This window comes from Nannobrachium achirus (genome assembly GCF_963921795.1).
Source record: "Nannobrachium achirus genome assembly, chromosome: 8".
In the NCBI taxonomy this organism is placed as follows: Eukaryota; Metazoa; Chordata; class Actinopteri; order Myctophiformes; family Myctophidae; genus Nannobrachium; species Nannobrachium achirus.
The window spans coordinates 22,840,288-22,912,376 of record NC_137817.1 but is presented as its reverse complement, the minus strand read 5'-3'; the positions used below and the strand labels follow the sequence as shown (position 1 = coordinate 22,912,376).

At 43.5% G+C, this 72,089-nt stretch overlaps 4 protein-coding genes across 5 annotated transcripts; 1 reads left to right on the top strand and 3 right to left on the bottom strand.

Annotated features, from left to right (window-relative positions):
* Positions 1 to 14,605: 14,605 nt before the first annotated feature.
* Positions 14,606 to 31,456, bottom strand: poldip2 (polymerase (DNA-directed), delta interacting protein 2). 2 transcript variants are annotated; one of them, XM_080731470.1, is made up of 11 exons: positions 31,251 to 31,456; positions 26,216 to 26,297; positions 25,033 to 25,130; positions 23,171 to 23,270; positions 21,059 to 21,134; positions 20,700 to 20,807; positions 17,410 to 17,546; positions 16,634 to 16,660; positions 16,228 to 16,353; positions 15,933 to 16,012; positions 14,606 to 15,829 (listed from the first exon to the last, which is right to left on the bottom strand). In XM_080731470.1, the coding sequence occupies exons 1-11, from the start codon at positions 31,436 to 31,438 to the stop codon at positions 15,715 to 15,717; spliced, it is 1,137 nt and encodes a 378-aa protein (XP_080587596.1). In that variant the 5' UTR covers positions 31,439 to 31,456; the 3' UTR covers positions 14,606 to 15,714. The 2 variants fall into 2 exon arrangements, with proteins under 2 accessions (XP_080587596.1, XP_080587597.1); XM_080731471.1 differs by having other exon boundaries at positions 26,216 to 26,291.
* Positions 31,457 to 32,422: 966 nt separating this feature from the next.
* On the top strand, positions 32,423 to 36,883 carry vma12 (vacuolar ATPase assembly factor VMA12). Its single transcript, XM_080731599.1, has 6 exons — positions 32,423 to 32,794; positions 33,402 to 33,475; positions 35,312 to 35,401; positions 35,710 to 35,752; positions 35,869 to 35,981; positions 36,278 to 36,883. Exons 1-6 carry the CDS (start codon positions 32,611 to 32,613, stop codon positions 36,371 to 36,373), a joined length of 600 nt encoding a protein of 199 aa, XP_080587725.1. The 5' UTR covers positions 32,423 to 32,610; the 3' UTR covers positions 36,374 to 36,883.
* Positions 36,884 to 40,571: 3,688 nt separating this feature from the next.
* On the bottom strand, positions 40,572 to 42,000 carry LOC308289998 (homeobox protein SEBOX-like; the record flags this gene model as incomplete). The annotated part of the gene is made up of 2 exons (XM_080731777.1): positions 40,572 to 41,246; positions 41,851 to 42,000. The coding sequence occupies 2 exons, from the start codon at positions 41,998 to 42,000 to the stop codon at positions 40,572 to 40,574; spliced, it is 825 nt and encodes a 274-aa protein (XP_080587903.1).
* Positions 42,001 to 45,055: 3,055 nt separating this feature from the next.
* smtnl (smoothelin, like) lies at positions 45,056 to 71,722 on the bottom strand (the record flags this gene model as incomplete). The annotated part of the gene is made up of 10 exons (XM_080731775.1): positions 45,056 to 45,182; positions 46,294 to 46,445; positions 47,335 to 47,458; positions 48,002 to 48,148; positions 48,566 to 48,626; positions 48,788 to 48,853; positions 48,997 to 49,251; positions 51,605 to 51,686; positions 70,970 to 71,073; positions 71,350 to 71,722. The coding sequence occupies 10 exons, from the start codon at positions 71,720 to 71,722 to the stop codon at positions 45,056 to 45,058; spliced, it is 1,491 nt and encodes a 496-aa protein (XP_080587901.1).
* Positions 71,723 to 72,089: the final 367 nt, after the last annotated feature.

Here is a 72,089-nt window from a genome sequence, read left to right as displayed (position 1 = left end):
ATTTTCGCTCCACGTGCACAAAACTTTTTTTACGTGAACTTTGGACCAATCTCTAAAGATCTGTCAGATCGGATTTCTTTAAAATTGAAACATGCTTTTTTAATAAATTCAATGAATATTGCAGTTTTATGCAAATTATTCTTCTGCCTCTAAATCATACATGCAAAGTAACATGTTCATGGCATTTGGCAAAGATGTAGAGTGTTAGTCCAAATATCACTAAAACCAATCTTACCCCAATTGGCCAAACGGGGGCGCTATATCATTTTGAGCAGTTTGTGAAACGCTTAAACCTGTTAGGATTTCTTTAGCAATTTGCATGAAACATTCTACACACTATCTAAGGACCTTTATCTAATATGCCTATGAAGTGCACACACACACACACACACACACAAAAATATTATAATAATAAATATAGCTGCAAGCAGCGATAAAGTGGCCAAAGCCAAAAACACCTCAAATCATGAACACAGCCTGCAATGTGCGTGAAATCTTGCAAGCACATTCCCAATAGGTCAAGGAACAGATACCACCCTTCTCACATTGGCCTGTTATAGCGCCACCAGCGGGTCAACTTTTGCATAACAATTTTTTGGAACAAAATGGACCAATCTTTGACGTCAGTAACGTCAAAGTGAGCACTGCCTGCGATCTTGACATTTTGTGATTTTATAGCCATTGTTTTCTGGCTTGAAGCGAGCCCACAATTGTTTCGAAGGAACAATATTTGTCTAGTTGCAGGAATGTGCTTGAAATGTGCTGGAAAATTCGATAGTGTTATATTTGCTATATTTCTATAGTAGTTACCAGCAGACCACCTGCCTAACATGGGGTGCCTAACAAGAACAAGAAATGTCATCATCTCTACGAGGTTAGGCTCCACAATAATCTGTCATGCAGTCAGAATCATGACTAAATAATACAAATGAGAAGCAATTAAAAATATCTGGACAGGGTAAAGCTTTACAGTCTTATGTTGTCTATCTCACTGTTGTGTGTTAACTCATTTCAAAATGGCGTCCCTATTTTGGGCAAATACGGTCATTTTTCAAAATGTTTGGCTATTTGTGGTATGAGAAAGTACAGTATATAGGGTTTAAGCCGTTAGCACAGATTATTTATCTCGGTTTCCTGTTAAAATATCTGCCCACAGCTATGTGTGGGTAAAAGGTCAAAGATCAAGGTCACGGTAAAGGCCACTGTCAAAATCTAGAACCAATGAGCAGATTTATGTTAAACTTGGTGGTAGTGATCAGTAGGCTGTCCCCAAGTGAGATCAGACTTTTGTCAGACTAAAGGTCATTGCACACTGCTGCGTTTTTTTGGACGAATATAAGAGCAAATTTCGGAGCACGTAAATAAAGAAATCAACCTCACGTTATGTCAGTTACGTTTGCACACTTGCCGCCCGTTTCGTATAAATCTTCGGACCAAAGGGTCCCTTGCTCTCTCTATCTCTCTCCTTGCCCTGAAAAACACATTTCGCAACGAAAAAACGCAGCAGTGTGCATTGCAACCAGCTTAACTGTCAGACTGACATTTAACAACCCCCTCCTGCACTCGTCATGACCATCGTAGCAGACATCAGCTGGGTGAAGCTGAAACTATCTTATTTCATCTTACAAACGGCTTGTTTTTACAAATTGCACTTTCAAAATCTTTATGCTGTCAAAGTACGACTCCCTCAACAGGCAGTGTCATCTGCACTTCAGAGGGCTGATGTTCTGTCAGAGACACAGCCAGATGGTGTGAATCACCAGGACCCCATACTGATAGACAAGGTGAAGCACACCAGTGTTTACCTACAGCAGAGGTGAGCATGCATGAAGACTACTCTCTAGTATTCACCATACATTAACAATGTAACATGATATAACACATACGTTAGTATATGTGTAATCTTTTAGTTTTGTCCAACAGATACTGTCAATATAGGTGCCTGGTAGCTCAACCAATTAGTGCACAGACCATGCTCCTTGTGAGCAAGGACCCAAGTTTGAATCTGATTCCCGTTTCTCTATCTGCCCTATCTGAAATACAGCATTAAATGCAAAAATATATACATAATAAATACTGACAATATATGAAACATAGCTTCAGGATTCAATTTGCAGCACTCGTGATTAAAACAGCCAGTGTCCATGTGTCCAACACTTCTTCTGACAGGACGAGGTCACTGCGCAGTCTTCTCCTGGCACAAGGGGAACTGGAGGCCCATGTGAAGGCTATGCTAGGTGGACTGGAACACCTCTGGGCTCAGTTGGAAGAACTACACACTGGGGTCACCCTCACCAAGGAGTGGAGCCAGGGCCACCGAGATCTGTCCACAGCCAAGATGGAGACTGAGGTAAGGATGTGTTGAGAAGTAACAGGTTGAGGATGGTTTGATGGGCGATAATAATTTATTATTATTGATTTTGTTTCACCTTTACATTCAGTTTCAATATAGCCTACGTCTTTTGGAAAGCATTTTATAATTTAGTTTCTAAAACGGCTAGTTCCATTCCTTGATTCTGATTGGCTGGGTGCCATGGTATACCTGAGACTGTAACCCATACCTTGAATCAGTTTATATCAAAGCCAGGTGCGTTATTTCTTTCCACTGTGCCGTGAGGCTGAACTAGAGGAGCGAGCGTTTGATTTCCTCTCAAATCCTGCCGTGCGGGTGCTTCTAAGCACCGCCCGCATGCATAGGACAGTGACTGAATGGCTCCGGGCGGGGCTTGTAAAGGCAACAAGCGCCCTCTATTCTCCAGGCACCACTCGGCTGTTTAGCTTAGGTTGCTATGCTAGCGTTTTTTATGTGATACATAGCAGCTAAATCTGGATGAAAATAAACATGTTTATGGATCGAATATGGTTCTTAACATGAGACTGATCTAACACAAGTGTTGTTTCCCTATTTGTTTTTTGCAAAAAGAATGACGTGACTTTGTAAACACACACTGGCTTCCGTAAGTCCCGTTCCTCCTGGTCAGTGTTACCAGATGGGAAATGTTGAATTATCGTACCGGAGGCTCAGAATTATCGTATTTGACATGAAACTATCGTACACGGCCAAAAAAGAGAAATCACTCGCGTAAAAACGTAATTTCACCAAAAAATGCGTCTTTAGTGTAAGAAACAACCTCGTTTTAGACTCCTGCGTGACAAAAACGCATCAGATTTGCTGTGTGGAGGCAGGCAACTTCTTGGAGCTTACACAAATAAAAGCCTGAAACTGGTCTGGAAAGATGCAACCAGTGTTTTTAATGCAGATCTAGGGTCAGATTGACTGATTTCCTGGCTTATTTTGAGAAGCCAAACCAGATCCCAGATCAGCAGCCAGGGAAAATAGTGAATTCACGCTCTTTTTGATGATATGCCGAAATTATCGTACATTTGGGCATTTTTGGAATTATTGATCGTACATCGTACAGAGGGTCAAATTATCGTACAAATACGATAATTATCGTACGTCTGGCAACACTGCTCCTGGTAAACGCAAGGATATGTCTCTTCCTGGTGGCGGAGAAGTGTACTTTTTTCTTTAAATAATGCAATGCTATGATATTCATGTTGCAATATTGTGACCGTTTTAGAAAAGCAATAAGCCACGCGAGGCTTGTGGTTACCGGGGGAGTATACACCGGCTGAGAGGGTCGGAAACACTCGGCTGCGCCTCGTGTTTCCCAACGCCTCTCAGCCGGTGTATACTGCCCCGGTAACCACTCGCCTCTTGTGGCTTATTGCTTTATTATACATATTGTGCAAAGTATTAACATTGGTTTGTAAAAATGCTTAAGTGGTTTTAAAGGTAAGGCTCATTCAAAGACTTTCAAACATGCCATGGGTTTTGGTTCATTGTTTGATACATTTTGGGGGCTCGATTATCATGTGTCATGGTGTTACTATATTTCCCAATGACTGGCATGCTAAGGTTCATAATACTTTGTACTGTCTGGAGCAGAATTTGTCCACAGTGCTGAAAGAGTACCGGAGCAGACTGCATCACTGCCAGACACAGTTAGAGAGCAGCACACAACTTCTGCAAGTAAGTAATTTAAATGGGTACTAATTTCAGTAGCTACAGATACAGCAGCAGTAAAGACATACAAATCAAAGCAAAACAGAATGCAGACTGAAAGGTTCTATTCGGCATGTTCGTGTTCATAATAATGGTACTGTGTTGTGTTTTGTTTTGGCTGTGTTCACACCGAGTCCTCTTGTCTGTTTCACAGCAGCTGACCTGGAGCCACACACATACCAGACACCGTGTTAGCGCTGTTAGTGCAGAATCCGTCTGGCCTGAGTTGCTGCTGCAGTCCAACATTGAGCAGGTACATTACACCCCACCCACCAGTGGTTCTCAAAGTGGGTTTCATGGATCATCAGCGCTCCTTGAGGGGGTTCCAAGTGTACCCTTAAAGCCCTCTCCACACCAATGATTTGCCATGCAACTCCTTGCAACATGCAGCTACTTGCAACTACTTGTAACAATTATCCCAATGGCAGTTGCAAGGAGTTGCATTGGTGCGGTTTACCTTAAAACTGTTTTGTTGTAAGTAGTTGTGACTACTAGTTGCAAGGAGTTGCATTAGTATGGTCTGGCCTTGAGAGTATACAAATGGAACCAAACCACACCAATGCAACTAGTCGCAACTGCTTGCAACAAAACAATTTTAAGGACACTCCACACCAATGTAACTCCTTGCAACTGCCATTGGGGATAATGGTTGCAAGTAGTTGCATGCAACCATTTGGTTACGAGGAGTTGCATGGTGAATCATTGGTGTGTTTTGGGCTTTATGGCTCCATTTGTACACTCTCAGGGGTCCTTGAAATTGAAAGGTTTGAGAACAACTGTGCTAAACAAACAGACATGTTGTTCATGGGAGCTCAAACCCCTCTCTCTTTCTTTCTCTCTCTCTCTCTCTATCTCTCTCTCTCTCTCTCTCTCTCTCAGTTTGACAAGGTCCAGGAGAGATTTTTCTCCTTGGAACAACAGATATCTACATTCCGGGCCCACCTAGACGGCCTCAATGGCGGGGACACTCAGGTGGGTGATGCAGGGCCCTTCCCCATAGCTGGGGTTTGTATTCCACCCCTATTACTCACCACACACACACACACACACACACACACACACACACACACACACACACACACACACACACACACACACACACACACACACACACACACACACACACACACACACACTATATATATATTCACTTGTAAGGACATTACATAGACTTCCATTCATTTTTATGCAAGTCCTGTGGCCTTACCCTAACCTCTATCCCTAAACCTAACCCCTAACCCTAACCCTAAACCTAACCGTTGTGGGGACCTATTATTTTGTCCCCACACTGTCAGAGGTCCCCTGCAGGTGACTGTGTGAACATGCATTTAGTCCCCATAAGTATAGCTAGACAATCTCTCACACACACACACACACACACACACACACACACACACACACACACACACACACACACACACACACACACACACACACACACACACTATATAATATATATTCACTTGTAAGGACATTACATAGACTTCCATTCATTTTTATGCAAGTCCTGTGGCCTTACCCTAACCCCTAAACCTAACTGTTGTGGGGAGCTACTATCTTGTCCCCACACTGTCAGAGGTCCCCTGCAGGTGACTGTGTGAACATGCGTTTAGTCCCCATAAGTATAGTGTGGTGACTGAACCCAAACCAGACACAAGAGAGCGTAAACAGTGTTGCCAACTCGGGCATTTATTGAACAGTTCTTAATTCACAACAGCAGTATGATGCAACGTAGCATGAATATGCAACAGAAATGTGTATAACTCAAATAATCATTAATAGATCAACGTAGGTTCTTCCCCGGACGGGGGCTGCCGTCTCTCCTCTTCGGGGGCCAGGGGTAGGTAAGAGTCAATTAGGGGGGCTTCTTTCCACAGGTAATAGGTGAGTATGGTTCTAGCAAAGTCTTTCTTTCCCACAGGTAACAGGTGAGTATGCTAGATAGTCTTTCTTTCCCACAGGTGATAGGTGAGTATTCCTCTCAACAGGTGACAGGTAAAGTATCTCTTTCCCACAGGTAATAGGTGAGTATTCTTCTCCATAGGTGACAGGTAAAGTATCTCTTTCCCACAGGTAATAGGTGAGTATTTCTCTCTACAGGTGACAGGTAAAGTAGGGCGCCCGCTCTCAATTAAATCCGACTAATTCTCTATCTTCTAAACAAAATGAACACGGGGATTAAGGGACCTAGGGCCAGAGAATTGTCGGATACAAGGTAAGTTTTAAAGGGAAGTGAGATCTACTCAACAAAACGGGACGGGTGGTGGCTCCCTGGGGGTCCGGTTGGTAAGGCTGCTTTGTCCTTTTCCAGGTCCATCTCCACAGGTCGCCCGAGTACTCACTCTCCAATGGAAGGTACACACTCCTCAGTGAAAGGTACACACTCCTCAGTGAAAGGTACACACTCCTCAGTGTCGGTCCGCTCCCGGTCCAGCCTAGAAGTAATGAGTAGAAAGGATATTACTATAATGCGCTTTACACAGAAATATGCGGTGGAGGGAGAAGTATGGTGGTTTCTTACCGCCTGTTTGCCCATGTTCGCCTGTCGGAGTCCCAGCACAGACTGGCGGAGAGAGCGAGGCTTCTATTTATGCACCCTGTGTTTGGAATAGCCCACAGGTGCATATGCTTGTGCCTGATGAAGCATGTGTGCCGGCAGGTAACGCCCTTCAATGACTTGGCCCACAGCATGCGTTGCTCTGCTGGGCCTCGCTCTCCCATCCAGGGTGCGCTTCTCCGACGTGCGGGGCCTACCTGGCGGGCGGTGTCTGAACGAACCACCACACATCCCCCCCGTTAAGTTTGCTGCTGGTCCGCAAACTTGCTGCTCTTCCTCATAGAGCCGGGACAATGCATCGGCATGGGGGATATCCTTCCCCGGCCTATGCTCCACTTCGAAGTTGTAGTCCTGCAACTCCAGAAACCAACGTGTTATTCTCTTATTTGTATCTTTACTTCTAGCCATCCACTTTAATGGTGCGTGGTCCGTTATCAGTGTAAAACGTCTCCCCCACAGATAATAGCGTAGATGGTGTATGGACCACTTTATGGCAAGAGCTTCTTTCTCTATCGTTGCATAATTAAGTTCATGCTTTAAGAGCTTTCGGCTAATAAAAGTGACAGGATGCTCTTCGTTGTCAATGATTTGCGAGAGCACGGCCCCGAGGCCCGTGTTCGAGGCGTCGGTGTGGAGTAGAAAATTCTTACCGAAGTCGGGGGCTTTTAGGACCGGCTCATCACAGAGCTTCAGTTTGAGGCCTCGGAAGACGGCCTCCGTCTCCTCTGTCCAGTGCAGCACATTGGGCCGACTTTGTCGGGTCATCTCGTACAAAGGAGCTGCAACCGTAGCATAATTGTTTATGAACTTATTATAATAAGACATTATTCCCAAGAATGACTTTAACTGCTTCTTGTTGACGGGTTTGGGCCACTCCCGTATTCGTTCCACTTTACGTAGCTGGGGTTTTACACACCCCCGCCCAATAGTGAAACCCAAATATTCGGTCTCATACAGACCTATGCGGCATTTCTTGGCGTTGGCAGTCAGACCCGCTCTGCGAAGGGCTTCCAGGACCGCCTCGATGTGATGGAGGTGATTCTCCCAGGTGCTGCTGTGGATCACAATGTCATCTAAATATGCTGCTGCATAAAGATGGTGAGGCCTTAACACTCGGTCCATGAGTCTCTGAAATGTCGCGGGAGCGCCATGCACGCCAAAGGGTAAGACTGTATATTGGAACAGTCCTTCAGGGGTAGAAAAGGCCGTTTTCTCTTTCGTTTCGTTTGTTAGGGGCACTTGCCAATAGCCTTTTGTCAAATCTAGCGTACTTACGAATCGAGCGGGGCCTAGCCGCTCAATTAATTCGTCTACCCTGGGCATGGGGTACGCATCAAAATTTGATATCTCATTTAACTTTCGGAAATCATTACAGAATCGGATCGTGCCGTCCGGTTTAGGGACCAGCACGATGGGGCTTGACCAGGCACTGTGTGATTCCTCTATTACTCCCAGCTGTAGCATGCTTTTTACCTCCTCTTTCACGGCTTCCCGCCTGGCCTCCGGGATGCGGTAAGGCCGCTGCCGCACTATTTTCCCCGGAAGGGTTTGGATGTCGTGCTTTATAGCGTGGGTTCGGCCCGGCAGCTCTGAGAATCGGTCTGCATTTCTGTTCAGGAGCTCGCGTATATCTTGCACCTGAGCCGGAGACAGTTCCTCTCCAATAGGGACTGGCGGCGGGTTCTGAGAGGAGAGAGTGGTTAGTAAAGCTGGGAGAGCGACAGGAGGAGCGGCGTGCCACTTTTTCAATAGATTGATATGGTATATCTGCATGGTTTTCCGCCGCCCTACTTGGCGCACCCGGTAGTTCACAGGGCCAAGCTTCTCCACAATTTCATAAGGGCCCTGCCATTTTGCGAGGAATTTGCATTCACTGGTGGGAATGAGCACTAGTACCTTTTCGCCCACCTCAAAGCTCCGCAGCGTGGCGCCTCTGTTGTACACTTTGCACTGGGCGCGTTGAGCTTGCTCCATGTGTTCACGGACGAGCGGCCAGACCTTCTTGGCTCTCTCCTGCAACTGTTCAATATGGTCAATGACAGAGCGGTGAGGAGATGGCTGGCTTTCCCATGTTTCCTTCGCTATGTCCAGTAACCCCCGTGGCTGCCTTCCGTATAGTAACTCAAAGGGGGAAAACCCCGTGGACACTTGTGGCACCTCCCGTATGGCGAACAAGACGAAGGGAATCAAGCGATCCCAATCTTTGCCATCTATATCGATCAATTTCTTTAACATTTGCTTTAAACTTTTATTAAAACGTTCAACTAATCCGTCCGATTGCGGGTGAAAGTTAGAGGTCTTTATCTTATCTATTTTTAACCATTTATAGAGTTCAGTGATGACGCGAGACATGAAGCAGGTGCCTTGATCCGATAAAATGGCATCGGCTATTCCAACTCGGCTAAATAGCATAAAGAGCTCGTGCGCCACTGCTCTGGCTGTAGCGGCTCTCAATGGTATTGCCTCGGGGTACCGAGTTGCATAGTCCACAATGACTAATATATATTTGTGCCCCCGGGCTGACTTGGGGAGGGGGCCAACTATGTACATGCCAATACGGCTGAACGGAGTGGAAATTATCGGCATGGGGATGAGTGGATTACGCTGGAAGGGACGGGGTGCGGTGAGCTGGCAAACACCGCATCCTTTACAGAAGTCTTCTACTGCCCGCTTTATTCCCGGCCAATAAAACTGTGCATTAATTCGATCGCTATTTTTTTTAATGCCTAGGTGTGCCCCCAGCTGGTGAGTATGGGCCAGGTACAACACTCTAGTCACGTAGTCTTTTGGCACGAGCAGTTGTTCTACAATGACCCCAGTGTTATTCTGCCACCCTCGATATAATAAATCTCTCCGTACAAAGAAATATGGGGAAATTAGTTCACTCACCCCGTCACATAGTTTTCCGTCAACTGCACTGATGTTTTTCCGAGCATTCTCTAAGTTCGGGTCACTCCACTGCTGTGTGGCAAAGTCTCCTCTGAGCACGGAGCTCTCATCCTCCTCTTCGGGGAAGTCGGGCCATCTCACCGGCTCGGGGTCCTCGGATGAGGGGCCCCGGGGCGGCTCGTCCGCTTCGGGTTCGTCTCTTGGCGACTCCTCGTCTGGCGAGGCTTCAGTCTGTGGACCCTCCGTCTCGGCGCGGAAGACCGGGCACGCGGGTAAGGGGTTTCTCCCCCGGGGACCCGGCCGGATCCTTCTTCTCCGTCGCGGGTGAGGCGGGCCACCGCCGCCCGGGTTCCAATGTCTTTCAAACAGCACACAGTCCGTGCCGATGAGCAAGGGGACCGGTAGGTTGGGGACGATGCCAGCCTCCACATCAACATCTCCTCTGGTTGTCTGTACGCGGATCAGCGTGACCGTACATCCCCGTGTACACAGCTGACCGGCATCCGGCTGGAGGTGGAACGCCCGGCATAGCTAGCGTGGACCAGCGTGACAACGCTCCCCGAGTCTAGTAGAGCCCGGGTGTCCACCCCTTCGATTTTCACCGGCAGATTATAGTGGCGCGGCTGTTGGCTCCCTGAGTGCAGACAGGGGCGCCGGCCGTCAGAAGCCGCGGCGGCGGAGGGCATGGATACATCCCGGTCCCGATCCGGACAGAACCATGCGATATGATCTCCTTTTCCGCAGACGTAGCACCGGCGTGTCATCTGCGGCTGGCTTCGGGCAGTCCGCTCTGTGGCGGCTCGTTTCGTAGCAGGGGGAGACGGGGGAGTAGCCGAGGGCCGCGAGCGGTCCCGGCTGTAACGTACCTCCCCTGTCCCTCTGGGAATCTCCGACCTTGTACTTTTCATCATCTCTGTACTCACTTGGTGATTCTCTAGGAGCGCAATAAGAGCCTCCACAGAGCTTGGGCTTACTTGTGAGGCGTAGCGGCGGGCATCAGGCGGCAGGGAGCGTATACATTTGTCTATGACAATCCTCTCAATCAGTGGCGGGTCACCGGCCGTAGTCAGCCAGCCGTGTGTTAGGCGGAGGAGAGCGGCTATTTGGGGCCGAGGCGGCAGCGCCGCTTGCATGTTCCAACCATGGAAGCGCTGGGCTCGGGCCGGCATACTATAACCTTGACTAGCTAAAATAGCTGCTTTCAGGCGCCTGTACTCACGGGCCTCCGCCAGGGGGAGATCACGGCACACACGTTGAGCTTCTCCAGAAAGAAATGGGGCAATGATCCCGCCCCAGTCGGGGACAGGCCACCGCTCTCGGGCAGCGGTGCGCTCGAACACCTCCAGGAACGCTTCAATATCATCTTCGGGGGATAGCTTTGTCAAAACTTCCCCGGGCGGTCGTGTGGGATTAACGTCTTGGTCAATTTGGATTTTCTCTATCAGTTTAGTCACCGCCTGTTGTAATTCGGCTTGGCTCTGTAACAGAGCATTTAAAGCCGGTGTGGTTGTCATATTGCGTCTAGGTGAGGTTCAGTACCCGTATTCTGCACACCATGTGTGGTGACTGAACCCAAACCAGACACAAGAGAGCGTAAACAGTGTTGCCAACTCGGGCATTTATTGAACAGTTCTTAATTCACAACAGCAGTATGATGCAACGTAGCATGAATATGCAACAGAAATGTGTATAACTCAAATAATCATTAATAGATCAACGTAGGTTCTTCCCCGGACGGGGGCTGCCGTCTCTCCTCTTCGGGGGCCAGGGGTAGGTAAGAGTCAATTAGGGGGGCTTCTTTCCACAGGTAATAGGTGAGTATGGTTCTAGCAAAGTCTTTCTTTCCCACAGGTAACAGGTGAGTATGGCTCTAGCATAGTCTTTCTTTCCCACAGGTGATAGGTGAGTATTCCTCTCTACAGGTGACAGGTAAAGTATCTCTTTCCCACAGGTAATAGGTGAGTATTCTTCTCCATAGGTGACAGGTAAAGTATCTCTTTCCCACAGGTAATAGGTGAGTATTTCTCTCTACAGGTGACAGGTAAAGTAGGGCGCCCGCTCTCAATTAAATCCGACTAATTCTCTATCTTCTAAACAAAATGAACACAGGGATTAAGGGACCTAGGGCCAGAGAATTGTCGCATACAAGGTAAGTTTTAAAGGGAAGTGAGATCTACTCAACAAAACGGGACGGGTGGTGGCTCCCTGGGGGTCCGGTTGGTAAGGCTGCTTTGTCCTTTTCCAGGTCCATCTCCACAGGTCGCCCGAGTACTCACTCTCCAGTGGAAGGTACACACTCCTCAGTGAAAGGTACACACTCCTCAGTGAAAGGTACACACTCCTCAGTGTCGGTCCGCTCCCGGTCCAGCCTAGAAGTAATGAGTAGAAAGGATATTACTATAATGCGCTTTACACAGAAATATGCGGTGGAGGGAGAAGTATGGTGGTTTCTTACCGCCTGTTTGCCCATGTTCGCCTGTCGGAGTCCCAGCACAGACTGGCGGAGAGAGCGAGGCTTCTATTTATGCACCCTGTGTTTGGAATAGCCCACAGGTGCATATGCTTGTGCCTGATGAAGCATGTGTGCCGGCAGGTAACGCCCTTCAATGACTTGGCCCACAGCATGCGTTGCTCTGCTGGGCCTCGCTCTCCCATCCAGGGTGCGCTTCTCCGACGTGCGGGGCCTACCTGGCGGGCGGTGTCTGAACGAACCACCACAATAGCTCGACAAACTCACACGCACACACACGCACTCGCACACGCACACACACACACACACACACACACACACACACACACACACACATTTGCAGACACATGCATGTGTCTTGTCTCTTAGTGGTCTACTATTGCAGTTGAATTGAGAATGTAAGCTCCTATATAGTCTCTTTAGTCTTATGTCTTAAATTTGTATCTGTTTTAACACTTACATCACCTACACCTTAGGCACGGGTGCCAACATTGGCACAGGGGAGTGTGATCACTGGCACACTGGCAGTCCTTGAACATCACATTGAGAAACAGTGCTTTTTAAACGTTTTATCATTATGACTTTTCTTTGTTTACCAACCAGACCCTCCGTTCCCGCTTGGTCTGTCCTAGGACTAGCCCCTGTCTCTGCACTGAACACACCTGTGATGCTCCAGTGGGGAACCACACCAATACACCCACACCCGACTCCCCTCGTACCCTGTACCAGAGATCAGCCCTGCACTTCTCCACTGCAATTGGACGCCTTCGCAGATCTGGGAAAAGGAAGTGAACTTTCTTTTTAAAGAAATCAGTGAGAGAGACAGCGTAGGAAAGACACTGAGAGGGAAACTGTGTATAAGAGAGACATACAGCACGAAGCTGGAGTGTAGGAGGGAGACAGTTTAGGAGAGAGAGACGGTTGGAAAGCTGATAGGGTGAGTGTAGGAGACAGACTGAAAGCTGAGAGAGACACAAAGTATGATAACTGAGAGTGAAACAAGGTAGGAAAGACATACAGTGGAGCTGAGAGACAGGATAGCCGAGAGGACACTATAGACAATGTTCTGCTGTTGGGCATAAAGTTTCCTGTTAACCAGTTTTTAGTGCAGAGTCCAGAAGTTGAATATTGTTGAAACTAGTTGGAGTTGTGCACGCACTTCTGCTCTAAACTGTTAACCAGTTTACCAGTGTTGTTTTATAGCATGTGTGTTTTAAACTGTTCAGAAACGGACAAACGGCCCAAAATGAACGTACAACAAAATGCATGCAGAGCAGGAATTTCATGGAGGCCATGAAGGCCATGGCTGCTGTTGCCCCTCAGTTTGGCCTTGTGCCCCTCAAACCAATGGCATGACCTGAGGCCACAGTGGCTTTAATGCCCCAGCTGACTGTACCACTTTCTCCTCTTTCTTGTCAATATGTAGAGACCGGAGTGTCTTTCTTGTCATGTAGACACCAGTGTCTTTTGTTGAGATTCTCAATATTCTGAAATCTTAACTCCCCCGAGTCCCCATCTTTAAACCAATCCAGTGAATTTGATTGCTGCAGGGCTGAGCATGGATCAGATTGTTAATACCATCATTTATCTATTTCATTGCAGATTAGGTTACCATCCCTAACTCTTAAATTCAACAAATTCTTTCAATTGACTAAAACGTGTTTTATTTGATGGCCTTCCTGCCCTGGCATTTGTGCCCTTAAAATGGACAACACCAAAGGCCAAATGGCCTTGCCCCTAAAATGACGAAATTCCAGGCCTGACGAAATGTATTAAATATTTATATTTCTGTACATGGAAGCGAAAGCAGTGGACAGCAGAGGGAAAGACAAAGTATGAAAGCTGAGAGGGAGACTGTGTAGGGGAGACAGCTGTAGGAAAGATGTAATGAATTGGAGGGTGTGGGAGACAGGTGGTAGGAAAGCTGAGGGGAAGGAAGTGTAGGAAAAAGATTTTATATAGATTTCATATACATGCATCAGTGACTGAATTACTGAGATCGCCGAGAGGGAAGCTTCAAAATAAATCCCGACCATTTGAATGTAATTGTAAATTACTGTTACTAATATTAAATTATTGTATCAATGTATGGATATAAACTGCTGAGTTATTGAATTGGACTTTGTCCAAAACAGATTAATCAAATTATATATTTTTTTGGTGTGTTTCGGGATGTGAAAACTATGTTGGAATGGAATTTCTTGGTCAAAGTTCATTCTTTCAATGACACAATGATGACATAGTAGCCTATACCCTATATTATTAGGATGAAGTAGAATAATAGTATAACATTTGTGCATTTAACATTTCTTTTCTGCAGAAACTAATAATCTAAGATTATCAGTAGATGGCTTTTTAGAAAAGCAAATGCTGAAAAGTTACATCATTCAGAACGGCATAATTATCAGCCTGCCTTGAACTTCACCTTAGCAGATTATCATTTGGATCAATAATTAAGGCAAAGTCAAATGTTGCATTAAAATCTAATACTTACAGTATAGTTGTTAAATTATATTGTTCCATTCCCATATGTAATGTACCCTTCAGATACATGTTTTTGTGAGTTTTTTCTCAGATGGTACATTCAAACATGTAGGAAACAATTAGAGCAATGGTTTGTTTTTCCTTTAATTACATATCTATTTACAGTAGTACATAAACTATCACAGTTGTTTCAAATCACTTATCCAAAAAAGTTTGTTCATTCCTCAGTCCTCACTGACAAACGTTGGGTTCCAGGACCAGGTGACAATATATTTTTAAAACATGACACACATCCAACTTGTGTCTCAGAATCTCAAGTCTCTTTACTTCAGTGCAGGATGCATGTCCTACACCAGAACTGAGACCATCATCCTCTTCTTCTCCACCAAGGCTGTCATTACACACTTTATTTAATTCACAATCAACTTATCCACATGCAACTTGCCTGAATTAAACACTCTTTTCCTCCCTCCTCTGCCACAAAAGTGTAGCAGTGTCGCTTGCCCAAGATCAGTGAGCAAGCCAGTCCTATGTCCAAAGTGTGAATTAGGCTCAACTGTCACATACTGTATCATCATGTATACGTTTGACACATCTAAATCAGACTTGATGGGGCAATACTGCATACACCTTGGATACAATTAACCCTGCATTTCGAAGCACTGAATTGTAGTTTTTCACAGATCTTGATGAAGCAGACTGAGAAGAAAGGAAGCTTTTTAGATTGTTGGCATTTCACAGTTGCAATTACAACAGGTTTCCCCGTTCACACCAGTGCTGTGCTGAGCTGAGCTTGATGGTCGGTTAAAACTGTTGAACACATGAAGCCCATTGTGGACCGGGTCAGCGGTCAAACATTCCCTCTATTCATTGCTTGTGTGGCAATTTTACTCACCACACTAAATAGGTTGTGTGGACATTGCTCAACAAGTTCAGCTCAGCTCAGCAACGTGGCTCAAAAACGTCTCCATAACCTCAAGGTCGACTCAGACACACACGACTGCCAAAAGTTTTTCTGCCCTAGCCTACTTCAATTAATGGTGCACTGCAGAAAAGTGCACTATTAAAACGGTTCCGTGTTTGGATACATTACAAAAAGGTAACTTTTTGTCCTTCCTTAAGCCTACCCATGCTACATTTAAGAGCAAGGTTGAAGCAAACGGTACTAGGAAGGAACCAGAGAGCCATGGCCGGGACTGATGCTGTGAGTCTAAGAGCTTTGTAGCCGGGAGAGCCTTGTTGCAGTTATAGGGTGTAACCAGCAGGGGGAGCTTTGTCATCTTTATTGCTTTCCAGGGAGAAAGGTGGAATGCGCACATCAAAGTGGGAGCCGTCTGTCCTCTCGATGCGGAACGTACCCCTGAAAAGTGAGAAGATTACAAATGTAATGAGTCCCTGTCTGACCTAAGTGCCACAATTCCATGTGAGACTGACACTTTGTGAATGTGAAAGCACAAACTCACCACATATGACCACTCGGGGCTTGCAGGGACACATGACTGCTGTACTGAAAGGCAGGCTGCTCTTTGGACAACACTGGCTCCTGCAGTTAAGACACAATAATGAAGTTAGTTGCGTGAAGGCGCTCTTCACACAACTCACTGCAGGTTTCCCCTGAATACTGAAACGGTTATTATATGAAATCCTGTGACTTTATGCCAAGCTGAATACGTGTGGACTCCTGGATGATCTTGGGCATGGGTATGTGCTGACAGGTGTGCGTGTGTGTACTGTAGGAGTGCTTGCAGTTGTACTGACCCTGCCCACCACCCCTCGACCTCTGACCGTCTCCAGGGTTCCTGAGAGGCTGAATATCCTCCAGTGTCTCTCCCTCAGTTGGACCACCTCATTGCCCATGTTCTCCAGTCGTATACAATACCGCCACTGTGGAGGCAGATACAGATTTGAACACATACACTACTGCATCCTTACTGATGTATTAAATGTTTTTAGTTTTCTTTTTTGCGTTATTGTAATCATGTGTACTTTCTGTTAAGCACTTGTGCTTAATTTCTGCTCCTTAAAGCGCTTTGAGCTTTCATGTCATGAAAGGTGCTATACAAATAAAGTTTATTATTATTATTAGTAGTAGTAGTAAGGCTTAGGTCTAGTAAATTAAGCAATTGACAAAAATGCCATTTCCCACAAATAGTCAGCTACTCACCCAATACACATGGGAATTCTGGGCCTCCTAAGGAAATAAAGGAAATACAAAAATAATTAACAAGGATCTTAAATTAAAAAACAATACAGGTAAATAGGACATTTAATTTATCTTTAAAAGTAAGTGATGTTTTCTGATAAAACAAAAAAAAGTGAAAAGGTTTTAAATGTTTACATTGAAGAAGCTTTAGATGAATAGTCATCAGCTGTAGGGTAATGATTTTTAGATTGATATTCCTATCATTTTCTTTCTAGATTGATATTCCTATGCATTTGTTGTATTGTTGTTGATTTACCGACATAATATCTTGCTTATTATATTGATGTATCACCTGCTTATTGTAAATCGCTTTGGATTAAAAGTGTCTGCTAAATGCCTAAACTGTAAGGAACTGTAGTGTGTACATTGTATTTGTGTAAGTTTGTTTATTTTTAAGTAATATATTTTACCATATGTACTGCCATTTGTGTGTATGGTGGGTGGGGTGAAAAAACAAGACGATAAATATTTTTGAGAACTGATAAATCAATAAACATGTTTAAAAATAAAATAAAAATGTTAAAGCACCATATTCTGATAGTAATAGATAGTTAATTGATATAGCATTTGTTCAGTAACATTGGCATCCCTGTCTCTCCAGCTCTTTGATGAAACATAAGAACTAAATACAGAGAGGGACACATTTTGTGTGCAGACTGTGCACACATCCCCCAGTTGACCCAAGTCAAGTGCACCTCTATGAAGTTTTAAGTCAATGTACTGTCCTGCCTCTTTACCCTCATGCCCATGTAGAAGGGGATGACAGTGACTCGGATGTTCTCTGTGGTCTCTCTGTGCACGTCTGACAGCTCCAGCCAGGGGTGGTTCTTCTCCTGCCATGCCTTCAGTGTGTCTCTGGGTATGAACGGAGGAGCTACGATGAACACACACACACACAAAAATTAGTTGTTTCAACAATTGTGCCGGTAGACAAATGGCACACTTTCAATTACACGAGTCAGTGAGTGTGTTTGTGTGCTCATTGTACTGTAATATAGAGTCATCAGGGGCCTGTTTCATGAAACCTAGATTATGGATAAAGCCTGGAAGCCGGAAGAATTCTGCGGTCTTTGGTTCCATGATTGTCACGATCAAGGAATCTACGATAGATCTCATGGGATTTAAAAGGAATAAGTGAACTCGCATTCAGCCTGGCTTTAAAATCCTGGCACGACAAAGTCGCTCCTTCACAGGCTGGCTTGGCGTTAGTGGAACGGGACAAACCAGGCTGTACGGAGCAGGCTTTGTCAAATCTCGATTTGGCTTAAATCCTGGATTATTTCATTCTGCTTTTGTGAAACAGGCCCCAGATTGAGGTAAATAGTTTGATTTACTAAAAGGGTTTACTACTGCAAAATAGTATCAGTTTCTTATTTTTTGGGTGTCTGTTCAAAACAGGTCCGATTGCTAATTTCTGTGAAAGTCCATAAAACAAAAACTAAACAACAACAACAAATCCAATCATGTGGATCTCGGCATCTACATTGGAATGGCGGTACTCCAATGTTGATCTTGAACTTCTCCGAGTCTCCAGCCTGTGACTTCAGTCGCCTACGACTACAAATTTGGGTAATGCCCAATCTGAGTCCCATTGCCTAATGCCTACTGGCATTGTGCACTAGAAATCTGGCACTTATCATTACAGCTGCTAGTGAGATTAGCTCCAGAAATAGCCTCCTGCAACCCCCAAGAACTGTAGAAATTCAGGTAACACAGTCTTTATCTGAGTTTAACCTTAAGTACTAAATGGGTGACACAGATAACAAGATATGAAGATAACAGAAACAGATTTAGAGGATTATATGACAATTAGGCCAAATGTATGCTCCGTCGCACAACGGTGTCGGACGCATGATATAGCAGACATACAACCAGTAAGACTCCCTAATCGGGAGATAAGCGACCGTAGGTCACTTATCTCCACAAATAGAGCAAAAATGTGTTTTTCCAAAATCCTCCTGAGCATGTTGATGACATGAGTGTAGACATACTGTGTAGTGATTTTCGTGATTTTAGGGCAAAATCTGAATCGGCCTCATGGTGGCGCTAGAGGGCCATGTGAGAAATGAGGGGTGGGGTCTCCGCGCCACCAAGGCGGACGAATAGGTACCGGCCCCGGCTCTCCCGGTCGCTCCTAGCCCGAGTTACGGCATTTTATGTGAGCTGCAGTGGCAGGGGGTCCTCCACTGGGGGCGCCACCACTTTTGCATCCGTTCTGGAGCACCAGGAGTGGGTGGTCCCCGGGAATGCCCCGTGAGCAGCCCCGTTGGGGTGGTCATTTGGTACTTTTTGCACATGTGCTCATTTTTTACACTTGGGGGTCCCCGAGGGAGCTGGGGGTCCCTGGAGCTCCGGGGGTCCTTGGAGGTTGTAGTTTGGCAGGTAAGGAGTGTGTGTGCAAAATCTGGCATGGATCGGGGCAACGGTTGCGGAGATATGAGCAGGGCAAAAGTGTGACGTGTGACGTGTGTGACGGACGGACGGACGGACGGCCAGACGGACACCTCGAGCAGCTTTCTGTAGTAAGTGCGACCTACGGTCGCAATCACACAAACTCACATACACATCGCAGCGCATTATGAGCTTGTAGGTGGGCAATGTTTGACCAAGGGGCAAGTTCCCCTCGCTGGAAATGGAGCTGCTTCCGGGTTCTCTGAAGCAGCCATTCCAATAAACCCTTTTGTAAATCCCGCCCCATTCTGCCCTGTTACTATGATGGGACATTAACCCTGGGCAGATTGTTTTTATAGTGGAAGTGGATGGGATTTTTTTCCCCTTCATAGCCTCATTACAGCTATATAAAGTACCAAAGGAAAAACACCTAGGTGATATTAATAAAAAGGGAAGACAAAGGTACAGTAGTTACATTGCAAAACAGGGGGTTTACCCGAAAATATATGTTTTAATGTGTTTAATCCCAGTGGGACAGAATCCTCTTTGCAGATTCTTTTATAGTGGAAGTGGATGGGATTTTTTTCCCCTTCATAGCCTCATTACAGCTATATAAAGTACCACAAAAAACACATCTACGTGATATTAATAAAAAGGGAAGAAAAAGGTACAGTAATTACATAGCAAAACAGTAGTTTTCCCCCGAAAAATAAATGTTTTAATTAGTTTAATCCTCTGGATCAGAGATAGAAAGAGAAGCGCATTGCATCTTGGGTACTAGGAAGAGGACAGAGAGAATGTTTCTCCTCACATAATAGGCTGGCTTTTCGTAATTCTGCCCATTTAAATTATATGTACCCAATCGTGACTCTTAGACCATTGATAAGGTACATGTGAACTAGTTTGTTGAAGCTTATTCGTTATGATGAGCGAGATCGCTTGACGCTTGCCGTCGCTATCACCGTACCGGCCGATCTCCGTGTCGCGCACTGCGGACAGTTTTTGAAAGCCTGAAGCAACATTCTCCACTGCACAAACTCCACCCCCGATAGCAAAAAGTGAATGTTTTTTTCTGGTTGGCCAGTCAGGGAGTCTCAGGGACCAATCAGAAGGCTGACAAACGGTCTATTAATGTCCCAGCAGATGTAGCTGTTCGGTACCAAAAAACCTTCAGCTCAATGGGAGTCTATGAGGATTTGGTGAACTTTACACTTTATTTTCTTATTAATAATCATTTTCATTAACACTATGTTTTCAGTCGATAGTTTGATAGTTTAAACGATCGTGGTCACGTTAATTTTAAAATTAATTATAAAGTATGTTTCTAGGCTTTGTATTGGCTATACAGAGAGGAAGACCCGCCCTCCAGCCAATAGCATTCACTGGGTACCATTTCAGGAGCGGATATAGAAAGAAGGCGGATTTGCACTGGAAAAATAGGCTTCATTTACGGCCTGTAAAAACCAATGGCGTGGCTCTGTCCATTTATATTTTTACAGTCTATGTGTTCGACACCGTGATGGGACGAAGTATGAATTGGGCTTTAGAATGAAGGTCAGTGGGCATGTAAACATACCCACTGACCTACCCACAATTGTGACAGTGTAGTGAAATTAGATGGATTGATGAGGTTTACATTTGGCAGGGTTGAACACGAGGAAGCGTTCGAACAGCTCGTGCTGAATGGGGATCTGCTCTGTGGAGTTGTACGGCAGGATATCTTCATGACTCACATAGTCCAAACCTGGAGAGAACGAGATGCATCCGGAAACAGAGACACATTGACACAGGAGATCAGGTCACTGGCACACTGTTTACATAGTGAAGATATTTCAGGAGATAAAAAACTGTTTGGACAATGTACAATACTTTGTCAAGCGTTTTCCCTGGTTCTAACAGACTTTCAATGATCGTATTCAAATGCTGGGATTAATAAATAAATAAAACATATACATAATGTCCTTTGTTTTTTACGAAAGGTAGAGCTCGTCATACCTGGTATGGCATACAGAGCTCTGCTGTCATCATGATTGGCCAAAAACGTCACTGCTTCTGTCTGGGATCTCTGAGACTGTCAACCACAACAAAAACACACAGTGTCAAATTACTATCCATAACAGTAAGAGGACAGAAGGTTTTTTCTTTTTTTAGTGGAGGAGCATTTTGGATATCATTCCAGAGTTAGCCGCAAATTGCAACAGTAGATTCAAAAATATATATACAGTATGTTCTAGGGTTGCAATACCTCCCATTGTCAGCCAATGCATCCAAACAGTTTCTTTGCTATCTGAATGACAACGTCAAACTCACCAATATTGGGGCTGTATGGAAAGCTTGAAGTATCTTCTTTCTGCAATGGGTTTTGTTTCATAAAGATCCGCCATTGACATGTTAGGTTAGGCTCGAAGCCTGGGTTTCCGAGGCTAGGGCTCCACCAAAAAGACGCCGTCGTGCCGGCGTTGGACGCCGTCAAAAAAAGAACCGGAGCGAATTTGAGCGTCCGACGTTGACGTCGGCACTGGAGAACCCTTCATTAATTAAAACGGGAGTGTTCCCAGCATTGGCGCGACGCTCGACGTGCCCGGTGGAGCCGGGGGGTTATGAGCTACTTTCTATCAAGGAATTCAGTTCAGGTGATTATTTTTGGAAGTTTTGAAGCGCTTGTCTTCAATAACACACAATGTCCTGCTGCCTCCTGCATTATGTGCAATTTAGAAACATGTGGTACGCAAGACCATTGAGTGATTTCCCACGAGCGCTTCCAAACTCCAAACACTTAGAAAAAGAATCACCTGCATTGAATTTCTTGACGAGTAGCTCATAACATGTCTACGGTGTATTTTTATGAAACAAACATTTTGCAGATAGGAGGATAATTCAAGTTTTCCATATAGCTGCAATGTTGGTGAGTTTGACGTCGTTTAATACAATCAGATTGCAAAAAAAAATGTTTGGATGGATTGGCTGCATCCCTAGATTCAACATATTAAAAGATATCTAGTGTTGCAATTTGCAGCTAGTCCAGAGTGCTCGCACACTGCATTTATAATTGATGGCCAGGACATTAAAATCCGCCAGTATATATATACTTGTGTAATAAAGTTCGACATTCGCAGGCTTCTTTAGTACATTGTGGTTTAAGTGTAGCGAAATTAAAATACAAAAGTAGTGTCCGATATTTTGACTTAAGTCCAACTAGCCTGTTGATAATAAACGGCTGACACATTTGTACTTTTAAGGCTACAGTGTTACCAAATAAGTATGGTCACCATTTTACTCAAACCTGTTGTGAAATCAGTACTCGCTGCTTGACCACAGGTCAGGACCAGATTTGCGTGTGACCATAAAATCCTTAACAGTTGAGAGAAAATAATAACATAGAGAATAGATCCTGACCTCAGCAAAACAATTCATTATCAAGGTTGTGCATGTTTTCTGGTTAGTACACAAGTAACCTTGGTAACCAAACGGTTCCTGAGCCATGTGGCCATAGGTCAGGAGCATACAGTATCTTCTGTTTCTGTAGGGTGAGGCAGCTTGGTGTACAAGTACACCACCCTGGACATGACACTAGTATGTCACAGGGACTTACCCCCAGTCCAACCCTTGATGCTAAATGCCAAGCAGGGAGGCATTGGGTACCATCTTTATAGTCTTTGGTATGACTTGGCCGGGGGATGAACCTTGACTGTCTTAGAGTGGACACTAAGCAGCACAAGGCCAGTGAGCTGGTGCATTCTGGTGCATTAAGTACTGGTCAAAAGATTTCCATTTTAAATCTCACAAGAAATCTTTGTTTGCTGAAAGAATCCAACAGCGTTTTCTTTTTTTTCCTTACACATTTCCAGAGGTCAAAGAGAGAAAACAGCTTAAACAAGATGAGGTGAATATAAATCCCCATTTCCACCCACATCTTTAGTCACTTTTATGTAAATGTAAAATAATCTACATTCAAATAACATTATTTCCAATGAAGGTAATTATTCATTCAACCAATCAGAACCATTTCACAACCTGTTTCAACTTGTGACTCACTGGTTGAAAAAATTAAGTTTCATAGTTCTGCTTCAAACTGTACTGAATAAATGAAATGACGCAGTAACTCACAATGTGAGGGCAGTCCCTAGTGTCGATGAGGACCTGGTAGTAGGTGTGCGTCTTCCCCTTTACCTCCTTGGAGCCGTGGGCCCCTGGGGGCTCTGGTTTGCTAGAGTAGAATAAAGACACAAAGATATGAGTTCAACATATCAAACTCACACAGTCAAAAAGCATGTGCTTGTGTTCTGATCTGCCATTTTCGCGATTTTTTTTTTTTTAATTTTTTAAGAAATGTACTATTACTTTGTGGAATATATATATATATATATATATATATATATATATATTTATATACTGTATATATATTTCTTAATTACATTATTTATTTATTTTTCTTTCTTTTCTTTTGTGTATGTTTTGAAAGCACAAGTATTTAGATATGTTAAATAGTTGCTTCGTAGAAAAATTCAATTGATAATGCACATAAATAAATAGTATTAAATTACAAAACCTAGTTCTGAAAAAAACCTGCTAGACCAGGTATTGTAATTTTATGCATTGGCAGAATGTATAAAACAAGAAAACTTTGTTTGCGTTCATTTCTGTTCTAAAAGACAGACTTTGAGACTTTCACTTTGCAATGTAAGTCAATGGGGAGGCTATTTTAAAATAGCCAAGTAACTGCAATACCCAAACCTCTACCAAACTTAAATTGTGCTTTAAACTGTGGTGTCCTGTGATGACTGGATGGACCTACTAAGCTATAAGGATGAGTAATTAATGTTACACTCTTTACAATAACACCTAAATACAAGGAGCATACCTTTGTGGGGTTGAATTGGCAACTCAATTACAGGCGTGAATCAAAACAGCATCCCGGTTTCGACAATGGAACAAGGGGGGAGCGCTTGTTTTCGGTGGAGATGACGGAGGCATGCCGGCGTTATATTATAAACACAATCTGATCTAGCAATCATGACATAGGCTATTTATTATAATCACTAATTCACTATGAAGTGTCTTTAATTATAATTAAAGTAAAAATAGTCAAATAACAAACAAGGACAAATTGTTCTGCCCACAACCTTATCAAACCAAAATGCCTAAACTACTGTAAATGTAGGCCTATTATAACTATGATAATGGTTCTTAATTAGTCCCAATTATTAACTCATTGACTGCCAAGGCCCGAGTTTCCCGAGTTATTACAGTAGTCCCAGGCTGCCACAGCCCGAGTTTCCCGAGTTGGAAGCCATTTTGATTTTTTTTTTTTTTTTTTTTTTTTCAAAAAATGTTTTTATAAAAAAAATTCTAAAAATGCCTCAAATGTATTAGGCATGATCGCAATTGCGAAATTGCATGTTTAGCCCCATAACAAACACATCTTTCAAAATGTCAAAAATGGCTGTTTTGTCTGACTTTGAAGGCTTGTATCTCATGAATGCCTGAACGGATTTCCAAGCGGATTTTTTTGTTTGAAAGCTGTTAAAAAGTACTACACATATGGTGCATATATGGTGCATGGGCGTGCACGATCCGTGCACTAAAAATTGATCCGTGCACTAGAAATTTAAGAACGTGGCATCCTGGTACTTGGCGGCCATCTTGAAAAGGGCATTCAATGAGTTAAGTATAATACTTGACATTATAATATAGAATGTTTATGATTATATATGTTATGAAACATCGCATAGTCGAGCGTTGCGACGGTCGCATGAGCCGACTCAGCGCCGTTACCGACTTATGTGCTGTTATGGACAGAATAGTAAATCTTCAGCCCCCCAAATTTCGTCACCTCCGCGCGGTCCAGGGGAACACAATGGAGCGCTCCCTACCTCCGGTTCAGCCAATCACAAGCTTCCACTGCCGATACCGGGATGCTGTTTTGATACACGCCAATTACAGTAGTCTTGTGTAAGATGTCTGTTTACCTGTCGGACATGGGAGGGGTGACATCTCTGTCATAGAGCCGAGCATGCCAGGGGAACAAGACAATGCCTCTGTAGCCAAACACACTGTGGAGGAACAGCTGAGGAGAGAAAAACAACAACATGGAGAGTGGGAGGATAAGTCCTTGTAGGCTTAATGTAAGATGATGTTTAAGATAACAAACACCTGGCTTGGTGTGTTTAGCCCATTGAATGTAACACGCAATATACTTTTACTCTTACTGCAGACCATTTTCCAAAGAATAATGTGGTTTGTTAGAGAGAGAGGTAGAGAGACAGAGAGCATTTAAACGTGCTTGAGGTAGGTACACTTCAACACATGATATTGTATATGTAAGTATTTATAAATTTTGTTATGTAATTATGTGCAGATTGATTTGAAAGGTCAAGCCAAAGTCTCTGCACAAATGTCTGGACAACAATGAACATCAAGTCAATTATTCAGGAAAGTTGTTATGATTTAGGAGAGAAGGTAAACAAATGCTAAATATAAGAATAAAGCTATGCAGGTCTATGTTTAAGTATGGTATGGCCCAAAGCTGTGAATAAACAATGACATGTATTGATGCTGGTACATCATTTGATGATATCTTTATATTACAAAAGAGTAAGTGATCTACTTCCGGGTCATGTATCGCCAACTTAAATACCAAACCACTTGGCCAAGATGTACTACATATGTACTAAATATAGCTTAAAAATTCAAACACCCATGTCACCTTTGCAAGATGTCGTTTCCAAACCTCTGTATACAGTTGTATTCGTTATTACCCTCATATTTTGCCTCTGTATAAAATAGTCCGCCGGTCAAATATGTCCGACCGGAAACGTGCACTGCGGCACAATAGTTCCGCCACAATAGTTCCACCCCCCAAATTTTTTTTTTCTTTTTTTTTTATTAACTTTTTTTTTTTTTTTTTTTTACTTTTTTTTTTTTTACTTTTTTTTTTTTTAACTAGATGTGAGCGGCCCGAAGGGCCGCGACCCTCTAGTACAGTACATATGGGATGACGACAACCTGAACCTAGCCTATTCATGGGTTTCATTTGTAGTAAAAAACGGTCATGTTGAGGACCAACACATGAATTTCAATTTGTCAGATTGGCATAGAACTAATCTTCATAGGAGACGCTCATTACGCACGTTTGAACATTCATTCTCTTACCTGTCCCGTTTCATATTTGCCATGCTGCTTCACTGCCTCAAACACTCCAACTGTCTCCAAAACTTTCCCCTCAGGCCTGTTCCTGCCAAAAGCCGGCAACACCATTACAAACAGCAGTGTACGTGTAAACAAAACAAATGAAATGAACTGTTATGGAAAAAACAGCAACAACATAATATACAGTAGGGCAAACCACAAATAGATCAGATTACTTTGTATGATGAGTTAACAGCACTTGCACAACAACAATGCTCTTTGGTGAAGGTCTTAGTCCCTCAAGGACCGTATATTGGAAATCACACACAACAGCTACTTTTAAATCATGTTAACATAAGTCATCTTAATAAAGAAATAAAATCCCCCTGACTCCAGTCGTAATCGCAATCAGAAGCGATAGGCTATCTGACAAGATTGAAGAAAACACCTCAACGTGTCAGAGGTCAACAAACAGAAAATACCACTAATCTCTATCCCTTCCAGCCCCAGCCACACAAACACCACCACTATCAACAAGACACAGACAACAACAGCTGGCAGACTTCTAATACATGTACATCACATGAATACCTCTCCGCTCTCCTCTGAGCTAATCTGTACAACAGAGATGAGTGTGGTGTGGGTGGGGGGTTGGCAAGGGTAGCGAAATGGACAGGAGGGATTTATTAATACATAGTAAATTTGTTTCAGATTATTTTTCATATCATTCAGTGCATATCCCCCTCGAGGATTAAGCCGTGGACAGCTGACCAGACGCCAGTGAGGTGTCATTACTGCTGCTTGGTGGTAGGTCTGAGTATTGGATTAGAAATAAATACAAAATAAAATGTTGTTGAAAACAAAGTCTTACATACATACTTACATAGACTATATTTTCTTGCCATTTTTCTCTCCATAAACCCAGCTTAGATCAAGTTAACCACATGATTAATAATAGCATTTTGTGTGGCTTAAAAGTTGAGATTTTCAGATTTTCAGTTGATTTAACAAGGACAGAGGGCCGTATGGTTGACTTCGCTTTATTGATCGCTAGACGCGCCATTCTGCTCAAGTGGAAGGATGCTGCCCCGCCTGTGCTCAAACAATGGCTTCACGCTGTAATGTCCTGTCTGGAACTCGAGATGCTGAGGTTCTCAATTGCTGGCTCTGAAAAGAAATTCTACAAGACTTGGGGCCCTTTTATGATGTTCTACCATAACACTCAAACGGCGTAGTGTGGCGCTTACCTGCCCTGACTAACCCAACACGCAACAAACTTTAATATTTCTACTCTGCTTCCTTCTTACTTCCTTCTTCCCTTTCTGTAATAATCTTTATTTTAATTTGTTTGTTTGTTTCATTGGAATCTGATGTGGAACCGTCCTGGGGATTGTGGGTGGGGGGAGGGAGGGAGGATAGGGGTTGGGGTTTTTCACTCTCTTAATAATGTACATTGATATCTACTGATGATGTATTCACTGATTTGAGATTGTCTACCCGCCTCTGGGTTATTTCTATTTGAAAATTTAATAAAAAGATTTGAAAATATTTTCAGTTAATATCAGAGCTGGCCAACTTCAAAAAGTCTCAGAATAGTATATGAACAACAACAACTTGTACTTCACCCTGTATAGGGGTCATTTTCACTCCCAGGAATACTTGACCTCATATTCAAACTATCTGGGCCTGGCTTTAACCCCTTCTCAGCACATTTTAAGACTGTGCTCTTTTTTGCCTACAATATGAACAAAATCAACAAACAAAATCAAATGTAAATATAGCTCTACCAGTTGCAAAGAATGGCACATGCCGAGGCAAACAATGTGACCCGTGGCCAAGACAGCCTTGCCAACAAATAGAGGCACTTATTTTGCCACACTAGCCCTTACCCGTTCAAAGATATGAGCTCCGAAATGATGTGCAGTGTGTGGGTTATGGGATGTGCACTGTGCACACAGTATATGAGGGATGGAAAGTAACTTTAACTGGTGCTTGCATGCTAATATGTAGGAGCATCAATGTAAGAAATACCCGTTCCATTTAACGGCTACAGAGATACTGTGTACCGATCTGCATGATTTTTGGACAACATCTGTAACAGGGCCAGAACCCCCCCCCCCCCCCCCCCCCCCGTGTGTGTGTGTGTGTGTGTGTGTGGGGGGGGGTTTGTGTGTGATTGTGCTAATGGCCTGAACAACAGCGCCCCTCCCTTAACATGTGTGGTCACAAAAGGTACTGTAGGCTAAATAGATATAGATACACCATAAAAATGCGAATATACAGCATACGATTTGTGAAAGTGACAAACGGGCTTCACAGTTATGTCAGGTGTGTTCATATGCTGATGGTGATGCGATTTCAGATCAATTGCTCAAGCCACCGAGGAGAAACGCTGTTTCATACAGACACTCACTCAGACAGACATTCGCAAAATTATAGTATAGATAGCTTACAGTAGGGTCAGTGGCTGCGAATTACAGGGAGCTCAGGCAGCTCCCCAGAAATCCTTATTCATTTGAGAAATGTATGAAATCAACCATAGGGGCATAATCCAGTGTGCTGTGCAGATTCGATTTTGTCTGTTTATGTTCTTCTGTCAAGCACATGGGTTTTACTGTTGTGAAGACACCATTAGGACAGTAAGAGGTGGCAACAGATACCATAAGAAAAGTAATGATTAAGTCACAGCAACAAGCTGGTGCTGAATTTCTACTTTTTATTCTCTAGCCATGGAGGCACGCGCGCGCACACCTTTTTCACACAGTCTCACACACTGATCTAAATGTGTTTATTCCCTCAACCCATCAGGAGAAGGCAGGTAATTAGACCCAGTGCTTGGCCCATAGCATAGTCATTCTCTTCCTTTCCACTGAACTCTCCTGTCACTGGTGCCAGTTCTGAGCTACTTGGCAGAGACAGTAGGCTAAAGGCTGGTATGTAAATCATCCACCTACACACAATGAGGGATCGCCACCCAGCAAAAAGTTCAAATACAACAAGAGAGACTCTGAGAAGGCAAAATCCTTCCATGTACAAAGAGCCTCGGTATACTCCCTGAGGGAGTGGGGGAAGTTGCTCGGGATGAGGGGATGAGGAAATCTGGAAGTTGGAACCGTTACCCCCGCGACCTGATTCCGAATAAGCGGTTGAAGATGGATGGACGGATGGAAGTCAAGAGCAGCAAGCTTTTTGTCAGCTAAAACTGTAGGTCTACAGTGCACCATTGCTGCTGAATAATTTTAGAGTTTATATGTTTGCATTATACATATCTTTAATAACAGCATCAAGTGCAACCTACCAACTATCCCGGTTACTAATGACAGTAGTACTCATTTTATTCTGAGGTGGGCAAACAATGTATTTCTTTCTTCAGTCCCTGATCTTGGAATGACCTACAGACCAGACTTAGGCCTAGACTTACTGGCCTAGCCAATTCCCTTGAGAAGGTTCAAAAGGATCACTGTAGAATAGATGTAATCACCAATACTTATTGTTTGGAATGGATGTTTACTAGCTCTGGTCCAGAGTGTCAGTTCTCACTACCCCTTTGTTTAGGTGAGTAGCGAAGTAGTTTTGTTTAATTTGACATAAGTTGAGCCCTCGTAGGGCCTGGTCCTGTCTGAGTCAGCCGCCTGTCAGAGCGTTAGTGAGAAATCGCTGATGCTCTGGACCAGAGCTAGATGTTTACTAGCCTCTGTAGGTCCATATGTTTCGTACATGTTGGAGGCTACATTTTGTGCATTTCTACTTTATGTAGGATTATTAGTTTTTTTTCTGCTGCATAAAGTGTATCCCTTTGGAGATTTTATAGCACAGATGTGAACATGTATTCTGCAATTTCTGCCTCTTGGCCAGTGTCCACTTGAAAGAGACATTGTCTCAATGTGTTTTTACTGGTTAAATAAAATACTCATTGAGCTGATAACATAGCACTGGTCACTCACTGTGGTCAGGCAAAAAATAAACAACTGCTACATTGTTTATAGTGCACTCAAAATGGTATGGAGGGAGAATGCACCAAACCCATGCATGCAGTGTGTGGATGCTCTTTCCCCACTAATGTTATATGTTTAGTCTATTGTTTTTGTTGAATAACTATACACGAGCTATGTCTTAATGAATAGTAACTTATAGAATAGTAGCTTAAAGTTATTACAAATCTGTTCCAATGAAATTGTAAGCATTTCACCCATGCCTCGGATCATTACGTCAGGTAATATATTGAGCAACAGCCAGAAGTTACCATTCCATGCAAACCATGTCTGCCGGGTGAACACAATTCAGCTGAAATAGCCTACATATATTTCAGTAAGATAACGATGATGAGGTTGTTGTAATATATTGGAACAACACGTTCCTGGTAGTTAGTAGTTTGCACGCTGTCAAAACTTTCAACGTGTCGCTGAATAACGGAGTATGGGAAGCATGCCATCTTGAAGTCCAGGCAGACAACACAGGCTAGCTACAAATAGCTAAAGTCGTTAGCATATGTTACACTGAAATTGGTGACCTGTCTAATTATGTGGCCCAAGAGGTCATTGTAGGATAAATGCCTCTGCACTCTGAATTTTCCCTCAGCAAGCAGCTTCACCATACAAAAACAGAGCAATTTAACAGTAAATCAATTGTTTTTAAACATGAAACTTTAAATTGTTGTCTGTGTTCCCTACTCCTAGTCAACACAATGCCTGGGCAAACAACCAACCTCACACAGATGCGCACATTTATTAGAATAGGCAAGTGAACACCTCACAAAACACAGACGGCAAGGGGGTATTGGGTCAACTCACCTCAATGAGCTATTATTATTTACTTATTTTAGCTACAATTTTAATTACAATGTATTGCGTTTAGCTTTAAATTTGTGTTATTTCTACTTTCTACAACTGCGAGGAGCAAAATAATTCGTGTATGCGGTTGGGATGGGGGGAAAAAAGAAAAAAATCTGCAAAATTTCAAGAAACTATAGTCGCCGAATTCGACAAGTAACCAATTTCGGCGTATCCCACCCGCTGTCGTTAGCAGTGCTATCACTTCATAAGAGGACGGACACTCTTACCGTGACGACATGAACCTGGTCTGTTGGATAGTGCTGGACAGTCCGCAGGACAGACATGCTGGTATTCGCGGTCTGCACGCCTCAAAGCCACAACTGCTGTCAACAATACTGAATATTCTCTGCGTGTGTTTCTTATTGTATCTGCTGACTGTCGTCAGAAAACCTCTGCGTAACGCGCAGGCAGCCATCTTTCTCCTCCTGCTCGTCCCATGCGCACACACGTGACACAAAAAGCCAGCAGCATCGCTTATTTAAAGCCACCTTCCTTCTTTCAGTTATCAAAACATAAACAAATATTCACCAGGGGTGGAAAAACTACTCACATTCTTTACTTTGTAAAAAGACAAAGTATCAATACTGCAATGTGGAAATACTCTGTTACGACGTAGTCTGGGATCAGTTCACTTTACGGGGTTTGATCCGGTCGGGAGCGGAAACCACTTTACGTCATGTTGTAGTCCTAGACGGACTACTCTTTGGCCGGAACTATCAACCGGATTCAGTTTTAACCCAAAATATTCCCCTGCACCCAAGGACATACTTTTAGGGCCGACCTAATAAACACCTTGATGAGGCGTAGTTTTGCTTTCGAAAAATTCGTTTGGTATGTGCATCTTTTAATCCAACTCGTAGCGACTGCAAGACTACGTAGGCTACTCCAGCATTTTAAAAGGGATTGGGGAAACAAACGGAGGGGACCAAATCAAAGCGACGCCGCTTCTTCTAGTGGTTTCCGCGCTTTAGGCGGAAACCAAACGGTCTGTTGTGAACGAACACCAGGCTCTCTCCCGGGAGAAAGCCTGGTAGGCGAGGTTAGTTACGACGTAGAAATCCGGAATTGAAAATGTACTTGGATAAAAGTATGAATTGGCATCAAAAAGTACTTGAAATTACCAAAAGTAAAAGTACAAAATGTTTAAAAATAGCAGATAATACAAGCTCACAATGCGTCACGACAGCCTTTCTAACAAGAGATAAACTCAAGATTAAAGAACATGATATTCTAAATGGTTAAAATAATTGGCACCGGGGGTTGTGTCGCCTTTGGCGATATAACATCAAATTGTGTTGCTTTGATTCATTATTTCAGTCTCTAAAATAAACAAATAATGAAATTGAATATTTTAGACAGGAAGTAACACATACGTCATCGTGTCACAAGGTAAACAACATGGCTGCGCCCGTCTTCTGGTGTCTCTGTCGCCAGCAAGTTGGTTAAAATTAGAGGATTAAATATAAATTTTTGGAAAAACCTGGTGCCTGATTTCTAAATTTAAACACATCTCGCTGATTAACGTTACAAAGAGGGAACCAGTCAGTGCCACTTCCCATCTAGCTGCAGCTCATCAACAGAACAGAGATGGCTTCTTGTTTTGTGGTTGGAGATAAATTCAGAGAGAGGGTGGCGGAGCTTCTGGAAAAGGACCTCTCCTCTGTCCCACAAGGATTACGAGAAGAATTGGAGAAGGTCCTTGATCGACAAGAACCAACAACACTGTCCTTTGGAGTGGCAAGAAAACTCAAGAAATACCTTCTGGATAATGGTGATTACATTAGCTTACTTAAGCCTATAACATCACTACTAGACTAGTCAGTCACAAAAGCACGTTATGGTTGATATCATATTAACAGCTGGTTCGTTTGAAAATAAATGTCTGCGTGTGAGTGAGAGTGTATCACTGTATTCCATGTTACTTGAGGGACAATTAATGTCAAGTTGCAAAAATGCTTACATACACATTTATCAAAACTGGATAAAATACAAAGAGGCTATAAGACTTAAAGCAAAAAGCAAATGTAAACCCAGTGTGAGACTGAGTGCCATGTTTTTGTTGGGGGCCATAGCAGAGACATAGGCTACATATTAATGTATTTAATAATAAACACATTCATACTATTTCAAAATACTAGTAGTCAAGTAAACTAGCAAAGAGCAACATGGCTAAGTAAGTAAAGGGAACATGTTACAACTGCACTAACTAATCGCATACCTTGTTTTCATTGCTGTGTTGAAATCATGAAAATTGCAAGGGAATTATATGTTTTAAAGAATGTTTTACTTTTAAGTATTCCCCATTTGTATTTTTCGAATCACAATACTGTTTTGTCATGTTTAATAACATTATTACTACTTGTGATTATGTCTTGTAGGTCATCCCTTCTACTTGCATGAACTGTTAGAGGACAGCTCACTGCATCTGCCTGAAGTATTGAAGCCACCCAGAGTAAGTGGACTGATGCACGGAGGCATTCATCATATCATAGGCTGCAAGTCTGTGGGTGCCGCAGGGATGCAGCACCCCGCGGAGAGGTCTTAGGCCGCAATCAGACATACGCGTGAGACATCTTCTCTGTATCGTTTGAGAATGAGGGGAGGAGGGGGAGTCCAATGCATTTTCTATCTAAGTCACGTGGTTTCATGTCGTTGCCGTGTCTAATACTACAGGCCAAGAGATTTGCAAGAGACAAAAAAAACACATGACCTTCATTGACAATGAATTGGACTCCTCCTCCTCCACTCATTCTCAGACGATAAGGACACGATAGCTCTCGCAACTGTTTGTAGCGTGCCTTATAGCCTATTTTCATGTATGCAAACGGGCGGGGGGTAGCGCTCGATATGGCTTCAGCCCCCCTCGGCGTGGACAAAACTTGGCGTCTCTGCATCATATTATCTAACTATTAATTTAGCGAATGTCTGTCTGACCATCTGCATGCTTACATCACTGATACTACACAGTTTCGCCGCCATGGTAACCATCTATCTGCAGTACTCTGACAGACTCTCACAGACTGGCCTGAACACGGAACACCATGTATGGGCATAAAGATCTGCCCAACGGGCACTCCAACATGGAGCACCATATATGGACATAAAGATCTGCCCAACGGGCAATCCAACATTACTTCAGAGACTCCTACATTCAATCCCTTTAGATACTAACTGTGCACACCACCCAGGCACAGGACTAGTTATTATGGTCACCAGCAGTTTCGCCTATGATCTTTTCGCCTACATGGATTTGGTCTTTTCGCGTGGCACTTTCGCCGTGGAGGAGAGTGTTATCACCTATCCTGTCTGGCTGATTCACTGCCTTTCATTTAAATATTACAGTGACAGTGGTGTCAAACGGGGTAACATGTCCTTAGGTCGAGCACCCTTTGGTCCGACCACCAAAACCTAACCTTAAACCTAACCCTAATCTCAGTAAAACTATGCCTAAACCTAACACTAACCTCAGTAAAACTATGCCTAAACCTAACCCTAACATCAGTAAAACTATGCCTAAACCTAACCCAAACCCGAACCTCAGTAAAACTATGCCTGAACCTAACCCTAACCTGAGTAAAACTATGCCTAAACCAGTATGCCCTAAACTCAGTAACCGTGACGCGGGCGATTATCTAACCTGCCGACGCTCGTGAGTATCTAACCTGCCGACGCGGGTGATTATAACTAGGGATGGTCCGATCAGGTTTTTTGGAACCGATCACCGAGCACCGATCACAAAAGTTTGTCACCCGATACCGATCAATCACCGATCCGATCAAGTTATTATTTATATATTATTTATATTTTCTAAATGTTAATGTTTTAACTTTAATTAATTAATTCACTCATGAATTCATTTATTTATTTGCCTTATAGTTATTTACCAGCATTACTATGTATTTATTATCATAGCAGTAACTAATTATTCCTTCAGCACTGTGGAAATCAATACCCCAAAATGGCCTCAAGTGGGCATACTGAACGGCTGGTTGATCGGATGCACCGATTGGATCGGTGAATTTACCTTTTGATCTAAACCACCGATTATCGCCGATCACGCTTTGATCGGCCCGATCCGATCCATTGCCGATTGATCGGTAACATCTCTAATTATAACCCATTTAATTATTTGGATGCACCTGATTCCAATAGCTCTAATCTGTATTAATGTGATTTCTATGGAGTGCATAGGATAGCCGTGTGTAATGGTCATGTCTACTCTCTAGTCTAGGGCTAGAGATGGGAAAGGCCTTAACTGTCAGTGTGCTTGTTCTGTGTCTCATCTCAGAACCCTGAGCTGGTTGCACGCCTGGAGAAGATTAAAGTCAAACTAGCCAATGAGGAATACAACAGGATTACACGTAACGTCAACACTCAGGTGAATTTTCTGTGCTATGGCATACATTTTATAATGGTAGAAATGTAGGCCTACATCTTAAATCATGCTTGATTTATATTACTGATGGAAATCATGTATTGTAAAATGTATACTGGACCTGGACCTGAGCCAATGGGCGACACCAAAATGGGGCATATAACAGAGAGTGAAAGATTGGAGATTGATTGTATTATAGTGTGGTTTTGTGAAGCGTGTCACCCTGTTATGCCTTGAAAACTAAAGCTGAGTTGCAAAATGAGATTTACCTCAGTCATTATATCTTGTATGTACCTCGCTTTTCTCTCCAGGAAATAAGTCGTGGTGGAACACTGGCAGATTTTGGGATGCAAAGTTAGTAAAAGCAATATGCATATATACAAACTTAATGTCCAAAATATTCATAATGATTTCCCCAACTGTAGGTTAGCGCATTAACTTTAATGTCTGCTTTTTACCCGTCTCTTCAGTGAGATCTGCAAAAGCCGCTGTGGTGACTGTATTCAACTTCCTAGTGACAGTTGCTGCTACTTTTGCTTGTTCGTACATGGGAAGCCAGTACCTCTTCACGGAGACTCCAGCGGTAAGAAAATACAATATTTATTTTAAAAAAATGCATTAATCCAGGGTTGGGAAACCATCTGTTAAAGATATACTGGATGATCTTGATGGGCTATTGACATGGTTGACATGGTGGTCCACCCCTGTTGTATGGCGAGTTAAACCTCTCAAATAAATTGAGCAAGAATGAGCTTGATAATTAATCCATATTCTAACCTAAGGTTTCATATAACTAAGTAATTCATTGTCTAAGTAACATTTACCAACTTACCATACTGGAATGCATTCTTCATAAACGTTCTTCCCTTTGTGTTGCAGAGGGTTATATCTGCTGTGATTGCTGCATCAGTAGTGGGCCTGGCTGAGCTTTATGTTCTCGTGCGGACCATGGAGGGAGAACTAGGAGAACCCTAGTGGCAGCCATGGAGGTAGAACTAAGGAACCACAGCAATCATTGTAACAGGAACCCAGCAAACATGGAGATCTGGAACCCTTGCGTCCATGGAAGCATTCTCTGTTATGAAGAGCAACACAGTACACATTCCATTTAACCTGAAGATGATTATTTTTGAACTGTTAATGATAAACCTTTCAGGGTCAGATTCTATTTACTACAGCCTAATTTATTTAGGCTATATGCTATGATCCTGTGACTGAGTTCTTTAGGATGTATGCGAAATGAATGTTTTTGTACATTTTTGTTTTTGCTAAATGCAACTGCTTGATTGCAGATCTATTTTTTCTCCTCCTGACAGCATATTTAAATGATAATGTTAATGATTTTCTGTTATTTATTTTCAGTTACTTAGTTTCATTATGTACGTATGTTTTCCTAGTTTTGTCTTACTTCCCTTCATATTTGGTAACATATATTGTCAACCTACTGTTCTGTATGAATGTTGTTAAGATGGCACTAGTCTGTTGATCTCCTCCATGCTGTCATGATATGTGGAACTGTAAAAGTTACTTCAATAAAATGAGCGCTAACAAAAGTGCGGTGCACTCACGTGTCCAGGGAGATACCCACGCCTCCAGACTGGCCTCCAACTACTGACTGCACAGGGAATCCACACCGTTGATTAGACCCTGTCTTGTTTTTACAGCATGCTGCCTAGAGGGTGGCCTTATGGTCAGAGTGTCTGCCCTGAGACAGGAGGTTAGTGTTCAATCCACTGTCTGAGTCATATTTTTCACATTTTGTGAATTCATACTCTGACGTCCCCATTTGGGGCGGCATAGCTCAGGGGTAGAGAAACCGTTATTAGAGCACGAAGGGTTCCCAGTTCGAATCCGGGCTCCCCCTGAGTTAATGTTGAAGGGTCCTTGAACAAGACTCTGAACCCCTAATTGCTCCCGGTGAGCAGGTTGGTGCCTTGCATGGTTTCCTCCGCCACCGGTGTATGGATGAATGTGTGTGTGAATGGGTGAATGTAATGCACAATCTACAGTATGTAAAGCGCCTTGGATAAAAAGCGCTATATAAATGCACCATTTACCATTTTGGTCAAGACGGACATCATCAATATGGCATCAGAGATTGACAGGGAAATCATGACATTATTTGTGTGGTTGCCAAGAGGGCAACACATTATAGTTCTAGCCCAGCTTTATTATTATTACTTGCGCCAGAAGAGTGCACAAGTACTGCGTTCGGCTGCGTATGTAGGTATGTATGTATGTCGGTGTCTGCCCATGTTTAAGTCCGTAGCCCAATCAGTCATCATTAACAGCCAATGAGGGACCAGCATTCCTGGGGATGCCAGTGGTGTCACTGGCATCGCCAGTGGTGAGTGCACCTCATGGCACGCTCTGCTGGCACACAAGTAGGCCTGTGCACAAGGCGCAAGTTGGCACCTCAACAGAGTGCAGTTCTAGTTATATCCTGTCTTGTTTCATAGCATGTCACCTCCCTTCCTGTCAGAGTAAGGTAAGCCTGCACAGAAAAATTATCAAATCTTTCTCCATTTTCAGCCAAGCAAAAGCACATGTTTCTGACAGGTTTGATTTAGACAAGTATCTGAGTGAGAAGGCAAAACCAATCTATTGTGGACCTTGAAATATCCAACTTATTTAACTGGAATTGTATACTGGAAGTCAATGGAGAGGCAAATATGGAGCTCCATATTGGACATCGAGTTGACCTCACAGTGAGTGAGCCCACACTTATTTCAGGAGTAATGCTTTATAAATTGGTTACTGATGTATTCACTCATTTTAAATAATCCTGGATAGCGCTGAGGTGTGCATTTCAAGTAGTAGTAGTGTAAATCTGTTTTGACTTTGACTCACATTTGAATGAATTGGATTTTACCATAGCTGTTACATGGATAAATCCCTTACATGTCGTTAGTTTCAAATCATTTGTTTTCAGAGCCTTTGCTTGGCCTCTAGTGCTAAATAACACGACAGATGTGTCATTGCTGCCATGCGTCATTGCTACAGATGCAATGTTTGTGACGCCTATTAATATTGCTTTCGTGGATCTACCTCTTGTAATCTATCTCCACCTGACAGATGTACGGTAGTAATACTTTTCTTGGTCTGACTTGATCTGTTTTGATTGGACTTAGATGGCCACGTGCAGGGCTTTACAGCCAATGCAACAAAACAACCAATTACTGTTCAGCGAGGACAGCTGTGATAGAGGAATATCCTGTTAACATTAATATCACTAATCTATAACATGGTAGAATGTCTACTTTGTGTTTGTGGCCCCCTGCCCTTGTACTTTACTATCTCATCTCATCCCTCATCTGCAAATAAGGACAGGTCCTCTTATATCAGTCGAAAGATTAAAATATGAAACTAAATCATAAATACACCCAAAAAAGTATCTCTCCAAGATCTGAGATTTGACACTAGGATTAAAGGGTTTAGGTTTACTGGAAGATTATTTGGTATTAAAGATTATTATGATATTCAGAGATGGTTGTCCTACTGTCTGTCATATCTGTCTCTGTCCCTTCTAATACTACAGAACTTAAATCCAAGGACAATTACAGATCATGTAAGCTGATAGACCCCAAGCTCCAGCTTTAATTTAGTTCTTATTTTATTTTATTCCCATGACTTTGTGCTCAACCCCGTCCTAATACTTGTGGAGAGAGAGAGATATATCTGGGGGTGAGGGGAGGGATAATCAGAAAATAATAATTCCTGTTATCTCAGCAAAAGGAATGATTTTAATCTGGATGTTTTGAAAGATAATTCTTGGTTGCAGCATCATGCTGTACATACCTCAGCTCAAATCCAAGCCGGAAAACAGGAGCAGAATCCATGTCCTCTATATAAACATGTTCTGTTATTCATGCACACAGCTGAGCTCCCTGTAGTCTATTGGCTCTTTGGGGAAATTCCTTTTCTGAAACAGCTTAGAGCAGGGGTTTCAAAGTGGGTGCCAGGGCACGGCAGTCCAGGGGTGCTGCGAGATAATTTGATAATATTTGGAATTTATTTGGACTCTTATAAATATATTTTGTATAATTTTAAACTTGTAGGCCTAGTACAAAAATATTTTCAGTCAGTTTTAACCAAAATGGCAATTATCTCAACGTTTTCCTCGCAACATAATCTTGGGGAGAATATTGGCAAAAATGCGCTTACGTTTCCCCTTATTAATTTGAATGTACAATGCAAATCAGATTTACTTCATTCAGATGTTGTCACCATCTTATAGTAAGTTTGATTAAAAAGATACTTAGATCATACTGTTATGCTAAAGGTAATATTAAAATATGGCCTAAATATAAGGTGCTGGGAATGAAAATTATGATTATAATGTAGGGGTGCCTCAGATGAAAAAAATATTTATAGGGGTGCCCTGAGCCAAAAAAGCTTGGGAGCCCTTGGCTTAGAGAGCTAAATGAGGGGATGGAATATACACAAATACTGTATACTGAACACTGGGCCATTTGACTTTTACAGTGTATAAATAAAATCATTTTTATTAAAAAAACAAATCACTAATACTGCAATAAACAACAAAAACACATTGTTGACAATAACATGATAACAGAATAGAATATTAAGTAACAGTTTTTAAGACAAACACTGAGTGACAACACCTGACTGTTAGGAAAGTACTGTACAGTAACTACAGTGTTCTTTGGCTTAAAGATGGACATTATTGTAAAACAGAGGTTCGCGAAAGGTCGCGACACCATGTGGGGTCGCGGGATACTGACGGTGGGGTCACAAAATTAAAAATATGTTAATGTTGTGGTTTTTTACACACCTGAATAAAACATAATGAGTAAAATACAATGTAAAAATGATTACAAATACATTTTAACCATAATTGTTACAAAACCCTACATAGCCCTTAATACATTACATGTGCGGACAAATGCGCACCAAACGTGCACTTTTATGAGCAGAGTCAATGGCAGCATTATTTTGGGGTCGGGGGCTGAAAGGTTTGGGAACCCATTGTAAAAGATAAAGAGATAAGGAGTGAAACAGTAACAGACAACTGTCCTTGTAATTGTATTATCGCCGTATTGTATTACATCCCCACATTCTCCACTCCACAGTCAAGGTCCCGAGCTCCAAGTCCACAGCTCCTTCAGAAATCAATGGACATGCAGTCAAATGTTTGACGTGTTCCTTTGAATTACAGGAAGTTAGTGGCAATAGCAGCATTGTAGATGAGGTCTGAGATGTAACCCATGGACGTCTGCGGTCCCACCTGAGGGTGGTGGTGGTGATGTCCCTGTCCTTGGGTCACGTCCCAGTACACCTGTTGCGGATGGGAGGGGACCACCTGATCTACGGAGCAGTGACCTCCACCTCCAGGGCTGCCTCTATACCTGGCCTGGTGGGCTCCACCCGGGCTCAGTCCTTGAGGCTTTGAGTTCTTGAAGCGAGAGGATGCAGAATGATAGTTCTGCCTCACAGCTGGCTGGGAAAAGGAAGCAGGGAGGGAGCCGGTTAGAGGTCCTAGGTGTGGTCGCACCTGGCGTTCCTCCTCCCGGAGAACAGCCTCAGACGGACTTGGGGAGATGGGTTGGTGATGGAAAGAGGATGATGTACCGGTAGATGATGAGACATGGGGGCTGCTATAGAATCGGATCCAGTCTGAGTATATTTGCTGCCCTTCTTCCCGGGAGTGGTTCCGCTCTGGCCTGAACATCTCTCCAATAGCGGAGGAGGGGGCAGGTCCAGGGGAGGCAAACCGGGTCCTGGACAGGAAGGGATCCACAGCTCCTCTACCATCCAATACTGACTTGGCTGATTTGGAAAGTCTCCCAGTCTTGGTACTTCTGGCTCTTCTGTTCTGGAACCACACCTATGAGGAAATGCAAGGGTTGTCAAGTTAGCCGAACATAGCCTCAGTTTATGATCATGCTGTTGTAACTTGTAACTGACCATGTACAGTAAATGTTTGAGAAGCATACATAGTACACACAGATGAACTGTGTGTACTGTAATGAGGTCTGCGTCAAGTTAGACCTACTATAGCCACAGTTTTGCTTGTCCCTGGTTCACTTTTCTTTAGATAACATTCTGTAGCTATATTTTTGGGGGGCTTTCCTGGCTTTATTATAGTGGAACATGAGATGGACATGAAACAGGGAGAGAGAGATGGAGAGAGACCGTGGCCACTGTCCGGGCCAAACTTCTGTACCTTTCACCGTTACACTTTCTGTAGTATTTTGTATACTGGTGAAAGGTTATATTCTTCCTTAGCTCTATGTCTGGATGAGTATGTAATGTCTGCATAACAAATATAAATGTATAATGTTATCATCATTAGCTAGTTGTCCCCACTCCCCAGCCTATTTGATAAACATCACATGAGACAAAATAATATTATTATAGGCCTATACATAATTATTGCTCCTGTATCAGTATCATGTAAAGAAAAATGTCATTTCAATGAGCAGACCAACCTGGATCTTGCTCTCAGGTAAGTGTGTGTAAGCAGCCAGTCTCTCTCTTAGAGTTATGTCAGGATAAGGGGTCACAGAGAAAGCTTGCTCCAGCTCGGATAGCTGTGCTCTGCTGAAGATAGTCCGCTTGCGTTTCCTCTGGCCTTCCATGTAGCCCCGCTCTGCAGCCTCAGGAGACAAGTGCAGCGTTTCACTCTTGACGTCTGCAACCACATTTGCACCTTGATGAATGAAGATTGACTTATTAAATTAACTTCAATCGAAAACCATCTATTTTTCAGGCAGATTGGGTATAGGGTAAAATATAACAATAGCCTAAGCATGACGATTATATTATCAACAGTAGGCCTAAAGAACAGGAATCGTTTGATGCTTAGCAGACAATCACACAAAACAGTGATATACATTTTCTTTTTCATCATGATTATGCTAGGCCTACTGTCTATAAACTCATATTCTATTTCATAATTTGAAAGACTTTGAGCATAGTTTATAGATATTAATCTTTTTAATCTAGTTTGGGTCTTAATAGCTATAAATCAAAATTGAATGGGGGAAAATGCAATTATAACGTTATAGGCTAAATACACAAACAAAGTTTCATCTGTTAAATAATACCTTAAAATCTAATATTCCAACATACCTGTACAGTTATTCTGGTCTCCATAAAGCACAATAAAATCCATTTCTGTATGCTCGTTCTGCTTTTTCAAAGCGAAGTCAGTGTTCATGAAGAGGGTCATTATCTATAATTCCATGAAAACTGATGCTCAAGAATTGTGTTTTGCTGTGTTGAGGCCAGGAATCATGCATGCTAAATGATGCGCTCAGAGCAACTTCTTATACACGCATGCAACTCACCCTGACCCCACCCACTGCCACCAACAACCACATGAGGTTCAAGTTGACCGACACCACCATAAGTCCACAGCTCTCATTGGCTTGTCCGTAAATCCACAAACCCAGGTTATGGCACTGTCCATGCAACTTGTTATAGCCTACTAGATTGAGAATATGATGTAAAATAAATACAAATCTATGTGAACTTTAGCCTTTGTTTGAAATAATTGAATCTGAATACCCATTTCATGATATAACATTTGTGGTTGTTGATTCTGTACGCCTACTGAAACTTAAATCGTCCCTAATCCCTCCTACAGTACTTACAATTTACAATTTAGGCATTTAGCACAGGCTCTTAATCCATAGCGATTTAGCCTACAGTAGGCAATGGAAACTGAAGTTAATACATCAAATGTATATAAATCGTGATCTAGGATCATAGGTAAAAAGGTTAAGAACCTATCCTCAGTTTTAAACAGTATAATATCAAGAAGAAAAAAAAAACAATGATGTGTACATTGAGACTATATACACATTATGGATGCCAGGTTTGACCTGTCATCTGTCTAACATGTTATCTAAGTTCATTTTAGCCCTTGGTTTTGTAATAAATATAATATATTAACAACACAACATAGGCTATACTGCATCCTTACAGTTGACCAAAATACAATAAAATTGAATTAAATTAAATGAGCAGAACATCTCTGCACTCAATGATAGTGGTGATGGTGGTGGGATGCAGCATGCAATTTTCCCATGCCCATTTTGAATATAAATGTATTTCACAGTGGAACCTATAGGACTTGTGATCAATTGGTTGATTTATTGTGCTTTATTATTTTGTTATTGTGTGTAGAGAAGGTGTTTAATTGGGATTGATTGATATAATTCGTTATGTTGTGTGTGCATTTGAGGGAACCATGACTGATGTGAGTAATCACTGGGAGCAGTAAAATGACCAAAGTGCTGTACAAAAAAAAAAGAAACACAAAAACTGTGATATATCTTTGTCTATTTAATAGACATAACATTGACAGTGAATGGAACAAAACAAACATTAACGTCACTACGGTATGCAGACCAGACATGTAACACATAGAGCACAATCATCCAATTGGTTGTACAGTATATTGTATGTTATTGTAGCTACTGCTGCCTTGTAGCTACTGCCAAGTTGTTAAAGCCCACCATCTAGTCCTTTGACCAAAAGAATAACATATCGTGTCATACAGGTTTTGAACATCCAGCATGACCATTCCATAAAAAGTCATAGAAGAATTTCCAAGCTTTTGAACATGGGGTCAGCCTATATCATCTCATTTACTTTTCTGACAGAAACAGACAATGTGTAGGCTGTCTTTTGTATTTGATAACAATGTACAGTACCTAATTGAACGGATCAGAGAATTTAAAACTAGGGAATTGGTTATTTCTATTGACAAAACATTAAGAATCAAACATCTGAATTGTCATTCACAATAAAGCAATTTTGTTTTGCCATTGTTTGAGCATTGACAACGAATCAACACACAAATACAGCGCTGCCTGGAAGTGACTGACAAATCGTTTAGACCGGATGTCCCACATTTATTGCTTCTAAAACAATATATAGACCTATATATATATAGGCTATAACATATATAGCAGTGAAATAATATTTTCTATGAGGGACATTACAAGACCTTGTAAGTCATGGTGACATGAAGAATATTAAGTAGCCTGGGTATGAAACCGGCACAATTTATTCTTTCATTTTCAAACAAATGAAATGTGTTCCGATGTTCTTGGTGCAGTTAAATGTTAATATTGCTACACTTCCTCAAACAAATGTTATGATAGTGAATTATATAACAACTAATTCCACACAAGTTCTGTGACAAGAAATATACTTCTACATAAAGAACAAGCATACACACACGGTATACAATCCAACTCCCACATACTATGTGTAAAATGATCTTCTTCATGAATGCACAGTAAAACTAAGATATATAAACACACGAGCATTCTTAATTTCTGCCAGTGAAATATGTCCATTGTGCATCTGTGAACAGAGGTGTAAGCATATTCGCCACAGCATATGGTGTAATGTTACTTTTATACCACTAGAGGGTATACTAGATCTTTCAGAGTGCAATGCTCCATCTGCAGTTATAGGCCTACCAGTCATATGCCTGCACTCAGGACAAACTTGGGCAGAGAAAGGCCTACTGCAAGTAAATATTGTAACAGGAAGAAGGCACACACAGTTGCAAAATTCAAGTCTTAATCAAAAGCTTGCCAAATATGGCAAGACATTATTGCAAAGTTAAGATCATGTTTTGTTTTGCTTCAGTTGTTCTGTTGCCATGCTGGCTCTTCACTCAAACTTGCGCAGGTGGTTGTAGAGCGACTGTACGTACGTGAAGACACACATGGGGTCTGGTTTACGACCCATAATCATCATGTCCTCCACTTCAATCAGCCGGTCACAGCTTGCCTTCGCCCTGAAGCCATGCAGAGAAATAAAAACAACTTAGGTCAGAGAAGAGAAGTCGTTAAATGAATTGATTTATTGCTGGTAATTCTGCTGACAATACAACGATTGTATTGTCAGCAATTGAATAATACTGCTGTTGGTGTGGTGTGTGTGTGTGTGTGTGTGTGTGTGTGTGTGTGTGTGTGTGTGTGTGTGTGTGCGTGCGTGCGTGCGTGCGTGCGTGCGTCCATGCGTGCGTGCGAGCGTGTGTGCGCGCGCGCGTGTGTGTGTGCGTGTGCGTGCGTGCATGCGCAACTGCGCTCGTGTGTGTGGGGTGCGTGAGTCCATGCGTGTGTAAATGTAGGCTGGGTTTTAATAGAGAGGCTCCTGTTTTTTACAACGACCACACCCCTAGTTAAAAGAATCAATCATGCATACAGTATGTGGTCAATTTGGAGTTAGCTATGATTGTACTGTAGACGTACTTGTATAATGTAGATTGTGTGTGTGTGTGTGTGTGTGTGTGTGTGTGTGTGTGTGTGTGTGTGTGTGTGTGTGTGTGTGTGTGTGTGTGTGTGTGCGCACACGCTCGCGTGCAAGTGTGCGTGCGGCCGTGCACGTCTGTCCGTCCGTCCACTCAGAGAACAGCTAAACTCTGTTTTGCCAACATGATGTTTTCAACACTATATGGTCAGGTAAAAGGAATGTGCACTGTAGATGTGGAAGTATGGAAAGATGGAGGTACCGTAGGTAGGGAAGGAAGGAAGGGCAGACAAGAGGAGAGAGACAGACAGACAGACAGACAGACAGACAGACAGACAGACAGACAGACAGACAGACAGACAGACAGACAGACTTTTTTTTCTCGTCATGCACATGGCCACTGTTAATGGTTTGCATGGAGAAAATACCTCTCGAATTCCATTATTATTAAAATTAATCTAATTTGCCCGCCGGTTGCATGTGTGTGATTTAAGGGTCCATTTTAGACTCAGAACTCAATGAACATTCAGTATTTCACAGTGTGGCGACAGTATACTGTAAGTATTGTATCAGGGGCGGCTAATCTACTATCATGCAGGTGGCCATTGTGTTGGTACTCTCCGAAGAAAGACATAAGAAATACAGAAGCCACTTACTCTGCAGTACTAAAAGCCAGTTCAAAGTTGTGCTTGCGGTTGCCGGGAGCCAGGGAGTTGTAGTCAAATTCGGTGGGGAAGAAGGAGTGGACCAGAGCGCAGAAAGCCATGCCATCATTCCAACTGGACGAGAAGTTCTGAAGGTCTATGTGCTGTACATACACATACAGAGGGGATGATGAGCATAGTTAGAGATGTGACAGTGAGTCTGTGTGCATTATTCACGGCTTTGTATGCAAAAGGAAACCAGTAAAAGTGTGTTAAGACAAAAACAGACGCAAGAAAATGACTTGTAAAAAAGAGAGACTGACAACCTATTGTAACTCAGTGTCTTTCTCATAATTATATTGGACAAAACAGAGGCAGGGTGTCTCCTCCTCTCCCTCTCCCTCGCCGCCATAGCTCTTTCCTCCTCCTCTTTGATCCTGTTTCGCCCTATTCCTGTTTCCTCTCCTGTCATTCTGGCTTCTCTTCCTCATGTTTCTTGCTCTCAGTCTGTTGCATGTTTTCAGAGTTATGTCATTCCGAGTCAGTCCTGAAGTAGCACTCAGTTTGTCTGTAATGAAATGCAACCTCTCCAGTTTCAGACGACCATCTCTCTCTCTCTGTCTCCATCTCTTTCTTAAGTGTGTTTGACAGGGGTGAGTATAACAAAGGACACATGTTCGGGCCATTTTCTGACTGCCACAAGCAGCTGTAACAGGCAAACCAATGGTAGTGTTAATCACCACTCTCTGTGGTACCAAGTAAAAGGTACATGAGATTCCAAGAACGGTCCAGCTAGGGTTTAACTCTGCTCAACTTATCTCATTCACACATCCAGAGACTGGATAGGGAAATTTAATCAGCAATTCAATGGTATCCCATCATAACAGAAGCTGGTATACACCACATACGCACAAGCACAAGCACACACACGCGCACGCACGCACGCACGCACGCACGCACGCACGCACGCACGCACGCACGCACGCACGCACACACACACACACACACACACACACACACACACACACACAAACCCAATAGGTAATATATTACCTGGTATCCAATGGTCTTGGAACGACACCATTCTAGGAGTATTTGTTTGATGCTGCTCGCACTGGACACGCCAAAACTCTGAGAACGCTTCAGCTTGGGCTTAGAGTCCACTGGCTTAGGACGGCTGCACAGAACAAGAGGGTAGGACAAGGAGACCAAATTACTGCTAAGAGTGTCGGACAAGGAGACATAACTGTGTAATACACTGTAATACACAATGTTTGAGATCCATGTTTTCTTTTAATTCTCTGTCATTTGAGAACGCATATTTGCATTGCTATTACTGTACATCTATGCTTTGCTGGAAGTTGCACTATGCAACAGCAGCAAAAATACGAGTTGACCCTAGGGTCAAACAAGCAAAGCATGTTTGAAAACTGAGAAGATCATCTCCACCAATTAAAATGCTGTATATTTAACACAATGGCAGTCAACACAGTGGTCTGGTATGAGCAGTGGCAGGATTATCAAAAAATATACATGTATTTCTCAATGCCAATTGGGGACACCCAACGTCCACGTACGCATGCCAACTGTGAAAACTCTCTAGCACGCCATTATACTCATCTCATCTTTATCTGAGCCATCAGTTGCTTGGAGACATTAATACATGAATGAACAAAAGAGGGGAAGTTCAGAGAAGGTGTGTGTGCTTGATATTATGTACCTTTGATTGGCTTCAGAGTCCAATTTCTCAAAAACCAATCGACGGGCCTGAGCACCAATGTTACGTGGCAGAGTCTGTGACCTCACCAGCTCCCGCCTCCTCTCCACTCCCCGCCCGGAGTATGTATCATTGCTGATATCACTGACCCTGCAGGATGGGAACAGAGACCACACTATGTGAACAGGAAAATAGCAGTTACTCATAACCTAAGTAGAAAATGTGCCAGTAGAACAAGACCTCCGCCAAGGTGGCAGTTTGGCATTGCAATGCTCCTGGCACCATACCCTCTATAGTCCAATAGAACTTCATGATGTGTGTAACCAGTTAATCCGTTCTTCATGTGTGCTTGATAAACCTTCTTTCAGTGCTGTTGTTATGTCAATTTGTTATTTGCTATCTGTTATACCGTTTTATATTATAAGCATTTTTGTGACCGCAAATTAAATAAATAAATTAGAACTGTTCTAGATGTCCTGCTAAAGACACAGACGTTATGAACTTCTTGGTAGAGTCTCTACTGTAGCACAAATTACAGTATTGTACTAAAGGCCAAACCCCACTCACCTATCATGCTGGGGAAGCCCGGAGTAGGTCACAGACTTGGGAGGTGCAGAAAATGCTTTGTCTGCAAAAGACAAAAGGCAGAACATTAATAAACACGGCATCAGTTTTTTCTCTTATGGCATACCCGACGATGGGGTGGTAACCCTCCACTATGGAATTCTAAACAAAAAGTCCACTGTGTGCATGCATAAATGGTCAATGCAACCCAAATGTAAGACTTGCCTTGTATTCTGGGTGATCCCAAAGTCCTGACTGCTGGAGTTGGAGTCCATGACTTCATAGAAGACACTTAACAATAACAAAGACAAAAGAAAACAAGATTACAAGTTAGGGGAATTCTATATGACCTGTAATACAGCTTGATATTTCTATATAAAAGGTAAAGAAGGGACAAATTGACATTAGTGTGTGAGTGAACTATTAAATGTCACCTGGCTGATTAGGGCTCTCTCCTATTGGTTGAGGCTCATTGTTGTTGTCAGCGGTTGATTGGCTGGCAGGCGATGCCTCTGTGACAGGTGAGGCCAGGGAGCCAGTAGGGCTGCCAGGTGAGTCAGGGCCCATTTCAGCCGTCTTGGTCGTAGCAGTGATAGGGAGGTGCGGCATCCGCATTGCCACTGGAGCTGTGTGCTCATGTGGCACAACATTGGGTGGAGAGATCTTCCCATGAACCAATGTTGAATTTTCTGATTGGACAAAAGAGATAGAAGGTAGAAGGATAGAGGATAGAGATAGAGTTTTACAAGTGATGATCAACACTGTCCCTTCTTTTTCTAACCTTTAGTTAGTGTAGTTGCCCTAACAGGGCAAGCAGATAGTACTTAACTTGTCTGACTATCTTATATCTTTCCATCTTTCTTTCTGCATAAACTTTATTTTGCTGCCCTACACCTCTCACAGTTTTGGCCCACACAGTCAAATTGACTTGTCATCGGGAATCATGTTCTTGCATTTTGCTAAAAGATATGTTGTATTAGTTTAATTTATATAATGTATTAGTGAATACATTTTCTCCATTGACTTGAATGGGAAAATCCAAAAATTTAACTTTTCCCAAATATGGAGATGACTGACATCATAGATGTCTGATGTCATAGACCACATGAGATTGACACAGTATGTTCATAATATGGACATTCCAAGATACAGGCTTAATATTGATCTTCTTCTTGATCCTTGATGATGACGCACAGAGATCTCATATGGCCATTAATTTATTAGTGAATTCATTTTCCACATTGACCTGAATGGGGACAATTCAAATGGTAAGATGGAATTCATTTGCAAGTGTCATGGAAACCACGCTTTCTAGTTATCTGATTGGGACAGACAGACTAAACAAAAAGCTTTATAATTTCTACAGATTCACATATTGACATATGGGAGCTTTCCAGAACATCTTTTACTGATGGCCACTGGAGTAGCTCATGTCAACTGCCTTGCCCTGCTCAAGGGCAAGGTGGTTTTTGAAAGAGGGGAGAGAGCATTACCCGTTCACCCGGATTCAACTCTATGACCCCAAATTGACCCTGGCATCCCCATAAAATACTGTAGGCATAATGATGAATTTATACATGCTGTATGCCGAGATGGTGCCGCACCGCAAAAATAGCGCTTGTCATGTGACAGTGTCAGAATTAAGTGGTTAAATTGAGTCCAAATTAATGTAGCATTCAGTGTGTGAATGTTGGGGATGAATTAACCCATCTAGGCCTAGAATTATTGAATGCTTTAGCTATTGAAAAACAGCAGATCTACAAGCTCACAGCGCGGCGCTGCGAGCTTGTAGATCTGCTATTTTTGAAAAGTCGTGAAAATGTGTGCAAATCTTTGAATGTATGTATTTTTAAAGCGAACGTTTGTAACTCAAATTTTGCTTCTGGGGGGGGGTCCCTGGAACTAAATATGATATAGGATGGGGGTCCGTGGCCAAATAAATATCAGTTTGGGGGTCCTTCACATGAAAAGGTTTGAGAACCACTGACTCTCTCAAGAACAAACTAACTGAGCTCCAGTTAAGTGAAAAGGACCTTTTCTTTGACGATGGCCAGATTGCTAACATAGAAACATAGGTTTTTCCAAAGAATCTTAGAAGGATTCAAAAGACACTTATAGAATCGGGTCAAAATTCAAATTCTACCACTTTTTCGAGTCACGTGTTCAAATACTGGATTCTGATTGGCTAAATTCCGGAGGTTATGAGAGGACAACTGCCGCAAAGTTGTGTGTCCGAGATCAATGCGCCTCAGTGTACATCCGGGGACTTCAGGAGGTAGTCGGAACACCTTTCCCCCAACCAACAAATGAAGGTCGCAGCGGTCCTATGTTTACTAACGTGCGTACTATCGTCGCCGATTTATTTGGATCCAATGCAATCCGCCAACTTTAAAGCCCCTTTTCTCTGAACCTATGCCTTTCTGGAAGCGAACAGCCTCTATTTACGGCCGGAACGGTACTTCTAACTGACGTTAGCTTAGCTGTAAGCTAGACGCATGGATTAGTATGGAGTTGGCGCCATCTGTTGGTGAGTAGAAGATGTTGTTTGTGGAACTATCTGCTGTCTCGCGGAAGTTTTATAGGCAATAATGATTGTAACTTAAGATCCTTGCAAGTTACAACTATGTGTTTTCTTTCATGTATACGGGAAAAAGTGGTAGAAAAGCTATTTACCACTCGGGGTCGGACATTATGCTCTCATAATGTCCTGAGTGAGGGTGTTATCGGACTCGGCTGCGCCTCGTCCGATAACACCCTCACTGCGGACATTATGAGAGCATAATGTCCTCTCACTCGGGGTAAATTGCTTACTTTTCACGATTTTTTAAAAATAGCAGATCTACAAGCTCGCAGCGTGGCACTCGGCGCTGTATATCTGCTATTTGTCAACAGTTAAAGCATAAAATAATGATACACAATAATGTGTACCCGTTCTAAATGGGTTTTAAGTGGTTAAATTGAGCCCAAATTAATTTAGCATTCAGTGTGTGAATGTTAGGGATGAATTAATGTTGCTGGGTGAGACAGCTGTTGGACGGTTACCTGTGACAGTAAAGTGTCCATTCTCCACTGCAGGAGGTGCTGGAACCGGGTCCACTTCTATTGGCTCCTCTCGTTCAATGCTCTGGAACACACACACACACAAGATTGCATGTTAACACCAGGCAGAACTACTTGTACTGTACATACCGCTTGTACTACACATTGATTCTTATCCTCTTGGGAAGGCAGTAAGTTATTTGCGGAGCCATAATATGTACTAATATGTTATTTTTGGCGCAAAGACAAAGGGATCGACCATCATGCTGCTTTGGTTTTGGTCATGAAAAACGAATCCAGATGTCTGCTTCTCTCTGAGTCATCGTTGGATCGTTACCCTTCCCAATCAGCCAATCAGACTCTCTCCTCCAACATGTGCATTTTTGACCCTACTTCAAATGAACAGAACAAAATATGCAAAACTAACAAATCAGCATTAGCCAGTTGCACGACGCCATGCCATATCGGTAAAGCAGTCGACAGCCCTAGTGGGTGTTATGGACACCAGAGGTCTGGGCTGTGTGTCTGTCTCCTCGTCTGATAAGGCCAGAGAAGCCTTTTATCTGACAGTTCTGTCTTACACACACACACACTCACAATCAGTGATGGGCGAACAGCTGAATTGCATTTAGAGATCTTGACAAAATCACAGGAGATCGAGTTATAATGTCAACATCATCAGCACTACAAGTACATGTTAATAGGAATAGTGTGTGTACACAGTATGAGTGACCCTGACTATTTCCTCGCCAGCGTAAACACTGAGCAGCTATGACATTCTTTCCACCATTCTTTCCACAACCAGCCGCATGTCGTAGCAAACAGACATCCATTCCTGAAATCACACCACGAAGGCTCCTATCTCTGACACTTTGGCACAAATAGGTTGTGGGTCAATGCCTCTCCATCCACTTGCCACTGTCAGTGGGCTAGAGGGTTGTAGATAAGATGTTAGAGGCAAAGTGTTGATACCCAAAACCTTTTCATAGACATACTGTATGTACTGGGACTGGGATTCAAACCTGCGACACACTGTCAGGCTGGCATTGCAGCCTAGGATGCCTGTTTCTTAACACAAAACTCTTCTGGGGGCATCTTTTCAGATGGGGGTCTGCGGCCAAATATATATCTGGGATGTCCTTGGCACCTGGGTGGCGCAGGGGTAAAGTTCCTGACCACCACCACCATAGAGAATGGGGTTTGATTCCTCCACGGTGCCTCAGGTTTGGCTGGGTGACAGTGGGTGCTCCAACGAATGCATGCTGGACCGTGTTTGTGGTCAGTGGGTGGGAAGCCAGATGTCTGTCTCTGCACCAGCGACTCCTACAGGTTAGTTGGGTTGCAGGACTTGGAAAGATGGAGTGTTCCTCTGCACAGCTTACACCATACTGATGAAACTCCTCACTGTCAGGTGAAAAGAAGCAGCTGGCGACTTCATGTGTATCGGAGGAGACACATGGTTGCCTACACCCTCCCCAGACCAAACAGTAGGTGTTGGCAGTGACAGGGACTATACAAACATGGTGGAATTGGCAATGACAAAAAAAAAAAAAGAAAAAAAAAAGTACTTGATTAACAAAGTGTATCATGATCCTAAGCATGGGGAGAGGGATAGAGGTTGTGCACTGTTCACACACCATGACACAACCAAGTATAAATCAGGCTATACCAGCTGTGTTCATCGTATAGGAATGTAAGTGCGGAGTGCATAAGAGGCAGTCCAGCGAGCAGGGAGGGCTGTGTTACTTCATAAAGGGGCTGCACATAACTGGGGGGTTGTTAAGGGAAAGAGTGGGGGAATTATGGCGAACATTATCATGTCAGAAGAGGGTTAGGAGAACCAAGGGGAAGGCATACTGCATACACAACTACATCTGGAATGTTAAGGTCCTTACACAGAGGGACAATTCTTTTTCATGAAATGAATTGGCTCGGAAATGTATTTTTTCAAACAGTTTTTGTCATCATGTACATGTGTACATCCACACAGAACGTGATAGTTTTGATGCAAAGTACCCGCCTGCGATTTACATAATTTATTGTTTATACATCATACCCCCATTGTGTGAATACATTTAGTAGGTGAAAATGTGAAATAATTCCCTAGGCCTATATATATGCTTGTGATTTACACACATCATGTAGCTGTAGCTGTAGAACAGTGCCAGGCAGTTGACTCTTGTAAAAATGGACCAGCAATCTAGCGCGTATCGTAAGGAGAATGGGAAGCCAGGTGGAAACAGCTGGCTGTCCCACTGGGGGATGGAGACAAACCACAAAGCTTCCCGAAAGCTTAGCAGCACAGATCATCTAAAGTCCATCATAGGTCAGGGAGGGGAACATGAGACTGGGGCGAGCGAGGTTTCGGGAAACTTCATGCCGAGGTCTAATTCCCCTGGCAGAGCACAAAGCTTATCACTTACATGGCACCTCTAGTGCCAAACAATATGTCTTGTCAGAAAACACATATCTGCACGCCCCCCCCCCCCCCCTGATTCTTTTACACACGTACGCGCGCGCGCACACACACACACACACACACACACACACACACACACACACACACACACACACACACGCTCATACACACAGATCAGACACTACACATTTCACAAGTCACGTTTCTCCTCTTATTAAAAAGGAGCTGCACACTCAGACATGTGACATGTTGCGTGTTGAGTTAACGTGCTCACTGCCTACTGATAACTGGCCCAAGTAGGGTCTGTCATGTCCCATGTTCACTGAATCAAGATGCCATACAGGCCCAGGCTGCAGGCGTGGTGGTCCGGGCCCCCTTTGCTGCAATGCCAGCCTGACAGCATGTCGCGGATGTGAATCCTGATCCCAATGTGTCACTCCCAATCTCTCTCCCCATTCCCCATTTCCTATCAATAAAGGGATAAAAGCCCCCCTAAAAAATTAAAAAAGAAAAAGCCATACAAAGAACTATGTGCAATGGAATGCTGGAACACATTAATTACATATCAAGCTGTGTTTATTCCTTCCTTAATCCTCATTGTTCTCCATAAAGTCAGTGAGTTAGAAGAGAGAGGATACATGGCTCAGCTGTTTTTAGTCTGTTCTGCCATGACCAGCTGCATATTGTCAGTCGGGCAGAAACCTTGTACTCTCCATATTTAATCTTTTCATAAATGAATACCCTAGGCTACTGTATGTTATACTTTATTTGTTATTACAGCAAACATTGTAGCCTATAATGACAAGCCCACAATAGGGACTCCAGGATGGTCTGACTTAGGGTTTAAATATATAACACATGAAAAGTATTAACAAGAGTTTGGGACTAAATAATCATTACATCGGATCCACTTGAATACAGGTTCTTTGTTCCATTTCACGAAAAGTAACGGTTTTGGACATACAAGGTTTCCATTGGACAGCGACAATGTGCACGCGCGCACACACATGCACACACACACACACACACACACACACACACACACGCACACACACACACACACACACACACACACACACACACACACACACACACACACACACACACACACACACACACACAACACACACACACACACACACACACACACACACACACACACACACACACACACGCATACGCACACACATAAACACAACATAATCATAATTTAGTCAAATAAGTTCAAGCAGACAAAAGCTTCCCTCTCTTTCTTCCAGGAACAACAGTTCCCCAAGTCTCTGAATGTGCGTCATTGCATCATCGCAGGGAAACTATAAAATATTTGGAGGAAACAGACTAGAAAATGTGGAAAAGCCCTCAGTCGACTGTAGAGGATGGAGTGAATAATAAGACAGAGAGGGAAACGGTTTCTTTCAACCTTGGCACTGTTCTAACCTTATTTCCATCATGCAAAACGGTTTTGTGACACTTTCAATGTTGAGTTTCGACATGCTGGAATCACCATTCTGCACAGCTGTCAAATACATCTGATGGGGCCGAGCAAGTATAAACAGTATAAAGAGGTTAAAACACGGCATCAGAGTACAGTATTTGACAGCTGCATGGAGCATGTGAAGCTCAACACCAAAAGATGAGACGGTATTTTATCATAACTGATCATGATGATGCAACGACTAGGATAATTCAGGCTCAGGTTGTAAAAACAAAACAGACCTTGCAAAGTCAACAAAACAGTATAGCGATGGGAGACCGAGAATGATACAAAGTAACCCTGGCTAATTTGGCAGCGCAATTTACAATTTAAGCATTTAGCAAACGCTCTTAATCCAGAGCGACTTTACAATAACAAGGTAAGTCACTCACTCTCTCTTTATGCTAGAGTCAGATCTGTCTCAGTCACTGCCCCTCTCTTTTCCATTAAAGTCAGATCTCTCTCACTCCTCTTTTACTGCAGTAACACTGAATGTTGACAATAAACCCATTCTGTGGCGCAAACAGGGAAGTAAACAGAGAGATTTGAGGGAGTAAATACAGACGGTTTCTTGAGTCAATGAGCCGCTAGATGAGCCAAACATCTGTGTACCAACAAAAAGAGATGCCCAGAGTCCTCGGTTCACAGCAAGGAGAGAGGAGGGCATGAGAACTGGCAGTGTTGCTGCGACTGAGGAACACCATAGTTTGTCTTCCATTAGTGTCAATATATCACAGTGTGATAGGTTGTCTTACTGCTGAGCCCAGCTGAATTGTACAGAAAAAGAACACTGTACATCGAAAAATGACTAGAACTCCAAATGATGATAGAATGATACCTTATTGTATAGAATTACGTGATGCAACCTGTAGCCTTTACTGCACCTATAAAGTGAGTTCCTACTATCGCTCGCTGGTTGGTGGATGTTTACCGACTGAGTACATCTTCAACACTGTGGATTCAAGGAACAATGTGAAAGTTCTACAGCAACCTGAGCTTTTGGCTCCTGGGCGACGTGCCCTGTGAGACAAGAGTTGCCTGTTCAAACAGGAGAGAGTGTGAGAGCCCTGGCTTAGTGCGGTGTCCAACAGTTAGTTAGCTTGGATTGGAGGCCAGGAGGCATTGTTCAAGCTGTCAGAGCCATCCTCAGCACTGACACTTCAATAGAAGATGAGCCGGTTCTAGGAGACTGGACATTCGGTATGTATCAAGTGGAGTGGGAAGGAGGTTTGGAGGAGCATTTCCATCCATCACAGTGGAATCCTCAGTGTTCATTTATTCATGTGTAACTCAGAGAGAGAGTAACCAAATGGACCCTAGCTGGTCCATTTGGTTACATAGCCCTTACCCGTTCAAAGATATGAGCTCTGAAATGATGTACAGTGGGTGGGTTATGGGATGTGCACTGTGCACACAGTATATGAGGGATGGAAAGTAACTTTAACTGGTGCTTGCATGATAATATGTAGGAGCATCAATGTAAGAAATACCCGTTCCATTTAACGGCTACAGAGATACTGTGTACCGATCTGCATGATTTTTGGACAACATCTGTAACAGGGCCCGCCCGCCCGCACACACACACACACTCCCCCCCCCCCCCCCCCCCGTGTGTGTGTGTGGGTTTGTGTGTGATTGTGCATGGCCTGCACAACAGCGCCCCTCCCTTAACATGTGTGGTCACAAAAGGTACTGTCGGCTAAATAGATATAGATACACCATAAAAATGCGAATATACAGCATACGATTTGTGAAAGTGACAAACGGCCTTCACAGTTATGTCAGGTGTGTTCATATGCTGATGGTGATGCGATTTCAGATCAATTGCTCCAGCCACCGAGGAGAAACGCTGGGACAGACAGACAGACAGACATTCGCAAAATTATAGTATAGATTTGTACACTCTTAAAGTTAAATGAACACTGAGGATTTAACTATGTGTTCCTTCCTGTCATTCTTCAGTCTTTACTCCTTTCTTCGTCTTGGTTGGAATTCATACTTAACTCCCTGAATTGATCCCATCCTCTGTCCGACCTCTCTCTCTCTGTGTCTCTCTGTGGGGGTGACATTTGAGCTCCTGCTGGCTTTGGGTGATGGTCGAATGGAACGCTTTAGAACAATGGGGGCATGTTGAGAGAGTTGACAGGGGGTAGGAGGGACATGCCAGTATTTGCCACTCAAATTTCGGCACAGTTGGAGTGTAAGAATGTGCGTATGCGTGTGTGTGTGTGTGTGTGCAGTCTCATGGCACACAAAACACCTTAATGTCGCTAAGCTGTTTTTGCATAAGTTACATTGGTGTTCTCTGTGTGTTGCACACATGAGCTATTTACAAGAGTAGCCACATAACACAATGTTATCACCGATACAATTTGTAAAACAAATTACACAGGACATAAACAGACTGTAATCAAGATGAGTCACACTAGAAATTCACTTTCACCCTGGCATCCCAATTTTGGGCACGTCGTTATACAGCAGGTGAAAGTTTGAAATAATTCCCTAGGCCTATGTATATGCTCTAACGAAAATAACACAATAGGACTGTTGCTGTTCCAAGTGTTGCTCAAGCCACACTGTGTAAATTAAACGGGTATATGTTCATCAAAGAGAACTGGTTAACGGCAAAATGAGGGTTTCTTCTATTCACAGAATATAGCTGCAATTATGGGGAGAGAAGGGGAGTGGAAATGGTGAAACAATAACATATTAATTGGCACTTGAATGACACTGAGTGCTGCAAAAGGTTTAAGCCAGCTCAACCTTTTTGGGGTAGCGCGTCATGCCTGCCAAGTGGCGGCCATCAGTTTGCAGCTTCACTTCGCTGGCTTCCTTTGAAATTGAGTTGAAAGTCAACTGTATGAGACTCGCCTAAATAGGCTTCAGGGTCTAGTCATTTGTTGTCATATATGAACTCGCAAGCTGTGATTTGTAGGCTTGTAATGTGAGCACACTGCACACACACATAATGTATGTGTACTGTTAGCAGAGTAGTCCTGACTGAAGACCAGAGGCATAATATGTCCCTTAGGGGTGGGGGCACAAATGCCCTATTATTACTATTGTAAAGCCATTACATCTCTCCCTGGCAATACAAGGAAAAAGGTAGCATGCAGGGCCTCAGTAGTAAGGGTTCTCCTGCTCTGTAATTTGCTTCTAGATTTCTACAGGGGATCCTTTTTGGAGGAAGCACTCACTGCAACAACCACCTGTTCTTCAAACGCATTCACATGGCCTGCAATCTTTCTAATAGGGAATCATACAAAATACATGCCTAGGCTGAGAGCTGGGAGTTAAATATACACATACCCTCCTGTGAACACGTTAGTGTTGAATATATAACGTATGATTGCAGGTGAGGGAGTAACTGCATGAGAGATGAATATCCCACTTGTTGTTATAGCGTGTCCAAGTTGTATACCACTGCACAGCTAAATCATCTGTGTCAGACTGTCAGTTGAACAATTTTGCTTTGTGTACACAGTGAAATCCTCTTATGGATTCACTCACGGGAGGGTATGTGTAGTGGATTGTAAACGCATGTGAACTGCATTTGCAATCTTACATTCTGATTGGATTATCAGCTTTTGGAGGAGTAGCAGTCTTCTTGGGTCTTGATAAGTCTGTATCTCTACCTTATCCCCCTGTCTTTCCCATGTCTTCTTCTCTCAGGCTATGATTTAATTAATTTTAACAACCGGTCAAGTCATCTAGGGAGGTACTGTAACTTGTGTAAATTGTCTTTTTGTGTTTATCTCCCACATGAACGCAACCGCCTCTTAAAATAGGTCAATGCGCTGCCAATAGAACCAACTCTTAACCACTTTAACCCTGGTGTTTGTATTTTGGTCCATTTTAGGTCAAAAAAGAAAACATATATAAACTATTTTCACTGCAGGCAGTATAAAATAGGACCAAGTGGTTAAAGAAAAAGAATGAGAAGACTGGATTAGTAACATGCACTTCTCTTGTTCTCTCCTTCGTCTATAACTGCCTCCCTGTCCTTCTACTCTTAACGTTCCTCTGAGTGATGCCGATGACAGCGGCCAAGGGGTTCAGACGTATTAACTTAGGCCAGATGATGGGAGGTTAAAGGTTGACAAGTACAATCACAGACAAGTCTTGCCATGACTCCTTATACTCGCCTCCCCGACGACTGACCGAGAAATGAGGGTTTGCATGACGGAGCCAAGCATCCATCTCATGCACACGGCATGCCCTCCCAGCAGGCAGCACCATTCCTCAGGAGATCCTAGGTCTTACCTAGCCATTGCAAGAGTTACCAGACACCAGCTGGAGAACACATCACCATCCTCCCCACCACCACCATCGTACGAAGCGGCCCATGTACCCACGTCATTCCCTGGATCCTCTTTATTCCTGGCTCTGCCTTGGCCCTCAGGCCTCAGAACCACATAAACAAACACATAAAACAAGGGGGAAACCACACACTGCAGAACACTGTGTTAACCTGAGAGGCTCAAGTCTGACCTCCACTGAGAAGAGAGGACAGGACAGAAGGGAGAAGGAGCCTTAAGGGCCTGTGGTCTCCACGCAGTGCCTCTTTTTTAGCTAGTGGGGCTAAATACTTGTAGGAATTCGACACCATATTTGGAGCAAATACCGAAACACCGCTAAGCTCTCGGCTGCGTGAAGACACAAATATTTAACGAAGCATGTCTAAACGATTTGAAGGCTACTCCAGCACAAATCTGAAGCTCATGTCAAAAACCCGCAAAATACACGTGACACAAAACCGCATATCCCAAACTTACCAAAAAACAACACTGTTAACACAATTTTCTTTGTCAAAAATGGTTAAAACATTGTTTTCAAACATTTGAAAAATAGCTAGTTAAATTGGTTAAGGAGGTGAGCGTGGATACAAACGATTGGAGTTTAACCTACTTGTCATTCAGATATTCTTAGGCGAGTTTCGCTATGACTAAAAGCTCACCCAGCAGACCTAGCGTTTTGTCCGAGGGGGCATCAAGGTGAGCTCTCCCACTGGCCAGTTAGTTATTAACTTGGTTCCATGGAGATGATGACGGGAACAGGGCCTATTGTCTGGAAGTCATTAGAGAGAGCCAGGGGTAGCCAGGGAGTGGCCACATACCTCACTGAACACCCCCCCCCCCCCCCCCCCCCACCACCACACACACACACACACACACACACACACACACACACACACACACACACACACACACACACACACACACTCAGAATGAGACCACTGACCTCTCTGAACTTTCCTGTTGCCTGTTCTTTACTTTTTCCTCTCTCTCTCTCTCTCTCGATCTCTCTCTCTCTCTCTCTCTCTACCTCTCTCTCTCTCTCGTCCATTCTCATGCCTGTATTAATAGCCATGCTGGGGGCCTGTGCCAGGAATATAGCCTGACAGAAGTGGTCTTGAGGGGGGTTGTGGGGGGGGCAAATGAGCTAGGGAACTGTGGTGGTGGGAGAGAAAGAGGGTTGCGACCAGCGCCGCAGGGACAAGGGAGGGATAGATTGAGGGAGAGGGTCAGAGAGAGAGAGAGAGAGAGAGAGAGAGAGAGAGAGAGAGAGAGAGAGAGAGAGGGAGAATGTGGGGGCAGCTGGAGTGCAATGCTGGCAGGGTTCGGGTACACACTGAGAGATTAGGAGTTTTATTTCATTGTGTGAGAGAGATGCCGGCACAGCGCTGGCAGCACTGAGGGAGTCTCCATGGCCTGCGTGGAAATGTCAAATGTCTTTGTCATGGAGATAAACAGCAGTAAATTCACTGACCAGCCTCCCTCTCTGTCTCTCTCTATCTAACTGTCTCGCTCACTCTCTCTCTCTCTCACTCACTCTCTATCTGTCTCTCTTTCTCTCTCTTTCTTTCTCTAGATACTGTGCTCTCTTTCTGTCCCCACTCTTTCATACAGACATAAATATGCACAAGCCTCTAAAAGAGTGACTCTTTGGTGTCTCCATCCATTCCACTTGACTTCTCTCCAACATCCAGTGAGGGATTTGAAAAGGCAAGTGTAATGGAAACTTGTCGGCCTACATAATACACAAGGAAATGGCAGGGGAAAAGACCATTTTAGTAAATCATTACAGTTAGTATGATGAGGTGTGTGGCAACACCATAACGTTTATGAAGTCATGCCTCTAGCTACATAGCACACCATGTTGTGGATGATTTCAACAAAGTAGCTTTACAGTGCCATACTGTCCCTGTGGACCTTTTAACCACTTTCAACCCTGTTTTCCTATTTTGGGCATGTCATTATGTGGGAAAAGGACGGAGTATAAAATAGGGCTTAAGTGGTTAAGTATGGGTGACACCTGTTGGAATAACAAACTGAACGCTGGCAGTGTTCAATATAAGCTACACAGGATCATGTAACGTTGTATTTTAGATGGATTCAAAGGGCATGGGGTAATAAATACAAGCCCCATGCCCCATGGTCAGAAACTCAACAGTACAACAGACGCCATGAGGTCATACCAAATTATGACCAAAAAGATGTTATCTTACCATATCAGTGACTGAAACCGTAGCACCAAATATAGACCATAACACTAGCTATCTAGCTAATCACGTAATGTTACCCAGAAAATAAAGTTCTCTTCATCAACATCACAACATCAAGGAAAAAGATCACTGGACCAACAACTAGTACCAAATTTGGTGTGTGTTTGTGCATGCACTGAGCATGTGTGTATGTGTGTGTGTGTGTGTGTGTGTGTGTGTGTGTGTGTGTGTGTGTGTGTGTGTGTGTGTGTGTGTGTGTGTGTGTGTGTGTGTGTGTGTGTGTTAAAGAGAACAAACAACTTAGTTTTCTCCTCTTACATAATCTGTTAGCATTCTTTATATTATAAATTGCTCCATCCAGCTATATATATGTGCCAGCGGTCGCTATTTAGTCTGGACCAGGTTCAGTACAATGAGATCACTATTGCTCTCACTATACAATCTAACTATCCATCAGCCTATACATAGACTGTTATTAAACTAAGCACTAAAAAGAGATAAATGCTGTGGACTGTTTGCTATTATCTACCCCGGATATCATGTTCTTGTAAAGTCAAACCGCCACGTACTATGGCGTCTGCTACGGAAAGAATATCATACGATTATTTTGGAGGTGAGCTTGTGTGTGATGTGTATGCGTTTTCGTAATAAGAACCTAAATCTGCAAAGTAACTGAAACGTTCAAATAACTGTAGCATAGCAAAAAGTACAAGAACATTTGCCCCTGAGATGTGCTGGTGTAGAAGTATAAAAGATTGAAAAATGGAAGTACTCAAGTAAAGTAAACCTACTTCGAATTAGTACAGTACTTGAGTAAATATACTTTCCAGCAATGTTTGTATGTCTGTGTTTGCTCACATTGACAGTGCCATCCTGCTTCAATGCCATCAGATAAGGTTTTACGCACTGTTCTGACAAGTGATATGATTTCTGTGAGTTGGTTCTGTAGATAAAAGCTAGATAACCTTGTGACCTGGCCACTTTTATCTGCTCTGTTTATCTCCTAATGAAGCACAGAGCATCACAGGAATTTACTGCGGCTAATAAGACTGAGGCCAGGAGTCCGCTGAGATGCAGGAGTGGTGTGGCAAAGGAATGTGTATGTGAGATGGACACAAAATGTGTGCAAAATCATGTCATCACTGTCAGGCAGAAACCTTGTATCTCCATCCTTTTATGTTTTGTTTTTTGTTTTGTTTTTGTTTGTTTTTCATAAATGAATGGTTTATTTTATATTCTGTCTCTTTCGGATGGAAACCTTATATGTTAAAACCTGTTACTTTTCAAGAATCAAATTAAAAAATGTAGCTGATATACAAGCTCAAAACGAGTCGCTTTGTGCCACGCTTCGAGCTTGTGGATCTGCTACTTTTGATGCTTTTGTGTGACGTTGTAGTTGTATTATGATGAAGTAGAATGTGGAGTAAGGACAACAACGACGACAGTGTCACACAAAGGTAGTGAAAATAGCTACTCTACAAGGTCAGAACACAACTCGAAATAGCGACGTCAGGTTGAAAGTGGTGACAAAACAGGGTTGTATTTCAGTTCACATTTTTCTCAGGAAAGTGAGAGTTGTGAGGGAACGGGGCCCAAAAAAGGGAAAAATGAGAGCGAGGGAGAGAGAGAGAGATGTTAAGATGTCTGTGAGACTAGATGACAGGAGGAGAAGGCGAGAACAGGAGGGCGTGTGAAGGGGCGGGGTGCAGAAAAGAGGAATGAGTTGGAGGGAGAGCGGAGGATGATGAGAGGATGAAGGCTCCTGGGGTTCTTCAGTAATCCGTCCTCAGTCCGTGTACTTCAAATGAGGCAGAGTGTCCGCACAATGCCCCATTGAGACCACAGCTTTGGAGCTGTAATTGGCAACAGCAGTGTCCGTGCGTGCCGTGCACAGAACTGGAGTGAGGGCTGGGAGCAACGGAGAATGAAAGCGAGACAGGCCGACAGACAGATATTGTTCGAGGCAGCTTCGTTTCTTAAGAATCCTAAAGGCCTGTCCATACTTTGACCGAAACCGCCGTTTTCGGTCAAAGGGTAAGGTTCTTCTGAAAAGCATTAGACCGAATGAGAGTTAGGAAATTTGCACGTCGGAAAGTCCAACTCGCCGAACATTTCGGTCAAGGTATGGAGAGGCCTTAATCATGCCAAATTTCTGATGCGTAATATACACAATAAAATCATGAGTGGTAGTAGATAGTGCCTTCATTATGCAGATATGAAGCCTGCAGGTGTGATGCTTCCTTTAGGACCTGAAAGGTCACAGTGAAGATGAAAGGCTTCACTGTCGGCTGGGACGCTTAAGCTTTATTTATAGTCCTACGCGCCGAAAGCGTCCTTTGCCAAAAATCTGGACATAGGAGGTTTCCATCTGACAGCGAGGATATATGACCATTGAGAAAGTGTCTGTGACTGAGCGCGGTATGTGCCTGTGTATGTGCGTGCGTACGTGCATGCGTCTGGCTGGCGTATCATTTGGACCTGTTAGAACAGCCCACTGTGGCTTTTACGAGGCCAAATGTTCCAAATGTATCTGTCTCATCTCCCTCTGACCTCTCTCTCTCTCTTGTTCTTGTCTCTAACATACAGATACATTTGTCAAAACGTTTTCATGTCAAGGACCCCCATATTGATACATGTGTTGATAAGTATTAAGGGGATTGCACACGGTACGCGGTCACCGCCTGCTAGTAATTCATTTTCAATGAGAGGCGGGCGGCTATTTCGTCCGCGCAGCGAAGTTTAGAGGCGGCGAGGCGAGCGGGCGCAGTCCCGTGAAAATCCCCGCGAGCGTGCTCGTTTGTGCATGCGTACGCGGGCGGTGAGAGATGGATTGTGTTCATCTTTGTGAAATACCGCGCAGCGTTTACTCAAAGAGCGAGTGTGTTTGTGTATCACCGCGGCGTGTTCCTCGCAGATCCAAGCGGGAGCCCCGGCGGCAACCGCTGTCCGTCTGTAGAGCGCCTTAGTCTGAAATGACTTTGTGCCAGGGACCATCATCTGTTCTCTTTCAAGATTTCTTTCCAGCTTGTAGAGCGGGTATTTTAACATTTTGCAGCATGGCAGGGGACCCCCTGGAAAACCCCTCAGGCGCCTCTGGGGGTCCCCGGACCCCACTTTGAGAAGCGCTGATGTATATGATTATGGCAGTGTGGTTTGCTGAGCTGCAGCAGCCATGCGGGCAGGGAGAGCCCCACAAAGCTGATTACTGGTTATCACATCAGAGAACAGGCATTTCCATACAGATGCAACTGATGTGTATGCCATTGTCCTCAGTGAACCCCAGTCCACACACACACAAGCAAGTACAAACCCACACTTACAGTACGCACATGCATCCATGCATACATAACCCGTCCCATACACATACTAGAGCGCAGTTGTTCCCAAACTTTTTAGCTCGAGACCCAAAAAGATAAATGTGATGTCTCCCCGGGAACCCAAGCGAATGAAACTAGACCATAATAATAATGAATTGCATTTTTATAGCGCTTTTCCAAGTGCTTTACAATCGTTTATTGTCTCCACCAGCCGAAGGCTGAGGGGAGAGTATGTTTTCCCCTCCGTCCGTGCGTCCGTGCGTCCGTCCGTCCGTCCCCAAAGTTTGTCCATGACGTCACCATAGACGTCATAGTATGGTTGACGTCGGACAGGGGCGAAAACATACTCTCCCCTCAGCCTTCGGCTGGTGGAGGCAATAAATTGTTGTTATTGTCTCCTGGTGGAGACCTGTGCTCGGAAGAGCACTGCTTCTAGTTCATTCATACATTGGGAGGTGAAGCGGCGAACAGTTGATGCCAGCGTCCTCACTTCCCTCACCAATGTTGGAAAGCTGACACCGACCTACTCATTGGAGGCAATGTGGGGTTCAGTGTCTTTGCCCAAGGACACTTCGACATGTGGACAGGAGGAGCCGGGATTCAAACCGCCGACCCACAGATCATTGAATGACCTGCACTACCTCCTGAGCCACAGCCGACCATCTATTCTTCTAGAAGCTCACAACGTTCGCGATGCGTTGGGGAACACTGCTGTAGCATACACACACAAAACACAACATTTTATGTACACTCACTCAAAAACACATTTCTTGCTGTCAGACGGAAACCTTACTATGTCCAACAACAGTTACTTTTCAGGAAATGGGAAAAAAGGAACCTGTCTTCCAGAGGATCCAATGTAATGGCATCACGTTTTGAGCTTGTAGAGCAGCTATTTTCGCTACTTTTGCGCGCCACTGTGACAAAGCACGAAATAGGACATTCATTTATGGGTCAAAAAAAAAAGAAAGAAGAAAAACCTAAAAAGGAGTATAGTTACACGGTTTTTGCCTGACAGCAATGGTGACATGCGTCCACACACGTTCCCTTCAAAGCAGTATTTTGCGTTACATCCTGTAGATCAGGGGTCTTCAACGTTTTCAGGTCAAGGACCCCTTAGTTGAGAGAGAGATGAAGCAGGGACCCCCACAACCTTTTCATAGATTCCATATGGTTTCATCATTTGACAGAACAATCGTCAGTGTATTTTGGATTCATGTCAATTTGTTTTCAGATATTTAACCACTTGAACTGTCAATACTTAACAAACTTAACAGACCTTTCACTCTGTACTTAGTCTGCTCTTTTCCCCCCTCTACACCAAAGCTCTTTGCTAAAAATAGCCGATCTACAAGCTCACAACGCCTCGCGCTGCAAGGCGCTGTGAGCTTGTAGATCTGCTATTTGTGGCTAAAGTTATCAGAATATGGACACTAGGGTTCAAGTGGTTAATGTAAAAAAGGAGATTTTTATTTTCTATCACTCAAAGATTTGCAGGACCCCCTGTAGTAAATCTGAGGACCCCTTAGGGGTCCCGGACCCCCTGTTGAAGACCCATGCTGTAGATGGTATCTGATCTAATTTAAACATTAATGTGAAATGAGTTTGGCTGGGATCAGGGGGATCTCCAGCAAACACAAGAACAACCTTGTGTTGTTTACAAGTGACCTGATGATCTTACTGCAGATTAAATTCCTCTTTCAGGTGCTCCGCATACTTTGGTAATGAGTGCTATATGAGTAGTGGCAATTTGCATAATGGGCTGTGCGTTTGCGTGTGTGTTAATCATGTCTATATTCTGGTATGCATGTGTACTGGATGCGGTGTTCAAGTGCATGTTTTTCATGTGTTTGCATACATTTGTGTCAGTGGCTGTGTCTTTGTGTGTGCACACACGCACGCACACACACGCATGCACACACGCACGCACGTGTGTATGTGTGTGCCCGCGCGTGTGCGTGCGTGCGTGTGTGCATGTGTGTTCCAGAGAGCAGCTGTGAGTTCAACTAACAAACACAAATAAAACATGATGAGGCTGCACCAAATGGCCTAAAAACAGAATCTCAATATTGGCAGGATCAAAGGATAAATGGAGGCACTTTTACTTTCCACACACAGAAAGTAACAGGTGGAGGTTTGGTTAATACAGAGTTATAAACAGCTTGCGACGTCCAGGCGTGTATTAGACTGTAGGTGATTGGGATTTTCTCACGCTGACTCTAAATAAAGACAGATGTACTAAGCTGAAACATGTTCCAGAACCTGAGACTTGTTGAATGAGAAGTGAAGTCACATTCAAGGTGCTTAAATGATGTCACACAATCCTGTGCCACATTGTTAAGCAGAAACATGCGCAACTGCTTTGTTTTTGTCTCTCTAATCTAAGCAAAGATTTGGGCACACAGAGTCAAGAAATAACTTAACCACTTACACCCTCTAGACCAGGGTTCCCCAATTAGTTTTCCCCAAGGGCCGAATCATGTCTAGGGTACCAAGCCGAGGGCCACAACATTGCAGGGGGCGACGGTGGCGTTCCCGCTACTCCAGCAACAGTTTTCGTCGTTGTCGGGTGAAAATCTCCAAAACCGTTCGTTTTGAATCTATCATTTCAAAAATGATTTAAACTAGTGAGATACGATATTTCCACCCAACAATGACGATATACTAGTGTTGTTGCTGCTCTTATACCACCATTATTACTGGGGTTGATGTGGGCCAGACAGTAGCCCCCCGCGGGCCGCAAATGGCCCGCGGGCCGCCTATTGGGGAACCCTGCTCTAGACTTAATAAACTGGACCTAAGTTGGCTCTGTAGTTGGACAGCTTATTTCCCTCTAGTCTACACCAAGTCTCTTATGCAAAAATAGCAGATCTGCTATTTTTGCCTAATGTTCGCCCCAGAATATTAGATGCTCCATAGTCCATCAACAAATCATCTCCTTTCCTCCATCCAGACAAGAATGTATCTAGCATCCAAGTTCCATCTCCATGAGTGAGCTCATATGTCACTGGCCACAACAGTGGCCTAACCATAAACAGAGAACACACGTGTCTGTGTGCCCAGTGCCACAGGCACCCACACACAAACTCAACATCTTTTAGGGATGGAAAGGCCAAAGACTAAGGGAAAGTATCCTGATTGTTTTCAGCTGTTCGATCGATTCTCTCTCCTTTCTAAATATTTACTTTTGATATGACAGAACAACCCCAACAACAACCCCCTACTGTCAAAATGTGCCTGACATCATGGAGAGAAAACTGCCAAGAGGTTTATTCAACTCAGCGTCGTGTTTGCACGGTGGTCAGCAACATGGTGAATACAAAGAAGGCAGCAGAGGACACTAATGTAAACAGTTTGTTATGTGAATCAGAAAACTGCTTAACACCGGCTCCCAAACCTTAAAGGCCCACTTCACCTCTGGGACAACTAGATCTTATTTTATTGTTGTTTGGGACACGATCAACACAATTATTTCTTGTGTTCAATCTGTGTTTTGAGATATTTTAGTATTTCAGCATGACTAGTGATGCATTTTGCCGCGAAATCAATCAAAATGTTTGCGTCATATAATGCAGCAAAGAAATAACTCAGGATTGTGTTGATCTCGTGTCCCAAACAACAATAAAATAAGATCTGGTTGTCCCAGAGGTGAAGTGGGCCTTTAACAGCAGAATCGAGTTAAGAGGCCTCTCCTCGAGCATTCCATGTGTGACAAACGAGGCAATATGTTTCCACGAGCCAGCCAGTGTCCCAAGGTAATAATGATACTATAGATTTGTTCTTTATAACACTAAAACATCCAGACACAGTAAGAACTCTGCTCAGCGCTGCACCATATTTAACCTGAGCAGCCATCCTGCCTCCAGAGCTGTGATATATTATAATGTAGACCATGGTCCAATAGGAACCAGGTGTGTTCCTCATACTGTGAAAATGACTGATGATGAGATACATGAGGCTTACTCCTATAGGTCCCCTGTCACAGGTTAGACTTATGTCCCACTAAAAATCCTTTACTAGGAATTAGGGGTGGGCGATATGGAAAAATACAATATCACGATATTTTCCGAAGCTGTATCACGATATACGATTTTATCATGATTCTTTTTCACTTTGGGTTTTAGGGTTATTTTTCAAGTTACTTGACAAAAACTAGTTGGGTTCCTTAAAAACTAGTTGGGTTCCTTAAATTGAACTTTAAAAGTATGTAACTCTGACAGTATACAAATGAAACCAAATGGACCCTTACGGGTCCATTTGGTTTCATTTGTATACTGTCAGAGTTGTATACTGTCAGAGTTAAGTGGAGACCTTGACATTTTAAAATTTGAGAACTTCTGATTTAGACAAAATGCAGGTTTAAAATAATTCTGCAATGAACCTCTGTATTAACAGGATTCTTTACAAGGCTCCCTCAATTGTATCACGATATATACGATACGTCTAAAAAGGCATATCGTGGAGACATTGTATCGTCTCAACGATATTTATCACCATATCGACCACCCCTACTAGGAATTCAGAATAGATAAGATCAGGGATGGGATTATTGTGACAAAAGAAATCACGATTTACTATATTATCACGATAATCAAAATCCATTATCCTGGTGTGGAACATTTGCCAAAAACATAGCAGATCTACAAGCTCACAACGCGTCGCAAAGCGACACGTTGTGAGCTTGTAGATCTGCTATGTTTTGGCAAAGATATTTGATAGAGAGTGATAAAAAGACTGTATCAAGTAAGTATATTATAAGTACCTTTTACCAATTATAGAGGGTTTTAGTGGTACCGGATATGCAGCTCGGCAAATAAAAGGTGAATTGATCCCAGTGCATGACTGAGGACGATATCACGATAAATCAAATATCCGCGATGCAATTATCGTGAGTGTTTTTTATCACGATAAACGATAATATCGCTTATTGTCCCATCCCGATAAGAGCTATGCCTAGCAGATTGCATGGGTCTGGGTCTGGGCCTAGGGTACGTACAGTATATACAGTAAGTATGTTGATTATATTTTCGTCAGCAAATTTCTTTCAGATCAGAAGGGCATACTCACAAACCAGAGCCTTCATTTATAAAATGCTGATACATATTTGACAAAGATTCACAAACCACACTGCCACACTAACCCTGCCTCTTAGGAGCCATGGTCTACTCATATTACTGTACTTCATAAATCTTTAAGCATTCTAATGGAGGCCTGTTGTGCAACCACAATGACACAACTAGTGCCTGGTATGACACATCATCACCCACAAATCTGCTGGGCTTTAGTAAACTCATATTCTGCTCTTTTCCACTATGGCTCTCTTGCAACATGCAAAACATATATACACATATTTTTTAGATTACACCTCGAAGCGTAGAACACACCATCAAAAGTACATGTTTTACGGCGTTACACTTTCCCTTGGGGCCCACTACTGTATACAGACTACACTGCACATAGACTGTAAATTCCTCATGGTAAATACATTTTGTACATTCTCAGCTAAATCAACACTGAAGAATTGACTGTGCACAGTAGGTGATATGTGATCATGATGACATCTAACCTGCCCTGAATAAACATGTGCATCACATGACATTACCTCCAAGTAATCCAAGTCATCCATAATTTACAGACACCCATCAGTACTCACGCTGGCCTTGCTGGACACGGCGATGGTGGCTCGGCTGGAGAAGCGGGCGGAGGACGGGCTGCTGCCGGACGCTGGGCCCGACACCACGGAGGACACCCTGACACCTGCGGTGGGACTGCCCGAGCAGGGCGGAGACGATGGAGAGTGGGCAGGCGGGGGGGACGAGGGGCTGGGCTGCTGGCTGTGGACCGCCTGGCCCTGGCTTCCCTGGATCTGGGGACCCTGGGACTGAGGAGGCTGGGTCTGGATGTGGAGATGGCTGTGGTTGTGGGTGTGCGTGTGGGCCTCTCCCTTACCGTGAACGACCTCCCCTGCGTCCGAGTGGCTCGGCTGGACCTCGCCGTGATGGTTCTTGTGATTTTGAGTGTGGTTACATTTACTTGGACTGTAGTGGTGGTGGTGGTTGTTGTTGTTGTTGAGCAAGGCGCTGCGGTCGCACGTCATCCCCGTCAGGAGCTCCACCTGCCGGGTCAGCGCCTCCAGCTGCGCCCTGAGCTGGCGGTTCTCCTGCTGGAGCTGTGCCACGGCGCGGCCCAGCGGGCCGCTCAGGTTGACCGTCTCCTCCAGCCGGCGCTCCATGCCCAGCTTGAAGGCGCTCACGTCCACGTGGATCTCGCGGACGGCGTCCCGGACGGTGTTCTCGTAGCGGGCCAGGGCTGCGCACACCGTCTCCCCCTCCGGGGGGGAGGGGGTGGTGGGGGAGTGCGGCGGAGACAGGTCTCCTCCTATCTCAGTCAGTGAGAAGACCTCCATTATTTATTTCTGTGGTGGCGGTCAGCAACTCGCTGGAGTGGAGTGTGGGGACAAAGATGTTTCTGAGTTAACCACTGAGTGTGTGAGTTACTTAGTGGAGGGGGCAGTGGACAAATTCTGCACCCAGGGTAGTTGTTCCGTGTGGTCAGCTGGATGGGGGGTTGGTTGGCCGATAGGGGGTGCGGGCCTGCAGGGAGGGGGCAGAGGTCAGCTCTTTCCCCACTCTGTGATCTCTGTCCTTGTTGTGGTCTGCTCTGCTCTGCTCTGCTCTGCTCTGCTCTGTGTGCCCTCAGACAGTGGTCAGTCCACTCAAACGCGCTGTAGGGTTGGGGAAGGGCACAGGTCTTGTTCTGAAGGTATTCCCCTG

What these genes read in the sequence shown, in the direction of transcription:
- vma12 (XM_080731599.1), top strand. Translation starts at nt 32,611, where the DNA reads ATGGCTTCTTGTTTTGTGGTTGGAGATAAATTCAGAGAGAGGGTGGCG. An exon ending in CACGTAACGTCAACACTCAG is followed by an intron (nt 35,402 to 35,709) that starts GTGAATTTTCTG and finishes TTTTCTCTCCAG; the next exon opens with GAAATAAGTCGTGGTGGAAC. An exon ending in GGCAGATTTTGGGATGCAAA is followed by an intron (nt 35,753 to 35,868) that starts GTTAGTAAAAGC and finishes CCGTCTCTTCAG; the next exon opens with TGAGATCTGCAAAAGCCGCT.
- poldip2 (XM_080731470.1), bottom strand. Translation starts at nt 31,438, where the DNA reads ATGGCTGCCTGCGCGTTACGCAGAGGTTTTCTGACGACAGTCAGCAGA. An exon ending in ACCCCTCCCATGTCCGACAG is followed by an intron (nt 23,271 to 25,032) that starts GTAAACAGACAT and finishes ATTCTACTCTAG; the next exon opens with CAAACCAGAGCCCCCAGGGG. An exon ending in AGAATTCCCATGTGTATTGG is followed by an intron (nt 16,354 to 16,633) that starts GTGAGTAGCTGA and finishes CTGCCTCCACAG; the next exon opens with TGGCGGTATTGTATACGACT.